Raw genomic sequence first — 50,719 nt, forward strand, 5'->3', positions numbered from 1 at the left:
AAATAAATAACTTTACTTATTAGGCTTATATACCCAATCCTCCCCTACTCCATCCAGTAGAGTGGAGAAAAGATATAGTACCAATTTATTTAAATGCCTCAAAATGGGTACCTGGAATTTTGGATCCTAGATTGCCCCTAGAAGAGGACACAAATATTAATCTCACATTAGGATATCAAAATAGACCAATATGTATTGGCAATCATTCCAGTTGTCTTATCCCTGATGATCAAAGATGGTTGGTGGACTGGACTTTCTTACTAATAATTATCTGACTAAAGTTCAGTTACATTTATTCTCCACTAAAGGATTCCTAGCCATTGAATATCAGGGTCCTAGCTATACTACAGCAGCTCCCCCTATTCCCAAATGCAAACTAAAACAAATGTGGTCTGATGAGGGAATTCGCCCTTTATGGGAGGATTTTTGAGCTTCTCACCCCAGTATTGTTATTAATGATTCCTATGGAATTGTATAGGACTGGTCCCCTAAGGGGATGGCAGTCACCAATTGCACTGGGGGACCCTGCTCCTCTCATCAAAATTTAAAATGGCAAGTTTGGGATGATTTCATTTTAGCACAAACTTTAACCTCAGGAGATGCACCTCTATCCTGACTTGGGTAAGGACTTTTTTTTTTTTTTTTTAAATATTCTTTTTTTTTTTTAAAGATTTTATTTATTTATTTGACAGACAGAGATCACAAGTAGGCAGAGAGGCAGGCAGAGAGGAGGAAGCAGGCTCCCCGCAGAGCAGAGAGCCTGATATGGGGCTCGATCCCAGAACCCTGGGATCATGACCTGAGCCGAAGGCAGAGGCCTTAACCCACTGAGCCACCCAGGCGCCCCTGGGTAAGGACTTTCAATGCCATCCCCTTTTGTTAATTATCATAAAAGACAAAAGAATTTATGGAATTAAAATCAGATTAGTTTGGAACAGCTCTTACATTTATCAGTCTAATAACTACGCATTCTCCTTTTTCCTAATGAAAGAAGAAAGGGTAAAATCTTGCATTAGAGATCCCTATGTTTTTCTTATTGGAAAAATAACTTTTGATCATAGCAATAGAGAAATAAATAGTCTCAAATGTAAAATGTTCACCTGTGTGGATGAGAATGTTTATACAGACAATTCTATCATTCTCATAGCTGGAAGAATAGGCATCTGGTTACCGGTAAAACACTACTGTATTTAGGAAAGCTCTCCAGATATGCATGTACTTTTAACAGTTTTGAAGGACTCGGTCCATAGGAAAAAAAAAGATTTCTTGGGTTGCTTTTAACAGCTATTTTAGAAATTATAGCCATTACCACTACAGCTACCACGCAGAAATAGCCTTGCATCAAACTGTACAAACCACACAATTTGTACAAAAGTGGCATGAAAATGCTAGCAAAACTTGGAATCAATAAATGATCATAGATCAAAAATTAGATGAAAGTATCTCTGATTTAGAAGCAGCCATGATATATAGAGGAGATGATCTTCAAAATATAAAGCTTAGGCTTCACATTTTATGTGACTGGAATGTTTCTTCCTTCTTCATTACTCCCCATGGCTATAATGAATCAGAAATATCATGGAGCAAAATTCACCATCATATTACTAATCATTATGGTGATAATCTAACGTTAGATATTAAACAACTTCAAGATACTATTCAAGGCATTACTCACTCATCATTACAATCAATTCCAGGAGTGAGTTTTGCACAAAGGATTAACGATATTCTGTCTAATTTAAACCCTTTTACTTGATCAAACAAACTGGTCTTGGTGTTATAGGTAGAATGATTATTCTTTTTATTGCTATACTGCTTTTATGCTTAGTCCTCAGATGCACGGGAAAATACCTCCAATGACTGATGGATCAAGAATTTGCAGAATCAACTTTTCTACTTCTGCACAAACAAAAAGGGGGAAATGCAACTGTTCCTCAGAACAATGTATTATTTAAAATATAGCCCATGGGAAAAGACTGGCTCCAGAGCTGATATCCTAGATTCAGATCCAAATTTTGAACTGTACTAGTTTTCTTTGGCCAGTATGACAAATCATCACAACCGGGCTGGCTTAAAATAACAAAAATAACAGAAGTATCTTTTCTCACACTTGTGGAGAGCAGAAGTCTGAAGTCCAGGTTCTGGTAGGGCCAGTATCCCTGTGAAAACTCTGCGGGGGAGATTTCATTGCTGGGTATTTATCCCAAAGATACAGATGGAGTGAAAAGAAGGGCCATCTGTACCCCAATGTTTATAGCAGCAATGGCCACGGTCGCCAAACTGTGGAAAGAACCAAGATGCCCTTCAACGGACAAATGGATAAGGAAGATGTGGTCCATATATACTATGGAGTATTATGCCTCCATCAGAAAGGATGAATACCCAACTTTTGTAGCAACATGGACGGGACTGGAGGAGATTATGCTGAGCAAAATAAGTCAAGCAGAGAGAGTCAATTATCATATGGTTTCACTTATTTGTGGAGCATAACAAAGAACATGGAGGACATGGGGAGATGGAGAGGAGAAGGGAGTTGAGGGAAACTGGAAGGGGAGATGAACTGTGAGAGACTATGGACTCCGAAAAACAACCTGAGGGTTTTGAAGGGGCAGGGGGTGGGAGGTTGGGGAAACAGGTGGTGGGTAATAGGGAGGGCACATATTGCATGGAGCACTGGGTGTGGTGCAAAAACAATGAGTACTTTACGCTGAAAATAAATAAATAAAAAAAGAAAACTGTGGGGGAGGGGGAGGGGTTGGGGGTGAGTTAGGGGGACGGGGTCTTTCATTACCTCCTCCAGCTCTGGGGGCCCCAGATGTCCCCGGGTTGTGGTCACCTTAGAGGCTGCTTTTATTTGTAATTTTTAATATAATTTTTATTATGCTTCATTTTATTTTAGTTTTATTTTTAATTTTTTTTTTTTATCATATTGTGTTAGTAGAGGCTGCTGTTAGGTCAGTGGTCTTGGATACAGGATGTAGAAAGGGCCACAGCATCCCCCTGTCTGAAGACACACCCATCAGACGGCCCATTTCAAACTATCTGCAGGCTCTAACTGACCAACGGGCTACTTGCAACCAGGCACAGTTCCCAAGAAAGGGAAGATTCCATATGTCGCCAGACCGCCTCCCCTTGCCCCTTTAAAAATGACCCCCACCCAGTGCCTAATGACAGCCTCTCCTCTGCTGTACTTCCCACCGCTCCCTTGTGGTATATTCCATAAACTTCTATGACCTTTATTCTGCTTCGGTGGATTCTTGTTGCCACCCATAACCCCAGTGTCCACCCGATCATCACCTCATATCTAGGGGGCCCCCATCCGATCGAGACCCCTCATTTAGGTACCACAGACACATCTCCCCAAGGTCTGCTTCTGTCTCCACGTGGCGTTCCCCTCTGCAAACTGCACTGTGTCCTCCCCTCTCTGTATAAGGACACGGTCATTCGAATTAGGTCCCAGCTGGTGAGTCCAGGATGGTCTCACTTCCAGATCCTTACATCTCCTTTTCAGATAATGAATATATACTACTTTGTGAACAAAATGGTAGAGTGCTATAAGAAGAAAGTCATAATGGAGACAGCTGATTCTGGCTTCTTGGTAACAAAGGGACCCAAGGAGGATAGAACAAAAGCCCAAGACTTATTAATCTCTCACTATGTGCCAGACCCTCTCCTCCATGTGTACAGTTAGGCACTCACCTTGTGAGTAATGAACTCTCAAAATTCCCATTTTGCAGATAGGAAACTGAGGCTTGCCCAATACCACAGCTGAAAAGTGTCAGAACTGGGGGCTGAGCTCAGGCCCTCTTGTTGTGCAATTTTACCCGTAGAAAGTCATGCTGTGCCACATGGGGAAAGGCAGGAGCATTCCCAGGGAGAAGGGCAACCTATGAAAAGGAAGGTGTTCTGTCCACATGAGGATAGAGCCAGGAAAAGAGAATCATAAAATTCAGACCCTTGAGTATGACCCATAGACAGGACTGTCTCAGGTCAAGAAAAAAATTTAGAGAAGGAGAGGAAAGGCTGCTTTCCCTTTTCCCTTTTAGCTATTTTAACATCTCAATCCTGAAACACACTTCTATAATAATGACATTCTATTGTCATTTTCATTATACCCATTTTACAATTGAAGATTCAAGTCCCATATAAGGGGAGGAATGAGTACTCCAACTTTGGGGCTGATTTCAAAACCTGTCCATTTCAGTGAGGGGAGTGTTAAGGTCCCCTACTATTATTGTATTATTATTGATGTGTTTCTTTGATTTTGTTATTAATTAGTTTATATAGTTAGCTGCTCCCACATTAGGGGCATAGATATTTAAAATTGTTAGATATTCTTATTGGACAGACCCTTTGAGTATGATATAGTGTCCTTCCTCATCTCTTATTATAGTCTTTGTCTTAAAATCTAATTGATCTGATATAAAGATTGCTACTCCAGCTTTCTTCTGATGCCCATTAGCATGGTAAATTGTTTTCCACCCCCTCACTTTAAATCTGGAGGTGTCTTCACGTCTAAAATGAGTTTCTTGTAGGCAACATATATGGGTTTTGTTTTTTTATCCATTCTGATACTCTGTGTCTTTTGATTGGGGCATTTAGCCCATTAACATTCAGGATAACTATTGAGAGATATGAATTTAGTGCCATTGTATTGCCTGTAAGGTGACTGTTACTGTGTATTGTCTCTGTTCCTTTCTGATCTATGACTTTTAGGCTCTCTCTTTACTTAGAGGACCCCTTTCAATATTTCCTGTAGGGCTGGTTTGGTGTTTGCAAATTCTTTCAGTTTTTGTTTGTCCTGGAAGCTTTTTATCTCTCCTTCTACTTTCAATGATAGCCTAGCTGGATATAGTATTCTTGGCTGCATGTTTTTCTCATTTAGTGCTCTGAATATATCATGCCAGCTCTTTCTGGCCTGCCAGATCTCTCTGGATAAGTCTGCTGCCAATCTAATATTTCTACCATTGTATGTTACAGACTTCTTTTCCTGGGCTGCTTTCAGGATTTTCTCTTTGTCACTAAGACTTATAAATTTTGCTATTAGGAGTGATGGGGTGTGGACCTATTCTTGTTGATTTTGAGGGGGGTTTTCTGCACCTCCTGGATTTTGATGCTTGTTCCCTTTGACATATTAGGGAAATTCTCTCCTGTATACCTTCTGCTCCCCTCTCTCTTTCTTCTTCTTCTGGAATCCCAATTATTCTAATGTTGTTTCGTCTTATGGTGCCACTTATCTCTCGAATTCTCCCCTCATGGTCCAGTAGCTGTTTGTCCCTCTTTTGCTCAGCTTCTTTATTTTCTGTCATTTGGTCTTCTATATCACGAATTCTTTCTTCTGCCTCATTTATCCTAGCATTGAGAGCCTCCATTTTTGATTGTTCCTCATTAATAGCTTTTTTTGATTTCAACTTGGTTATATTTTAGTTCTTTAATTTCTCCAGAAAGGGCTTTTATGTCTCCAGAGAGGGTTTCTCTAATATCTTCCATGCCTTTTTCGAGTCCGGCTAGAACCTTGAGAATCGTCATTCTGAACTCTAGATCTGACATATTACCAATGTCTGTATTGATTAGGTCCCTAGCCTTCGGTACTGCCTCTTGTTCTTTTTTTTTTTTTGTGGTGAATTTTTCCGCCTTGTCATTTTGTCTAGATAAGAGTATATGAAGGAGCAAGTAAAATACTAAAAGGGTGGCAAAGACCCAGAACAATGCACTTCCACCAAATCAGAAGAGACCCCAAATCACTGGGGAGAGAAAGGGGATAAAAAGATGTTCAGGAAAAAAAAGAAAAAATTATAAAAGGAAAACAAATAAAGAAAAAATATAAAAAAGAAAGAAAAAATATATGTATTAGATAAACTAGTTAAAAATGTTAAAAAAGAAAAGGGTAAAAGTTTAAAAAAATTTAGCAGAAGAAGAAAAAAAATTGAAAAAAAAATTAAATTAACCACAAGACTAAAGAATCATGGGGAGAAAGCCATGAGTTCCGTGCTTTGCTTTCTCCGCCTCTGGAATTCCGCTGCTGTCCTTGGTATTGAACCTGCTTTCCTTGGTAGATGAACTTCGTCCTGGCTGGATTTCTTGTTGATCTTCTGGGGGAGGGGCCTGTTGTAGTGACTCTCAAGTGTCTTTGCCCGAGGCGCAATTGCACCGCCCTTACGGGGGGCTGGACTAAGTAATCTGCTAGGGTTCACTTTCGGAAGCTTTTGTTCCTTGCACGCTTTCCGTAGAGTTCGGGAGGATGGGAATGAAAATGGCTGCTTCCCAGTCTCTGGCCCGGAGGAGCCGAGAGCCTGGGGCCCCACTGCTCAGTGCGCCCCCAGAGGACAGCGCCCAATCACTCCTGTATGCCCAGCCTCCGGCAGCGCTCCGTGCTCACCCAGCCTGCGACCGGTTCAAGGTAACCGTGAGCTGAGAGCTCAGTCTTCAGCTCTGTCTCTGTAGCCGGCTTCCCTGTTTTAATACCTGCGAGCTCTGTGACACTCCGACACCCCCGATCCTTCTGTGACCCTGCAGGACCTGAGGCCATGCTGACCCCGCATGGGCTTCACCCCGGTTTAGCCCCTGGAGCAATGTCCCTCAGTGGAACAGACTTTTAAAAGTCCTGATTTTGTGCTCCGTTGCTCCGACACTTGCTGGGATCCAGCCCCTCCCCCGTGGTCTATCTTCCCGTCGCTTTGGATTCACTTCTCCGCCAGTCCTACCTTTCAGAAGGTGGTTGATTTTCTGTTTCTAGAATTGCTGTTCTTCTTCTCTTCGATCTCCCATTGGATTTGTAGGTGTTTGCAATGTTTAGATAAGCTATCTAGCTGATCTCCTGCTACCTGATGTAGTCGCAGCCTGCTACTTCTCCGCCATCTTGACTCCTCCCCCTTCTTCTTGTCTTTTAAAAAGATTTTATTTATTTGAGAGAGTAAACATGAGCAGGGGGGAGGGGCAGAGAGAGATGGAGAAGCAGACTCTCTGCTGAGCAAGGAGCACTACTTGGGGCTCTATCCAGGGACCCCAAGATCATGACCCACACCAAAGTCAGATGCTTAATCAACTGAGCCACCCAGGTGACTGAGGTTGGTTTTTAAGTTTTGCAAATATCAACTGTCTGCATATATTTTGTCTCCTTACTGGTAGCACCTGAGGTACCATGAGGGCTTGTGGCTCTTGGTAACTGGTTCCTCAGGGAGTCCCAGGAGATGAAGAGGAGATGTTGAGTCCAAGACTCCATGAAAAGTGGGGGAACCTGGTCTGGGGAGCCTCCAGAATTCTGCAAGAAAGCAGGGGGCTGCAGGACCAGAGCCACCCAGTGTGGAGGCAGTGGCCATATGGATAAGAGTTGTGTTGGGGTTTGACTCCTTTCATTCACCGCTCTTGCCATTGGGAGCTGCAGCCCTGAACCCTGCAGGAGAGCCTGGCCAGCTGGCACCATGAGTGATGGAGAGCATGCCCGCCTGGGATCTGTATTCCTTCACTATGAAGGGAGAGTCAGGGAGAGGAGGCTTATTCTATGAATAAACCTCAGATATGGTCTTCCTCTGGAGATGAGAGAAACTTTCTTCCTCCTCAAATACCTAAAGTTCCCTGAATTCTTCCTTTTCCAATTGCAGTTAAACTTCCCCTCCTCCACTCTCTGGTTCCCAGCTTGCATCTGGCATCCTGCATTCCCTGGGGCTTTTGACCACACTCTCCATCCCCACAGTGTCTGTGGTTGGAAGTGCCCCTCTGACTCCTTATCTCTCTGTGCCCCTTCCTGTTGCCATTATGCTGATTCATATTTCCCTCTGCGGAGATCTTCAGCAATCCCATGTTGGGTGGTAAATGTACAGAAACTTGAGGGTGTTTGGGGGGGACCTCCAAGATTGTGGGACATTCAGTCCTCAGTCCTGGGAGTAGCACAGAAGCACTTTGTCAAGAGAATATGGGCCAGAGGAAACGGTGGGGAGAGAGCAGTGCTGGCATGTTGCCAGGGGGATGCAGAGTGAATATCTCTGGCTTGTAACTAGAGGGCTTGTAACTTCTGTCCCTCCCTCCCTCTTTCTCTCCCCTAAACCCCTTCTCTCCACACTCAGAGAAAAGATTATATGGGGACACAGAAGAAGGGTGACCATCTACAAGCCAAGAGAGCTCTCACCAGAAACCAATCCTGCCATCATTTTGGCCTTAGAATCCAGCCTCTGGAAACAGTTTGAGAAAACAAATTTCTGTGGTTTTAACCTCCTCATTAATAATCAATCAATTAATTATTATTATATTTAATATAAATTAATATTATAAATAATATATATTATATAATATATATTATATATAATATATATTTTTTAAATTTTATTTATTTATTTATTTATTTTTATTTGTTTATTTACAGCATAACAGTGTTCATTGTTTTGGCATCCCACCCAGTGCTCCATGCAGTACGTGCCCTCCCTATTACCCACCACCAAGTTCCTCAACCTCCCCCCCCCCCCCGCCGCCCCTTCATAACCCTCTGGTTGTTTTTCAGAGTCCATAGTCTCTCATGGTTCATCTCCCCTTTCAGTTTCCCTCAACTCCCTCTCCTCTCCATCTCCCCATGTCCTCCATGTTATTTGTTATGCTCCACAAAAAAGTGAGACCATATGATACTTGACTCTCTCTGCTTGACTTATTTCGCTCAGCATAATTTCTTCCAGTCCCGTCCATGTTGCTACAAGAGTTGGGTATTCGTCCTTTCTGATGGAGGCATAATACTCCATTGTGTATATGGACCACATCTTCCTTATCCATTCATCCGTTGAAGGGCATCTTGGTTCTTTCCACAGTTCGGCGACCGTAGCCATTGCTGCAATAAACATTGGGGTACAAATGGCCCTTCTTTTCACTACATCTGTATCTTTGGGGTAAATACTCAGCAGTGCAATTGCAGGGTCATAGGGAAGCTCTATTCTTAATTTCTTCAGGAATCTCCACACTGTTCTCCAAAGTGGCTGCACTAACTTGCATTCCCACCAACAGTGTAAGAGGGTTCCCCTTTCTCCACATCCTCTCCAACACACGTTGTTTCCTTTCTTGGTAATTTGGGCCATTCTAACTGGTGTTAGGTGGTATCTTAATGTGGTTTTAATTTGAATCTCCCTGATGGCTAGTGATGATGAACATTTTTTCATGTGTCTGATAGCCATTTGTATGTCTTCGTTGGAGAAGTGTCTGTTCATATCTTCTGCCCATTTTTTGATATGATTATCTGTTTTGTGTGTGTTGAGTTTGAGAAGTTCTTTATAGATCCTGGATATCAACCTTTTGTCTGTACTGTCATTTGCAAATATCTTCTCCCATTCCGTGGGTTGCCTCTTTGTTTTGTTGACTGTTTCCTTTGCTGTGCAGAAGCTTTTGATCTTGATGAAGTCCCAAAAGTTCATTTTTGCTTTTGTTTCCTTGGCCTTTGGAGACTTATCTTGAAAGAAGTTGCTGTGGCTGATATCGAAGAGGTTACTGCCTATGTTCTCCTCTAGGATTCTGGTAGATTCCCGTCTCACGTTGAGGTCTTTTATCCATTTCGAGTTTATCTTTGTGTACGGTGTAAGAGAATGGTCGAGTTTCATTCTCTATATATCGCTGTCCAGTTTTCCCAGCACCATTTATTGAAGAGACTGTCTTGTTTCCATTGAATATTTTTTCCTGTTTTGTCGAAGATTATTTGACCATAGAGTTGAGGGTCCATATCTGGGCTCTCCACTCTGTTCCACTGGTCTATGTGTCTGTTTTTATGCCAGTATCACGCTGTCTTGGTGATCACAGCTTTGTAGTAAAGCTTGAAATCGGGTAACGTGATGCCGCCAGTTTTGTTTTTGTTTTTCAACATTTCCTTAGCAATTCGGGGTCTCTTCTGGCTCCATACAAATTTTAGGATTATTTGCTCCAGCTCTTTGAAAAATATCGGTGGAATTTTGATCGGAATGGCATTAAAAGTATAGATTGCTCTAGGCAGTATAGACATTTTAACAATGTTTATTCTTCCAATCCAAGAGCATGGAACAGTCTTCCATCTTTTTGTGTCTTCTTCAATTTCTTTCATGAGTGTTCTGTAGTTCCTCGAGTACAGGTCCTTTACTTCTTTGGTTAGGTTTATGCCCAGGTATCTTATGGTTCTTGGTGCTATAGTAAATGGAATCGATTCTCTAATTTCCCTTTCTGTATTTTCATTGTTAGTGTATAAGAAAGCCACTGATTTCTGTACATTGACTTTGTATCCTGTCACGTTACTGAATTGCTGTATGAGTTCTAGTAGTTTGGGGGTGTAGTCTTTTGGGTTTTCCATATAAAGAATCATGTCATCTGCGAAGAGAGAGAGTTTGACCTCTTCCTTGCCAATTTGGATACCTTTTATTTCTCTTTGTTGTCTGATTGCCGTTGCTAGAACTTCTAATACTATGTTAAACAAGAGTGGTGAGAGTGGGCATCCTTGTCGTGTTCCTGATCTCAACGGGAAGGCTGCAAGCTTTTTCCCATTGAGGATGATATTTGCTGTGGGTCTTTCATAGATAGATTTTATGAAGGTCAGGAATGTTCCCTCTATCCCTATACTTTGAAGCGTTTTCATCAGGAACGGATGCTGGATGTTTTCAAATGCTTTTTCTGCATCAATTGAGAGGACCATGTGGTTCTTCTCTCTTCTCTTATTGATGTGTTCTTTTTTTTTTATATTTTTTTCCATTTTATTTATTTTTTCAGCGTAACAGTATTCATTCTTTTTGCACAACACCCAGTGCTCCATGCAAAACGTGCCCTCCCCATTACCCACCACCTGTTCCCCCAACCTCCCACCCCTGACCCTTCAAAACCCTCAGGTTGTGTTTCAGAGTCCATAGTCTCTTATGGTTCGCCTCCCCTTCCAAATTTTTTTTTTTTAATAAACATATAATGTATTTTATCCCCAGGGGTACAGGTCTGTGAATCGCCAGGTTTACACACTTCACAGCACTCACGATAGCACTTACCCTCCCCAATGTCCATAGCCCCCTTCCCCTCTCCCAATCCCACCTCCCCCCAGCAACCCCCAGTTTGTTTTGTGAGATTAAGAATCATTTATGGTTTGTCTCCCTCCCAATCCCATCTTGTTTCATTTATTCTTCCCCTATCCCCCTACCCCCCCATGTTGCTTCTCCATGTCCTCATATCAGGGAGATCATATGATAGTTGTCTTTCTCCAATTGACTTATTTCACTAAGCATGATACGCTCTAGTTCCATCCACGTCGTCGCAAATGGCATGATTTCATTTCTTTTGATGGCTGCATAGTATTCCATTGTGTATATATACCACATCTTCTTTATCCATTCATCTGTTGATGGACATCTAGGTTCTTTCCATAGTTTGGCTATTGTAGACATTGCTGCTATAAACATTCGGGTACACGTGCCCCTTCGGATCGCTATGTTTGTATCTTTAGGGTAAATACCCAGTAGTGCAATTGCTGGGTCATAGGGTAGTTCTATTTTCAACCTTTTGAGGAACCTCCATGCTGTTTTCCAGAGTGGTTGCACCAGCTTGCATTCCCACCAACAGTGGAGGAGGGTTCCCCTTTCTCCACATCCTCGCCAGCATCTGTCATTTCCTGACTTGTTAATTTTAGCCATTCTGACTGGTGTGAGGTGATATCTCATTGTGGTTTTGATTTGTATTTCCCTGATGCCGAGTGATGTGGAGCACTTTTTCATGTGTCTGTTGGCCATCTGGATGTCTTCTTTGCAGAAATGTCTGTTCATGTCCTCTGCCCATTTCTTGATTGGATTGTTTGTTCTTTGGGTGTTGAGTTTGCTAAGTTCCTTATAGATTTTGGATACTAGCCCTTTATCTGATATGTCGTTTGCAAATATCTTCTCCCATTCTGTCAGTTGTCTTTTGGTTTTGTGAACTGTTTCCTTTGCTGTGCAAAAGCTTTTGATCTTGATGAAATCCCAATAGTTCATTTTTGCCCTTGCTTCCCTTGCCTTTGCTGTTGTTCCTAGGAAGATGTTGCTACGGCTGAGGTCGAAGAGGTTGCTGCCTGCATTCTCCTCAAGGATTTGGATGGATTCCTTTCTCACATTGAGGTCCTTCATCCATTTGGAGTCTATTTTCGTGTGTGGTGTAAGGAAGTGGTCCAATTTCATTTTTCTGCATGTGGCTGTCCAATTTTCCCAGCACCATTTATTGATGTGTTCTATCACACTGATTGAATTGCGAATATTGAACCAACCTTGCAACCCAGGGATGAACCCCACCTGGTCATGGTGGATAATCTTTTTAATGTGCTGCTGTATCCTGTTTGCTAGGATCTTGTTGAGAATCTTTGCATCTATATTCATCAGTGATATTGGTCGGAAAATTCTCCTTTTTGTAGGGTCTTTGCCTGGTTTGGGGACCAGGGTAATACTGGCTTCATAAAAAGAGTCTGGAAGTTTTCCTTCTGCTTCCATTTTTTGGAACAGCTTCAGGAGAATTGGTGTTATTTCTTCTTTGAAAGTTTGGTAGAATTCCCCAGGGAATCCATCAGGTCCTGGGCTCTTGTTTTTTGGGAGGTTTTTGATCACTGCTTCAATCTCATTACTAGATATCGGTCTATTCAGGTTGTCAATTTCTTCCTGGTTCAATTTTGGGAGTTTGTAGCTTTCCAGGAATGCATCCATTTCATCTAGGTTGCTTAGCTTATTGGCATATAAGTGTTGGTAATAATTTCTGATGATTGTTTCTATTTCCTTGGTGTTCGTTGTGATCTCTCCCTTTTCATTCATAATTTTATTAATTTGGGCTTTCTCTCTTTTCTTTTGGATTAGTGTGGCCAATGGTTTATCGATCTTATTGATTCTTTCAAAAAACCAGCTTCTAGTTTCATTGATACGTTCTACTGTATCTCTGGTTTCTACCTCATTGATCTCTGCTCTAATCTTGATTATTTCCCTTCTTGCATGTGGAGTTGGTTTGATTTGTTGTTGATTCTCCAGTTCTTTAAGGTGTAGAGACAGCTGGTGTATTCTGGATTTTTCAATGTTTTTGAGGGAGGCTTGGATGGCTATGTATTTCCCCCTTAGTACCGCCTTTGCTGTATCCCATAGGTTTTGGACCAAGGTGTCTTCATTCTCATTGGTTTCCATGAATTGTTTAAATTCGTCTTTGATCTCCTGGTTGATCCAAGCATTCTTAAGCAAGGTGGTCTTTAGCTTCCAGGTGTTTGAGTTCCTTCTGAACTTTTCCTTGTGATTGAGCTCCAGTTTCAAAGCATTGTGATCTGAGAATATGCAGGGAATAATGTCAGTCTTTTGGTATCGGTTGAGTCCTGCTTTGTGACCCAGTATGTGGTCTATTCTGGAGAAGGTTCCATGTGCACTTGAGAAGAATGAGTATTCTGTTGTTTTAGGGTGGAATGTTCTGTATACGTCTATGAGTTCCATCTGGTCCAATGTTTCATTCAATGCTCTTATTTCTTTATTAATTTTCTGCTTCAGTGATCTGTCTATTTCTGAGAGAGGCGTATTAAGATCTCCTACTATTATTGTATTCATATCAATATGACTCTTTATCTTGATTAATGGTTTTCTTATGTAATTGGGTGCTCCCATATTGGGGGCATAGATATTCACAATTGTTAGATCGTCTTGGCGGATAGTCCCTTTAAGAATTATGTAGTGTCCTTCTGTATCTCTGACTACAGTCTTTAGTAAAATCTAATTTATCTGATATGAGAATCGCTACCCTGGCCTTCTTTTGAGGCCCATTGGCATGAAAGATGCTTCTCCATCCCTTCACTTTCAGTCTGGGTGTATCCTTAGGTTCAAAATGGGTCTCTTGTAGACAACATATGGATGGGTCCTGTCGTTTTATCCAATCTGCAACCCTGTGTCATTTGATGGGCGCATTTAGGCCATTCACATTGAGAGTGATTATTGAGAGATAGGTTTTTATTGACATCGTGTTGCCTTTGAAGTCTTTCTGTCTGTAGATTGTTTCTATATTTCTGTTCAATGATATTCTTAGGATTTTTTCTCTTTTATAGGACACCCCTTAATATTTCCTGCAGTGTCGGCTTGGTGGTTGCATAGTCTTTTAAGCCTTGCCGGTCTTGGAAACTCTTTATCTCTCCATCCATTTTAAATGTCAGTCTTGCTGGATAGAGTATTCTTGGTTGCATGTTCTTCTCATTTAGTACTCTGAATATATTTTGCCAGCCCTTCCTGGCTTTCCAGGTCTCTGTGGAAAGGTCTGACGTTATTCTAATGGGCTTTCCTCTGTATGTAAGAAGCTTCTTTGTCCTAGCTGCTTTTAAGAGGGTCTCTCTTGAAACATAATTCCCCATTCTAACTATAAGGTGCCGTGAGGACTTTCGAGAATTCTAAAATCTTGGGAGGAAATCTTTCTGCCTCTAGTACATGAACGTTGTTTCCATTCGTGAATAATAAATATTATTATTATAATTATTAATTATTATTATTATTAATTAATATTATTATGCAGCACTCACAGACTGATACACATGAAAATGGAGAAAACAAAGAAAATGTAAAGAATGCAAACAAAGAAAATCACCATAATTCTATCACAGACACTAGTGAAATATTTGGAGGTAATTTTTCCTCATCTTTTAAAGAATATTTTCTTTTATCAATGAATGTGAATGTCAGACTGTGTCAAGTATTGCATGAACAATGAATCTTGGAACACTGAAAAAATAAAATAAGATTAAGGAAAAAAACCTACCAGGGTTTGGGGATGTTGAGGTTGCATGAGGGAGATCTTGTGGTGATGGGATCTTTATCTGCTTTATTGCAGTGACAGTTACAGGAATCCACATGTGTGATAAAATGTCACAGAACTATACATGTGTTGATATGTATATCAGTTGATATGATATGTCAGTTTCTTGGTTTGCATATTTGATTATTGTTACATAAAAATACATAAATACATAAAATGTATCTTTTGCAGGAAACCAGGGAAAGGGCCTCTGGGTATTGTTTTTGAAACTTACTTTCATTCTCTATTTCAAAGTAAAACTTGAGAAATAAAGAAGTCTGTGAATAGGTAGTCACTATGTAAAAAGCGATCTGTTCAGTCTGAACCATAGACGTCTAGGGGCCAAAACACGAATGAAGTTATCTTCATAGAAAATAGTTTGTGAGGTCTTCCTATATCAAAAAGATAGAAGCCATCAAGGAGGCTTTCAGTAGGAATAGTAGAAAGGCTGAGAAAATACTTAAAAAGAGAAGTGTGAGTTTCAGAGATGTTCGTGATGGGGAAACACAGGGCAAGGAAGCATCCAGATCTAGCAGTTTACCAAGTAGCTCATCTAGATAAGTAAACAGGAAGTCTTTTCAGCACACCCAGACCAAGACCAGATGGTATCCTCCATGGCTGGGTTCCCTGGTGTCTTCACCATGAGGAATGGGCATCTGTGGTTGCTGCCAGGTAGGCAGAATTACAACAATGGTGATAGGAAAATTAAAGCTACCCAGAAACTATCCAGTTTGAGAATTCTCTCTGCTCTTTGCTTTATTTTTAGCCTTTGCTCTATTTCTTCTTCTTTTTTTCACTCTATAAGGATGAACAAAGAAAAAGTTTAATGGTATTAACTCAATTATATTAAATTCTCAAAGAAGAAAGTAGGTGGAACTTATTTCTAGGACAATTTTTAGAACTTATCAGAGCTTTCTCATTTTCTGGCCTATATGAGACCTGGTTCTCCAGAGAAACAGAGCAAGTTTTGGCATATGTACAGATTTATATAAAGATGTGTATATGTGTATGTGTGTGTGTATAGACAAATGAGAAAAATGTATTAGTATAAGAAATTGTTTTATGAGATTATTGAAGTTAGAAAGTCCAAAATCTGTAGGGCAGACTGGAACCCCATGGATGTTTCCAAGGACATTGATGTTGATCTTAAGTCTGAAGTCAGTCAGAAGCAGAATTCTCTTTCTTGGAGGAGGTCAGTCTTATTAGCGCCTAAGGTCTTCAACTGATTAGACGAGGTCCAACCAGAATATCTGCTTTACTCAGAGTCTACTGATGTGACTGTTAATCTCATTTAAATACCACCTTCACAGCAGCATCATGCTTCCCATGAGTGGAATGAAAGACTCTAACAGGTGATCAGATGGTTGTGTGCAGGGTAGATTCCTTCACACCTGCAGTTGTTTCCATACCATGAAGCCGGTCCCGTGACTCATCACTCGGGACCACATTCAGAGAAGAAGGGAAAGGCTGTGCCCCCACTACACTGTAGGACAGCCAGGAACTCACTTTGAATTAACCACAGAAGGAATGGATGCTGCACTTGGAGAAGCCACTTAACCAGGAGATAGTGGCTCCAACTGCTAGTCTGATAGTCCCTACCACTCACCTGTCATCAGCTCCACATCTTGTGATGCTAGGGCTCCCTACCCATACAGTATGACTGTGAGCTGGGACTCAGACTTGGAGTTGGCTGACTCCCAAGCCCATGTTCTTCTTGTGTGCCCCAAAACATGTGAGTTAAACAGGGGGAAGTCATCCTGGAAGAGAAATCCTCAAGGTAGGTTTCTGCTATTGCCATAGAAAATAGGATCTGGCTCAGGACAGAGCACACCAATCTGTGGACTTTGTACTTCAAGACTTACCCTCTCCATGGTGCCTGGGTGACCCAGTCAGTTAAGCATCTGCCTTCAGCTCAGGTCATGGTCCCTGGGTCCTGGGATTGAGCCATGTCAGGCTCCCTGCTATGTGGGGAGTTTGATTTTTCCCTCTCTCTATGCCCCTCCCAGAGCTTGTTCTCTCTCCACTCTCTCTAAAATAAATAAATATTTCTTAAGAAAGTATTTAACCCCTCCATTGGGAGAGGCTTGGATTTCTGTGTTGTGTTCCTGACATCACCTGTGTATATTCCTTGCCCTTACCTGTAGTTCTGAGGCTCCATGATGGTGTCTGTTAGTGACTGACTCCTCAGGGAGTCTGAGGAGAGGGAGGGAAGAAGACTGGTTCTCAAATCTTCATGAATCACTAGAGCCTTGGGAGGGCCATGGGCTGCAGAATCAGAGCCACTTCCCAGGATAAAATGGCCCTGCAGACAAGGATTGAAACTGGAGCTCCATCTCCTTTCTTTGTCATCTCTCTATTTTTTTTTGCTCCAGGACTCTTGATGCTGCTGCTGTTGCCATTGAGAGCTGCAGCCCAGAAGACTAGTGGTGAGTCTGCCCAGCCAACCCCACTGGTGACAGAAGCTGGGGAGTGCATGAAAGGGTCTGGGTCCTCAAATGAACAAGGGGCAAAGGTGGGGGGCATATCTTCAGGTGAAGTTCTGGTCTTCTGGAGATAACAGAGACTATTTCTACATCCCTAAATATCCTGAACTTTCTCTCCATTCCTCTTTCAATGGCAACCATCTCTCTCCTTCCTCCAACTCACCTCCTCTCCCCAGCTGGCTGGTGACTCCATCCATTTCTTGACTCCTCCTTCTGACTATGGTCTCTGTCCCCACAACCTCTGCCTCTACAGATTGTGCTCGCTGGTGCCCTCCAAACTCCATGTGTGTTAATGCCACTGCCTGTCGCTGTTCCCCGGGATTCAGTTCTTCATCTGGGGTGATCTTCACCAGCTTGTTGGAGAGCTGTGATGGTACAGGGGCTTGGGATGGTGGTGGGGCATGGAGCTGGGTGGTGGGGGAGATGTGTTCTCTCTGTGCTTCAGTTTGCTTGTCTGTAAATTGCAGACAATCATTGTACCTTCCTCCCATGGATGGAGTAAGATTTAAAATTCATGTGTGTGAAGAACAGGTAGAGACTAGTACAGAGCAGACTGTCAAACACAAGCTATTTATCATGGTCACTGCTATTATTACTGTGATTATTCTCATAGCACAAGAAAAGGAAGAAGTGGAAGAAACAGGAGAGAACAATCAACCAGTGCCTGGAAGATTAGACTCCATCTACTGTGAGCTTATGGGGAATATTATTCCTGATACCTTTGAAAAGTTAAGAAAAAAAATACCCTAAATTTTCCTGGTAGTTTGTATAGTGGACTTATGGGTGATTTTCTTTATTTTCATTTTTTTACTTTTTCTTTCTCTTCTAAGTATCCATGTTCTATTTAACATTTGGGGGAAAGTAAATTTTTAAAAAATCTTATTTTATTTAAATTCAATTAATTAACATATGTTGCATTATTAGTTTCAGAGGTAGAGTTCAGTGATTCATCAATTGTATATAATATCCAGTGCTCATTACATTACATACCCTCCTTAATACCCATCACCCATTTACCCCATCCCCACCCTCTCTCCTCCAGCAACCCTCAGTTTTTTTCTTATGATAAAGGGTCTCTTATGATTTATCTCTCTGAATTTATCTTGTTTTTTCCCCCTCCCTTCTCCTCTCCTCCTCTGTTTTTTTCTTAACTTCCACATTTGAGTGAAATAATATGATAATTATCCTTCTCTGATTTTATTTTGCTTATTTTGTTAATCATAATGCCCTCTACTTCCATCCGTGTTGTTGCAAATGACAAGATTACATTTTTTGAGATATTTCTATCATCTATCTCTCTCTCTATCATCTATCTATCTATATCTATCATCTATCTATCTCACATATTTTATTATCCATTCATCTGTCAATGGACATCTGGGCTCTTTCCTTATCTTGGCTATGGGAGACATTTCTGCTATAAACATTGGGGTGCATTTGCCCTTTCAGATCACTACATTCATATCTTTGGGGTAGACCTAGTAGTACAATTGCTGGGTTGTAGTGTAGCACTGTTTTCAACTTTTTGAGTAACCTCCATACCATTTACCAGAGTGGCTGTAGCAGCTTGTATTCCCACCAACAGTTTAAGAGAGTTCCCCTTTCTTAGCATCCTTACCAACATTTGTCTTTTCCTGAGTTGTTAATTGTAGCCATTTTGATGGGTGTGAGGTGGTATCTCATTGTGGTTTTGATTTGTATTTTCCTGATACTGAGTCATATTGAGCATTTTTTTGTATGTCTGTTGGCCATTTGTCTTCATTGGAGAAATATCTATTCATGACTTCTGCCCATTTCTTGACTGGATTATTTGTTTTTTTGGGTGTTGAGTTTGATAAGTTCTTTATAGATTTTGGGCACTAGCCCTTTATCTGATAAGACATTTGCAAATATCTTCTCCCATTTTGTCAGTTGTCTTTTGGTTTTGTGGATGGTTTCCTTTGCTCTGCAAAATCTTTTTATCTTGATGAAATCCTAATAATTCATTTTTGCCTTTGTTTCCCCCACCTTTGGTGAAGTGTCTAGAAAAAGTTGTTGTGGCAGATGTCAAAAGGTTGTTGCCTGTGTTCTCCTCCAGGATTTTGATGGGTTCCTATCTCACATTATGTCTTTTATCCATTTTGTGTGTAGTGTCAGAAAGTGGTCCAGTTTCATTCTTCTGAAGGTGGCTGTCCAATTTTCCCAACACCATTTGTTGAAGAGACTGTCCTTTTCCCATTGAATATTCTTTACTTTGTCCCATTTCTGGGTTCTTTACTCTGTTCCATTGTTCTATCTGCCAGTTTTTGTGCCAGTACTATAGTGTCTTGATGATTACAGCTTAGTAATATAACCTGAAGTCAGGCATTGTGATGCCTCCAGTTTTGGTTCCCTTTTCAACATTTCTTTGGCTATTCAGGGTCTTTTCTGGTTCAATGTAAATTTTAGGATTGTTTGTTCCAGCTCTGTGAAAAATGTTGATAGTATTTTGATAGGGATTGTATTGAAATGTATAGTTTGCTGTAGGTAGCATATACATTTAAACAATATTTTCCTTCCAATCCATCAGCATGGAATGTTTTTCCACTTTTTAATGTCTTCCTCAATTTCTTTCATAAGTGTTCTATAGTTTTCAGAGTACAGATACTTTGCCTCTTCGGTTAGGTTTATTACTAGGTATCTTATGGTTTTTGGTGCAACTGTAAATGGGATGGATTCCTTAATTTCTCTCTTCTTTCTCATTGTTAGTGTATAGAATTGCAAGTGATTTCTCTGTACTGATTTTATGTCCTGCCACTTGGTTGAATTGCTGTATGAGTTCTAGTAATTTGGGGGTGGAGTCTTTTAGGTTTTCCACATAAAGTATCATGTTATCTGTGAAGAAAGAGAGTTTGATTTCTTTGCCAATTTGGATGCCTTTTATTTCTTTTTTTCTCTGAGTGACTGCTGAGGCTAGCACTTCATGTACTATGTTGGACAGCTATAGTGAGAGTGGGAATCCGTGCCATCTTCCTGACCTTAAGGGAGAAGCTCTCAGTTTTTCCTTGTTGAGAATGATATTTCCTGTGGGCTTTTCATATACTGCTTTTATGATATTGAGGTACGTTCCCTCTATCCCTATACCATGGAGAGTTTTAATCAAGAAAGGATCCTATACTTTGTCAAATGCTTTTTCTGCAACCATTGCGAGGAGCATATGGTTCTTCTCCTTTCTTTTATTAATCTGGCATATCACACATTGACTGATTGATGCATATTGAACCACACTTCAGTTGAGGAATAAATCCCATTGGTTGTGGTGAATAATCCTTTAATGTACTGTTGGATATTATTGGTCAGTAGATTGGGGAGAATTTTTTTGGGGGGCAATATATATATTTTTAATTAACACATAATTTATTATTTGCCCAGGGGTATAAGTCTATGAATAATCAGGTTTACACATTTTATAGCACTCACCATAGCACATACTCTCCCCAATGTCCATAACCCAGACACCCTATCCCTACCCCTTCCCCACCTCCCAGCAATCCTGAGTTTGTTTCATGAGATTAAGAGTCTCTTATGATTTGTTTCCATCCCTACCCCCCTTGACCCCTGCCCTGCCTCTCAAATTCCTCATATCAGAGAGATCATATAATTGTCTTTCTCTGATTGACTTATTTGCTTAGCATGATACCCTCTACATCTTTGATACTCTTCCATGATACCCTTAGTATCATGGCATGATCCATTTGAGGTATCAAGGCATGATACTCTTCCATCTATGTCATTTCAAATGGCAAGATTTTGTTTCTTTTCATGGCTGCATAGTATTCTATTGTATATATATACACCACATCTTCTTTACCCATTCATCTGTTGATGGACATCTATATTCTTTTCATAGTTTGGCTATTGTGGGCATTGCTGCTATGAACATTTGGGTGTATGTGCCCCTTTGGATCACTATATTTTTATCTTTAGGGCAAATACCCAGTAGTGTGGTTGCTGGATCATAGAGTAGCTCTATTTCCAACTTTTTGAGGAACTTCCATACTGTTTTCCAGAGTGGCTGGAAATCCAGTTTGTATTCCCATCAGCAGCATAGGAGGGTTCTTGGGGAGAATTTTGTATCCATGTTTATTAGGGACATTGGTCTGCAATTCTCCTTTTTTGGTGGGGTCTTTTTCTAGTTTTGGGATCAAGGTAATGCTGGCTTCGTTAAAAGAATTTAGAAATTTTCCTTCCATTTCAACTTTTTGAAACAGCTTTAGAAGATAGTTATTATTTCCTCTTTAAATCTTTGGTAGAATTCCCAAAGGAAGCTAACAGCCCTGGAGTGTTGTTCTTTGGGACATTTTTTGATTACTGTTTCAATTTCCTTGCTGGGTTGGTTCAGGTTTTCTATTTTCTTCCTGTTTCAGTTTTGGTAGTTTTTATGTTTAGGAATGCATCAATTTCTTTCAGTTTACTTAATTTGTTGGCATATAGTTACAGATAATAGGTTCTTATAATTGTATTTCTTTGGTGTTGGTTGGATCAATCCTCTTTCAGTCATGATTTTATTAATTTGGGTCTTTTCTCCTTTCTTATCCAGTAGTTTAGGTATTCAACTTTTTGAATCTTATTAATTCTTTCAGGAGTTTATCAATCATTAATTCTTTCAAAGAACCAGTTCCTAGTTTTGTTCATCTGTTCTACTGTACTTTTGGTTTCTATTTTGTTCACTTCTGCTCTAATCTTTATTAATTTTCTTCTCCTGCTAGGTTTAGGCTTTACTTGATACTTTTTCTTCAGCTCTTTTAGGTGTAAGTTTAGGTTGTGTGTTTGAGCCTTTTCTTGTTTCTTGAGAAAGTCGTGTAGTGCTGTGTACTTCCCTCTAAGACCACCTTTGCAGCATCCTAAAGTTCTTGAAGAGTTGTGTTTTCATTTTCATTTGCTTCCATGTATTTTTTAAAATTATTCTTTAATTTCCTAGTTGAGCCATTCATTTTTTAGTAGGATGCTCTTTAATTCCATGTATCTGTGTTTCTTAAAAATTTCCTCTTGTGATTGCATTAAGTTTTTTTTTTTAATTTTTTAATTTTTATTTGTTTATTTACAGCATAACAGTGCTCATTGTTTTGGCATCACACCCAGTGCTCCATGCAGTACGTGCCCTCCCTATTACCCACCACCTGGTTCCTCAACCTCCCACCCCCCCCACCCCCCTGCCGCCCCTTCATAACCCTCTGGTTGTTTTTCAGAGTCCATAGTCTCTCATGGTTCATCTCCCCTTCCAGTTTCCCTCAACTCCCTCTCCTCTCCATCTCCCCATGTCCTCCATGTTCTTTGTTATGCTCCACAAATAAGTGAGACCATATGATACTTGACTCTCTCTGCTTGACTTATTTCGCTCAGCATAATTTCTTCCAGTCCCGTCCATGTTGCTATAAAAGTTGGGTATTCGTCCTTTCTGATGGAGGCATAATACTCCATTGTGTATATGGACCACATCTTCCTTATCCATTCATCTGTTGAAGGGCATCTTGTTTCTTTCCACAGTTTGGCGACCGTAGCCATTGCTGCAATAAACATTGGGGTACAGATGGCCCTTCTTTTCACTCCATCTGTATCTTTGGGATAAATACCCAGCAGTGCAATTGCAGGGTCATAGGGAAGCTCTATTTTTAATTTCTTCAGGAATCTCCACACTGTTCTCCAAAGTGGCTGCACTAACTTGCATTCCCACCAACAGTGGAAGAGGGTTCCCCTTTCTCCACATCCTCTCCAACACACGTTGTTTCCTGTCTGATTGCATTAAGTTTTAAAGCATTATGATCTGAAGATTGGCAGGGAATAATCCTAATTTTTGTATTGGTTGGACATGATTTTTGACTCAGTGTGTGATCTCTTCTGGAGAATGTTCCATATGCACCTGAGAAGAATGAGTATGCTGTTGATTAAGGATGGAATGCTCTGTAAATGTTTGTGAAGTCCATCTGGTCCAGTGTGTCATTCAAAGCTCTTGTTTTCTTGTTGATCTTCTGCTTAGATAATCTGTCCATTGCTTTGAGTGGAGTGTTAAAGTCCCTTACTATTCTTGTATTATTATCAATGTATTTGTATATCTTTTCATTTGTTAGTTTATAAAATTGGCTACTCTCAAGGTAGGGGATAAATATTTAAAACTGTTATATCTTCTTGTTGGGTAGACCTTTTAATTATGATATAAAATTTATCTTCATATCTTATTACAGTCTTTGGTTTAAAATCTAGTCTTTATGATATAAAGTTTGCTAACATAGCTTTCTTTTGATGTCCATTAGCATGATAAATAGTTTTCCACTTCCTTAACTTTCAATGTGGAAGTGTCTTTGGGTCTAAAATGAGCCTCTTGTAAACAGACTTATGGGTAATTCTTGCTTTTTTTATCCTGTCTGATACCCTGTGTCTTTTGATTGGGGATTTTAGCCCATTTACATTCAGAGTAATTACTGAAAGATATGAATTTAGTGCCATTGTATTACCTGTAGAGTCCCTTTTTCTGTGTATTGTCTCTGTTCTTTTCTGATCTTTGTTACTTTTGGGCCCTCTCTTCACTTAAAAGATCCCCTTTAAACTCTCTTACACTGTTGGTGGGCATGCAAGTTGGTGCAGCCACTTTGGAGAACAGTGTGGATTCCTCAAGAAATTAAAAATAGAGCTTTCCTATGACCCCGCAATTGCACTACTGGGTATTTACCCCAAAGATACAGATGGAATGAAAAGAAGGGCCATCTGTACACCAATGTTTATTGCAGCAATGGCCATGGTCGCCAAACTGTGGAAAGAACCAAGATGCCCTTCAACGGATGAATGGATAAGGAAGATGTGGTCCATATACACTATGGAGTATTATGCCTCCATCAGAAAAGATGAATACCCAACTTTTGTAGCAACATGGATGGGACTGGAAGAGATTATGCTGAGTGAGATAAGTCAAACAGAGAGAGTCAAATATCATATGGTTTCACTTATTTGTGGAGTATAACGAGTAACATGGAGGACATGGGGAGATGGAGAGGAAAAGGGAGTTGAGGGAAATTGGAAGGGGAGATGAACCATGAGAGACTATGGACTCTGAAAAACAACCTGAGGGTTTTGAAGGGGCTGGGGGGTGGGAGGTTGGGGAAGCAGGTTGTGGGTAACAGGGAGGGCACGTATTGCATGGATCACTGGGTGTTGTGCAAAAACAATGAATACTGTTATGCTGAAAATAAATAAAAAAAGTGAAAAAAAATTAAAAGATCCCCTTTAATATTTCTTGCAGGGCTGGCTTAGTGATCAAAAAAAAAATTTTTTTTAAGGTTTCTCTTTGTCCTGTAAGTACTTTATCTCTCCTTCTATTCTGAATGACAGCCTTGCTGGATAAAGCCTTGGTGCATATTTTTGTCATCTAGCACCCTGAATATATCATGTCAGTCTTTTCTGGCCTTCCAGTGCTCTGTGGATAGGTCTGCTGCCAGCCTTAAGTTTCTACCCTTATAGGTTCAGGACTTTTTCCCCAAGGTGCTTTCAGGAATTTCTCTTTATCTCTGAAATTTGCCAGCTTCAATATTATATGTCAAGTTGTTGCCCTATTTTTCTTGATTTTGAATCCTCCTGGACTTGGATGCTTGTTTCTTTCCCCAGAATAAGGAAGTTCTCAGTTGTAATTTGGTCAAATAACTTTCTGCTCCTCCATTTCTCTTCCTCTGGGACTCCAATTATTCTAACATTGTTTAGCTTTATTGCATCACTGATGTCTGGAATCCTCTCCTTGTGATCCAGTAGTTATTTATCTCTCTTTTTCTCAGTTTCTTTAGTCTCCATAATTTCATCTTCTATAACATTGATTCTCTCTTCTGCCTCATTTATTCTGTAGTCAGAGCATCCATCAATGATTGCATCTCATTAATAGCCTTTTTATTTCAGCTTGATTAGATTTTAGTTCCTTTATTTCTCCAGAACCCTTTCTCTAATGTCTTCTGTGCTTTTTTCAAGCCCAGCTAGTGTCTTTATAATTATTATTTTAAATTGTAGTTCTAAATTTTTTATATCCATATTCATTAAGTCTCTTGTAGTGACTACTGCCTTTGTTCTTTTTTTGTGGTGAGTTCTTCTGTCTTGTCATTCCTGCAAAAAGTGGTGTCTTTTTTATTTGTAGACTTGAAGCAATCCTTTTTTAAAATCTCTGGTTCATTTGCAGGTGTTCAGAATAATTTAATAGCTACGTAGCTGAATTAGAGGCAAAATGAGGGTCCCCTATTCCTCCACCATCTTCCTCTTCTTGGGAGGAAAGTAAATTTTATCATAAAAAAAGGTGTTGTGACTCCTGCCCAGCCCTTCTATGCCCAAGAGGTATCCCTAACAGATTCCTCTGCATTTGCATTTGTGTCTTATGGAGACTCATGGCTGGGTGAGCATGGCAAGGAGCCCTGGTGATGGTGTGCCTCGAAACCAGCTCCTTCCTGGGAGCACGTCTCTCAGGTGGAGAATTTCTCATTGTCTCATTGTCTTCCCCTCCCACATGCCTCTTTCCTATTTGTGCCCCACTCTACTCCACCCCATGCAACAACCATGAAGGCTGATGTCCAGCCATTGCTACCATCTAAGAAGAGAGGAGAATAGTCCCATTGCCCAGATGGGAGTGAACATGAATGTGTTAGGTATGTGTCTTCCGACATCCTGTCATGTTCTGGTGCTGACATCCACCTCCTGGGTCTGTGGTCTTAGAAGGGAGGTCCACAGTTTAGGGCAAAAAACTGATCTGGGGAGACCATTTGCCTGCCCTGACTCGGCATGATACCATGAGTTCTTTCAGGCTCTAAAAGTCTTTTTGCCCCGATTGGAAGGTACAGGACCAAATATTCTGTCCTTGCATTTTGATGCATTCTTGTCTTGCTTGTTCTTATTAAACTGTTATTTATAAACCAGTGATGTGTGGCTTCTGTTGTGTGGGTCCCTGAGCTACTCAAAGAGGACCTGGCTCAAGGCAATCTTTCCTCTCAGGTTTAGACAGGAGGAGATAGGAGGCCAGAAAACACCCCCAGTGACTCCACTGTGAGGATCTGCATTCTAATTCCTCATTTCATATCTCCAATGACTCTGATAAGAGGAAATTCTTCCAGGGCTGGAGGTAGCAAACTGCTCCAGAGACATCCTGGAGTATCTTTTTTTCTAAGGTTTTACTTATTTATTTATTTATTTGTTTGAGAGAGCGTGAGAGTAAGAGTAAGAGACTGCACATGAGTGGGAGGGGGAGGGGCGGTGACAGAGGGAGAAGCAGACTCCCCACTGAGCAGGGAGCCCAATGCAGGGGTCAATCCTAGGACCCTGGGATCATGACTCGAGTTGAATGCAGACAGTTAACTGACGGAGGCACCCAAGTGTCCAAAGTGTCACTTCTAGCTCTGAGAAGGGGAACTGACTGGGACACCCAAGTGCCCATCTTGAAAATGCCTGACACTGGAGCTGGGGGAGTGCTTGATGAAGCCTGTGGGGTGTACTGAGGTCACCATGAGTATTGGGAGATGGAAGCTATCAATGGCAGGGGCCTGACCATCTCGCTTTACCCTCAAGTGGGAAAGAGTGTTACCTTGGACAGACTCTAGCCATGACTCACCATCAAGAGTAGGCTTCAGTGCCAATCACCCTGACTGGAGCCCACCACCCATTCCCCAATAGTGCAAACAGAGACTCAGTACTCACAAGGCCTGCATAGACCTCCTTCCAGCCCCCATGGTGGCACAGCAGAGTGTCTGGGTCTAGGTGCCATCAGGCCCATCTAGAGAGCAGAGATGAGCAGAGCAGTGAGAAGGTGTTCGGAATAGCAGGCTCCAGCTCATTCAGAAAACTATGAGCTGAGTCCAGTCTCTATAGACCAAAGTAGTTCTTGAGGCCAGGGCCTCTGCCCTATGGAAACTCACAATTTGTTGAGGTGACCCTTTGTTCTGTTGTGTTCCAGATATCAACGAGTGTGGACCACTGTCAGCCGTGTCCTGTGGAGAATTTGCAGATTGCCAGAACACAGAGGGGAGCTACTACTGCACATGCATTCCAGGATATGAGCTTGCTTCTGGGGCAAGAATGTTCAGGAATGAGAGTGAGAACACATGTCAAGGTAAGAATTGACTTGTGTCTTCCATCTTCTCTCCATGAGGTTTGGGGTCACTAAGCACACTTTCTCCAGGCACCAGAGAACATCCTAGTATCCTGTCCCTTTCCAAAAGTCAAGACTCAGAACCCTATCCAGAGGGTCACTTCTGTAATTCTGAAATGTCCTCCTTGTCTATATGGGATCTTATGTTCATAAAACAAAAAGAGAGATGGCATCAAGATACTCAGAAGCTAAGAGCATGTGTGTTCTAACACAATATCTATCTTCTTTACCATCATCAATGACTGCCATGAAGAGTCCTGCCCCCACTGGAACCCACATATGTTTGGCCCCCACTGGGAGCCCTCTCAAAGCCCTGGGCCCTGAGGGATCCAGGAACCCTGTCCAGAGACATGGGAGGAGGAAGATTTAAGGGTGGGTTCATCTTTCCCAGCTGGCCTTGCCAACACCTCCTCTTGGAGAAGACACCTCCTAGCACCTTTATTTGGATTTTTGTCTGCTCTACCACCATCTACTTCCCCATGCAAGGCTCTGCCTGACTCTCCCCAGTAACTTCCATTCAACAGCCTGTGACAAACTGGATGACCAGGAGCTGGGAGGCTGTTGTGTTGGTGGTGGGAAGAGTGATGTGGACTATCCCCACATACCTGGAGACTCATATGAATGGAAGAGGGTCTCATATGGACCAAATGGCAAAACAGGACACAATTGGAGACCAGAGTCCCAAGTCTGACCCTCTTACAAAGGGGTCAACCTGGGTCCCAGGTTGACTTAGACTACTTGGTGACAGAAGATGAAGGCTGAACTCACTTGACAGGATCCACAGGTCTGTGTCCTTTCCTGGGACACAAGGCCAAGAACCTGCCACTCCTTGCCATCAGCACATGTTCCCCATTCCAGCCACTCAGCTCTTGCCTACCTAAGGACTTGCCCAGATGTGTATTCTCAGCACTTCCTGCCCATCCAAGCATGCTTTCAGGGGAATCAGAAAAAGTCACCTTCATCACCCCAAAGCTGCTTGGCTGAATACCAGCCCTCCACTATCCTCTTCAGCTTGGTGTCCGCTATCTGGGTGACCTTGGACTGGCTGGCCTCATCTTCATCTCCCTTCCTCTATAGAAAGCTTTTTCCTTGAGGAGCCTGGCTCAGATGTGGGTCTTGGTGCAGCTCCATGGAGCTGAAGTCTCAGACAGTGTGGTTGAGAGAGTGTTGTCCTGCTAGGGTCACCGGGTTCCAAGGACAACTCGGGAAGCAAGTTGTTGCCCTGGGAAATTAGGACAAAACCATCACTGGGAGCTAAATCCTGCTTGGGGAACACAGCATTTCTCATGCACTTGGTTTCCAGGAAGGCCCACCCTGGACTTGTCAAAGTCCTCAGGCTGGAACACAGGTGGCGATGATGTCCCTGCCTTACCTGGGAGCTGCCCAGAGAGGCCAAGGGAGCCAGAGCTGGCAGATGGGGAGGACTTGGACCACTTCTAGCAACATCTGGAGACAACATCTGGGCCACCATGCTGCCCATCACTCATCTTCATGTGAATTAGAAAAGGCACCCACTCACTGAGGAGGAGAGAACAGAGGTTTCCAGATGCTTCTATCCCAGGAAACAGCTGCAGGCACCCATCATCCTTTCCTTCCCCCTGCAGATGTGAATGAATGTCAGCAGAAACCCTGAATCTGTAAAAGCTGGGGCATCTGCACCAACACTCGTGGCAGCTACACCTGTGAGTGTCCGCCCGGCTTGCAGCTCAACCCGGGCGACCCGAATCTGTGCACAGGTAACAGGGCCTTGTGGGCCTGGGGTTCCCAGTCTCTATAAGCACCCCCACACTTGCCCCTCCTAATATGTCCCATTCCAGCAGGAAGTGTCACTTCTAGCTCTGAGAAGGGGAACCTCAGTTGCTAGCCGAGGAGGAAATGACTAAGAGCCTTGACTGGGAAGTCTAGCTCTCATGACTAAATTTACCCTTTGCCATAGTTTTTGCCTGAAAAGGAGGATACTGTCCCTCCTGAGTTCATCTTGAAGGAAGCTGTCATGAGGAGCTTTGGGAATGGAGATACAGCATTATTTTCAGGACTGGTGTATGCTCAGAGCTAGCAGTGAGGAGATGGGGAACGAGGGCTGGGCCAGGCAGGGTTGACCCTGTGGGATCTGTTCTCATAAGGACAGGGGTGCTGCTTGGGACAGCAGTGGTGCTGTTACCCCACCCACTGAGTCAACACAAGCGTAGCTCAGTGTCACAGCCTCCCTGGGTAGAGGCCCATTCTTGCCCCCTGACACCTAGTCCATCCCTTACCATATGTGAAGGGACTCAGCTTTGTCTGGAATGACTCACACACATGGTTCTACCCTGTCCACCTTGAAGGGACAATCTGAGATTATGGAGTTTTAATAGAAAAATGCTATCATGAAGTTGTATCTTGACAGGCTAGGTGGCTGGTACATGGTGTGTGTGTGTGTGTGTGTGTGTGTGTGTGTGTGTGTGTATGTCCTTGGTATCAAGTACTAAGCAATCTGAGAGTAGGGGCAGGCAGGATGGGTGCAGTGAGTGGAGGGACACTGACCCTCTGGCTTTGTCCTCAGATGTGAATGAATGCACGTCGGGGCAGAATCCATGCCACAGCTCCACCCACTGCCTCAACAACATTGGGGGCTACGAGTGCCGCTGCCGCCCTGGCTGGAAGCCCGTTCCTGGGTCCCCCAACGGCCCAAACAACACCGTCTGTGAAGGTACAGAGCTCAGACGCCACATCCTGGAAACCCACACTCAGAACATCTGATCCCATATGCAGTGGCACTTATAGTAGCGTTAATTATTTTGAGGCTGGAGGTGGGGTTTCTGGGAAAGGAGCTAGGGTACAGAGGATCAGGCTCCTTGGAGACCCCAGACAACAGCTAATTACCACCTTGGGCAAAGGTATTTCTATATTCACAACCTGCACGTCTGTACAGGGTTCACGTGCTACATCTCAGGATCCTCACACTCCCGTAATCCCTGTATCACTAGGATATGGGGGTAACAGGCGTTATCACCTCCAATCAAGGGGGTACACTAACACAAGAAAATGAGGAAAGGGACAGAGAGGAAAGGGGTTCTGACTCCCATCTTTGTGTCCTCAGATGTGGACGAGTGCAGCTCCATGCAGCCTCTGTGCCACAAGTCCACCGTCTGCATCAACACCGTGGGCTCGTACAAGTACCGCTGCCGCCGGGGCTGGGAGCCCAAACCTGGATTCCGGGAGAATCAACTGAATACCACCTGTGAAGGTACCTGGTCTGACCTGACCCCAGACTCCGCCCTTGCTACACACAGACACTCTCACACCTAATGAACTGCTGCTCTATCCCCTGCAGAGATGTCCTTCCCCACCTGGACCCCACCCCCTGGAATCAAGAGCCAGGTGAGTGGCCCCAGCAGGGACCAGGATGCAGGAATCCCTCCGCGCAGCCCACCTGATCCACCCATTCATCTCAAGCTCCCGACTCAAGTGTGAGGCTCTCTGACTTGTGTCATCTCTATCCTAGCGGCTCTCCCGTTTCTTTGAAAGAGTCCAAGGCCTGGGGAGACACTTCAAGCCAGCCTTGGCTCAGGACACCATCCAGGTAAGGGCAGATCCCAGGAGAGGCAACCTGGGGGCACCCCATAGAGGCCTGGGAGGAAGCAGCCCCAGCACAAGGGCTTCCTCTTTGAGGCCCCATCTCTTCCAGGGTGGGTAGGAAGAGCAGACACACAGGTATTTGTACTCACTGTTAGACACCCCCACACCCAGAAATGACTTTTCTTCTTACTGTTTCTGGACATTGGACTAATGTCACTCTTGGCATTTGTGAACAGGGTTGACTTCTGTGTGGGTGAATTCCAGGGGCAAAGACCCAGGGAATGTGATCGGGTACCACCTTCATCTACCAATGAGTCTCCAGTGTCTCTTGTCTGGGGCGGAGTGGACAGGTTCTTCATGCTCACTAGCTCTGTGTCCCCATCCCCCCAGAACCTCACACAGGAGGTGGATGAGCTGCTCCAGACCCCTGAAGACCTTGAGGCCCTGCCCCGCTCAAAGCAGCACTGTGTGGCCACGAACCTGCTCAGTGGTCTGGAGGATGCCCTGAGAAACCTGAGTCAGGGTCTGCCCAATGGAACATTGACCTTCAATGCATCTGCAGGCACAGGTAAGTCCTGGGGTCTGTCCCAGGCTCTGTTCTGCCTGTTTCCCCCTCCTTTGTCCTGCAGCCTCACTGGAGTGTATGACCATGCTCGTGTCTCAGTATTATACTCATAAGCCAATGAAGATGTTAAATGAATAAAACTGCAAATCATACACATTTTCATTGTAATATAAATTATCCGCAAATGAAATAATTATAATGAAGAACTTGAGATAACAAAATAGAAACATCTTTAAAAGAAGGTTATTTGTTCAATTTTGAAGAATGGAAATTTAATATTATTGGATATTTAAGTATGTTTGTTTTATTGAGGTAAAATTTATATAACATAAAATTCACCATTTTAAACAAAAATATACAATTCAGTGGACTTAGTACACTCACAGAGTTGTACAACCACCACCTCCATTTCTAAAATATTTTCATCACCCCAAAAGTAAATAGTGTACCCACTAAGCAGTCCCTTCTCATCTCTCTCCCAGACCCTGGTAGTCACCAGTCTGTTTTCTGTGTCTGTGGATTTCCCTATCCTGAACTTTTCATAGCAATAGAATCACGCAATAGATGATCTTAAAGTCTGGCTTCTTTCACACAGCATCATGTTTTCAAGGGGAATCCCTGTTGTAGCCTGTGGCAGTAATTCTTTCAATTTTAGGGTCGAATAATATTCCATTATTGTGGCTACAGCACCTTTTGCGTATCCATTTATCCACTGATGGACCTTTGGGTTGTTGCCAGGTTTTGACTATTTTGAATAGTGTTTCTATAATATTGGTGGACAAGTTTTTGTTTGAATAACCATTCTCAGCTCTTTGCATACCCACATGGGAGTGGAATTTGTGAGTGATGAGGTGACTCTCTGTTCAACCTTTTGAGGAATTATCAAACTCTTTTTCCAAAATGGAAGCACCATTTTACATCCCTACAAGCAACACAAGGTTTCTCGTATGCACAGTCTCAGCAACACTTGGTACTTACATTTTGTTTTTGTATAGCCGTTTTTAGTGTGTCAGGTGATATCTCATTATGGTTTTGATTTGCATTTCTAAATTCTTTTTTTTTAATATTTTATTTATTTATTTGACAGAGAGAGAGGTCACAAGTAGGCAGAGAGGCAGGCAGAGAGAGAGGGAGAAACAGGTTCCTCACTGAGCAGAGAGCCTGATGCGGGGCTCGATCCCAGGACCCTGAGATCATGACCTGAGCGGAAGGCAGAGGCTTAAACCACTGAGCCACCCAGGCGCCCCCTTGATTTGCATTTCTCAAATGACTAATGATATTTACCATCTTTTCATGTGCTGAATATTTGTGCATATGTGTGTATTTTTTTTTTTGAGAGACATCTATTCAAGTCCTTTGCCTATGTTTTTTTTTAAAATTTATTTATTTATTTTCAGCGTAACAGTACTCATTGTTTTTTTATTTAAATGATTTTATTTATTTGATAGACAGAGATCACAAGTAGGCAGAGAAGCAGGCAGAGAGAGAGAGGAGGAAGCAGGCTCCCTGCTGAGCAAAGAACCCGATGCGGGGCTTGATCCCAGGACCCTGGGATCATGACCTGAGCCGAAGGCAGAGGCTTTAACCCACTGAGCCACCCAGGTTCCCCCATTACTCATTGTTTTTGCACCACACCCAGTGCTCCATGCAACACTCTCTATTACCCTCCACCTGGTTCCCCAACCTCCCATCCCCCGCCCCTTCAAAACCCTCAGGTTTTTCAGAGTCCATAGTCTCTCATGGTTCATCTCCCCTTCCAATTTCCCTCAACTCCCTTCTCCTCTCCATCTCTCCATGTTCTCCACGTTCTTTGTTATGCTCCACAAATAAGTGAAACCATATGATACTTGACTCTCTCTGCTTGACTTATTTCGCTCAGCATAATCTCTTCCAGTCCCATCCATGTTGCTACAAAAGTTGGGTATTCATCCTTTCTGATGGAGGCATAACACTCCATCGTGTATATGGACCACATCTTCCTTATCCATTCATCCGTTGAAGGGCATCTTGGTTCTTTCCACAGTTTGGCAACCATCTTTGCCTATCTTTTTAATTCATTGTTTGACTTTTGGTTGTTGAGCTGTAAGAGTTCTTTATATATTCTATAGTAGACAGTATGAGACATGGGATTTGCTCATTTTTTCTCCCATTCCATAGACTGTCTCTCTACTTTCTCCATGGTCTTTTCACTCTTGTGAACAGATGCTTCTGTTTTGATGAAATCCCTTTCCTCTATTTTTTCTTTTGTTGGGTATGCATTTGGTGCGTTCTCTAAGAATCCATTGCCAAGTGCAAGCCCATGAAGATTACACCTGTGTTTCCTCCTAACTATTGTAGTTTAGCTTATAAATGTAGATCTTTTACCCATTTTGAGTTAGTGTTTGTGTGTTGTGTGAGGTGGGGTCCTTCTGTTTGTTCTAAGTGGAGATCCCGATGTGCCCAGCACCATTTTCTAAAGAGACTTTTCTTTTTCTGCTGAAGGGTCTTGGCATCCCTTGTTGGAAATCAATTGAGCACTCAATTGATGTGTGGGTTTATATCCGGATTCCAATTTTATTTTACTTGTCTGTATGTCTATCCTTATATCAGACCCTACTGTTCTGGTTACTATAGGTTGGTACTCAGTTTCGAAATCAGGAGGTATAAGTACTCCAATTTCGTTTTTCATTTTCAAGATTGTTTTGGGTATCTTTGCCCCTTGAAATGCCTTGTGAACTTGAGGACTGATTTTTCCATTTCTAAAAAAAATGTTGTTGGAATATTGATATGGATTGCATTGACTATGTAGGCCTCTTTTGAAAATATTGCTATCTTAACAATATTAAGCCTTTAAAATCATGAACATAGAATGAGAATGTTTTCCCAGTTACATAGGGTCCTTCATTTATTCTTTTTTTTTTAAAAGATTTTATTTATTTATTTATTTGTCAGAGAGAGAGTGAGAGCTAGCGAGCACACAAGCAGGCAGAGTGGCAGGCAGAGTGGCAGGCAGAGGTGGAGAGAGAAGCAGGTTCCCTGTCGAGGAAGGAGCCCGATGTGGGACTCAGTTCCAGGACCCTGGAATCATGACCTGAGTGGAAGGCAATGGCTTAAGCCACGGAACCACCCAGGTGTCCCTCCTTCATTTATTCTAACATTTTTTAAATAGTTTTCAATGTACAAGTCTTGAACCTTCTCAGGTAAATTTATTCCTAATGCTTTCTTGAAGGTTTGTTTGTTTGTTTGTTTTTTTTACATCTGTGATCACAAGAAATATTGGTCTATAGTGTCCTCCTAAAGGCTTTATCTGGTTTTGTTATCAGGGTGATGGTGGCATCATAAGATTATTCACATAGTATTTTTTTAATTAATTAATTTATTTTCAGCATAACAGTACTCATTGTTTTTGCACCACAAAACCTTTCCTACATTTGGAGGGGATTACTAAGGATCTTATTAATTCTTACTTAAATAGTTGGCAGTAAAACCATCTGGTTTAGGCTTTTTATTTTGGGCATTTTTTTGACATTCTTTTTTTAATTGGTAAAAAACACAAAGCACAAAATTTTTTTCTTAATTTTTAAGTGTACAGTTCAGTAACGTTAAGTATATTCCACCTTTTACGAACTAGATCTCCAGAACTTTTTCCACTTCAAAACTGAAACTAAACCTATTGAATGAGCTCCCTCACTCCTCTCTCCCCACACTGGTAACCGGTTATTTTGGGGATTAAAATAAAAGATTATATTTATTTGTTGACAGAGGGAGAGAGAAACAGTGAGAGAGCAAACACAAGTCGGGGGAGTGAGAGAGGGAGAAGCAGGTTTCCTACTGAGCAGGGAGCCTGATGTGGGGCTCGATTGCAGGACCCTGGGATCATGACCGGAGCTGTTGGCAGATGCTTAATGACTGAGCCACCTGGTGTCCCTATTTTGGGGAATTTTTACCTGTTTATTATCTTACCCTGTGATAGTTAAACTTTATTAAATTTCAACTTTATTTCTTCTTCACTTACTTTTGTAGTTTGTTTTTCTCTAGGAATTTGTCACTTTCATCTAGGTTATGCAGTTTGTTGGTGTATAGTTGCTCATAGTATTGTCTTATCCTTTGTAAATTCGGTGTGTGTGTGTTTGCATGTGCACACATGTGCCTACCACAACATATAGAAAATAATGGTGTTATAGCAACCACTACAGGCAGAATTACTAACCTAACTCTTACCACTCACAGACCTGTCCCTGGAGGTGCAGGAGCAAGGACACAGAAATGTCACTTTGAGTTCAAATCAGGCGAAGATGCAGCTGAACTGGGATGTGGTGCACAAATCTGATGACTCAGGTAATGGCTGAGATGGGAGGAAGGTCAGAAGATGCCCAAGGATGTGACAAACAGGGAACAGAAGATAAAAGGGAAGAGGGGATTTAGCAAGGCTACAAAGCATGCCTCTGAGGGGGAAGGGGCTCTGTTGGACACACCAAGATATTAACTTAGGCCTCATCTTGCAGGTCCTTCTGTGGTGGGTCTCGTCTCCACTCCGGGGATGGGCAAGTTGCTGGCAGAGGCCTGCCTGGTCCTGGAGTCTGAGAAGCAGGCAGTTCTGCATGGGGCACACAAGTGTATTTTGCCAGAAGTCTCCTCGGTCCTGCTCTCAGATGTCATCTCTGCCTTTGCGAACAATAAGTACACCCAGAACCTCAGCTCCCCCATCACCTTCATCTTCTCTCATCATGTGAGTGCTGGTGTCATGGGACTTTGGGTGTGGAATGAGCCTGGTCCTGGCACAGCCTTGCTGCGTAGCTCAGCCTTGCAGTTCTGGGTGGGGGCTCGCCCATGAGTGCATCTTTCTCCAGGAAAGCCCTTTGCAAGCCAGCTTCGGATAAGCATTTCTGAGCACCAGAAACATGAGCTCCCACCGACACTCTCTTCCTACAGCCAGTGAGCCCTGGGCCAACACAAAAGGTGTTCTGCGTCTTCTGGGAACACAGTCAGGATGGCTGTGGTTATTGGTCCACCAGAGGCTGCAGGATGGTGACCACTGGAGACATCAACACCACCTGCCAGTGCACCCATCTCAGCAGCTTTGCCGTTCTCATGGCCCACTACGATGTGCAGGTAAGAGCCCCGAGAGGGCTGCATTCCATGCCTATTGCTCTGTAACATATTTCCCCAATGTAAGGGCTTTAAAAAAACATAAAGTTATATCTCATGGTTACTTTGGGGCAGCAGCCGGGCATGGTGTAGCTGAGTTGTGTGTTCTGGGTCCTAGAGCAATCTATACTTTTAATGCCATTCCGATCAAAATTCCACCGGTATTTTTCAAAGAGCTGGAGCAAATAATCCTAAAATTTGTATGGAATCAGAAGAGACCCCGAATTGCTAAGGAAATGTTGAAAAACAAAAACAAAACTGGAGGCATCACGTTACCTGATTTCAAGCTTTACTACAAAGCGGTGATCACCAAGACAGCGTGGTACTGGCATAAAAACAGACACATAGACCAGTGGAACAGAGTGGAGAGCCCAGATATGGATCCTCAACTCTATGGTCAGATAATCTTCGACAAAACAGGAAAAAATATACAATGGCAAAAAGACAGTCTCTTCAATAAATAATAAATAAATGGTGCTGGGAAAACTGGACAGCGTTATGTAGAAGAATGAAACTCAACCATTCTCTTACACCGTACACAAAGATAAACTCGAAATGGATAAAAGACCTCAACGTGAGACAGGAATCGATCAGAATCCTGGAGGAGAACATAGGCAGTAACCTCTTCGATATCAGCCACAGCAACTTCTTTCAGGACATGTCTCTAAAGGCAAAGGAAACAAAAGCGAAAATGAACTTTTGGGACTTATCAAGATCAAAAGCTTCTGCACAGCAAAGGAAACAGTCAACAAAACAAAGAGGCAACCCACGGAATGGGAGAAGATATTTGCAAATGACAGTACAGACAAAAGGTTGATATCCAGGATCTATAAATAAGTCCTCAAACTCAACACACACAAAACAGATAATCATATCAAAAAATGGGCAGAAGATATGAACAGACACTTCTCCAGTGTTCTGGATCTTATAATGCACCTGAGCTGCATTCTTCTCTGAGGCTCAGGTCCTCCTGGGAGCTCCCTGGTTGCTGGCAGGATTCAGTTCCTTGCAGCCATAGGACTGGGGTTCCACTTTCTAGCTAGCTGTGAGCAGGGGACCCTGCTTAGCTACCAGGGGCTGCCTGTATTTCTTCTCTGGTAGCCCTCCCACAGTGTCTCAGCATTTCTATTCAGAGGCCAGCAGGAGGGGCTCTCTCATCAAAAACGCTCTCAAACTTGGAATCTTTTTCTCCAAGAAGAGCCCAGAGCTTTTGGGGGCTCACTGATTAGATAAACCCCTCTTTTAGAAAAGTTTACTGATATAGGACCTGAATTCCAGCTGCAAAATCCCTTCACAACACACAAATTGGTTTCTATCTGAGAACCTGGAAGATGTGTATACACCTCCTCTTTCTGCTGAATTAGAGTTCTACTTAGCACAGGGATATTCAGGGCAGGAGTGCAAAGGGGTTATAGAAAAAAGGTATGGTGGTGGTAGACATCAGAAGGACAGGGAAGCCAGTGAGTACAGGTAGATTAGCAGCTATGTTTGCCTGGTCCCTGGCCAGGTGAGCTGGTTACTCCTTCTGGATCACTGAAACAGTAAACCCATTCAGGTGACCTGTAAGTAAAACAAACCTTTGTGAGTTCTGGGGCTTTGTCTTGAGTAAGGACTCTCTTAGCCCTCAATTCTTGCAGGATTCGAATCAGGTCAGAATCCCATAGAATTCTAGCAATCCAAACCTGGAGGAATTTACCCAATAACATAACAAATTTACCTGGGTCCTCACTCTTGATGTTGCTGTGCCAAAGTATTTTTTTAAAGGATGGAAGAGTCATTACTCAGAGCAAGAAAATGTGCTGGTGATGTCCTCCTTGCTTCTCTTTGCTGGGTCTCAGGAGGAGCATCCCGGGCTGGCTGTGATCACCCATGTGGGGCTGGGCATCTCTCTGCTGTGCCTCCTCCTGGCAGCCCTCACCTTCCTGCTGTGCAAAGCCATCCAGAACACCAGCACCTCGATCCACCTGCAGCTGTCAATCTGCCTCTTCCTGACCCACCTGCTCTTCCTCACGGCCATTGACCGGACTGAGATCAAGGTACTGACACTGTCACAGAGGAGCCTCTGCCCTGCCCCGGGGGTGCTCAGTTCATGGAGCTGTGCTGCGATGATTCCTTAATAAAATGGCTTTGGGTCTCAGGGAAGTTTTGAAGAGTAAGTAGCCTATTTCTCATTGACAAAAATAGAAAGGAAACGTTTCTTAACAACTTCTTTATACACCTTAGACTTCTCCCAAGTGGCAAGATATGGGAAGGGTCCTGGGGCCACCCTCCTCCCTGACAATTCCTCCTGGTGACACTTTTCTCCTCCCCCAGGTGCTGTGTGCCATCATCGCAGGTGCCCTACACTATCTCTACCTGGCGTCCTTCACCTGGATGCTGCTGGAGGGTCTGAATCTCTTCCTCACTGCTCGCAACCTGACAGTGGTCAACTACTCCAGTGTGAGGAGGTTCATGAAGAAGCTCATGTTCCCTGTGGGCTATGGAGTCCCAGCTATAATTGTATCCATTTCTGCAGCATCCAGGCCTTACCTTTATGGAACTCCCATGCGGTAAATGCAAATTCCCTACATGATCATGGCCACCACTTGAACCAGAGTAGCATTTTTTTTAAAATTAGGCTTGAGCATAATAAGAGAAGGCACATGAAGTAATAATCCTTAGGACATTTTTCTGGCAGAAAAGTATAATAATTATGTAGCGTGTCCTTTAAAGCTCTGTCCTTTGAATAACAAAACCAAAGCCAAAGAAGTGCTTAGGACACCATTTAGAAAAATTGAATCTACTTCTTTGTCCAAATTCTTTAGGATGTTCCAATGTTTTTATTTGGAAAAGGAGAGGTGATTTAAATAATGAAGTAACAGATTGTGTTATAGTTAAGATTTACATGGTGCTTACCTTATGGCATGCATTTTTATAACCATTTTTGTATGTGTTCTCTCTCTCAATGCTCACACTAATACTATGAAGAAGGTACAGTCATTTGCCCCATTTTACAGATGAATAAACTGAGCCACAGATAGTTTAATTCGATACCCCAGGGTGCATGGCTACCAAGTGAGAGAGCTTATACTCTATTATCTTCACATTTAATACTCAGTTTCATGTTTTTTAAAAAATTTAATTTAAAAAAATTTAATTTTATTTTTTCAGTGTTCTAAGATTCATTGTTAATGTTCCATACCCAGTGCTCCATGCAACTCATGCCCTCCTTAATACCCACCACCAGGCTCACCTAACCCCCCAACCCTTCCCCTCCAAAACCCTCAGTTTGTTTCTCAGATTTTTTTTACATTTTTATTGAAATATATTTCACATCCTATAAAACTGACCCTTTAAAACTGTACAGACTAGTGTTTTTTACAACAACCACAGAGCCATTGTGACAAATTAACCTTTGTGGCAATCACCACAAATGTTAATTCTGGAACACTTTCTACTCCTGCACAACCTTCGCTCCTCATCCTGCTACCCACCTCCACCCCTCCCCCAGCCACCACTGATCTACCCTCTGTCTCTACGGATCTGCCTGTTCTGGATGTTTGACGTAGATGAAATCATACATGTGGTCTCTTGTGACTGTGTTCTTTCCCTTTGTAAGGTGCTTTCAGGGCTCACCCATCACCCACGTTGTTGTTGCCAGTATTGTGTCAGTTCCTCTTGGTGGTGGTATTGTTTCTCAGGTAATTTTCCTTTATAATGCTACTGCATTTTGTGTATGTGTCATTTGATAGGCTCTTAGATTGTTTCCAGGTTTTGCCATTATGAACGAGGCTGCCATAAATTTACATGTGTAAGTTTTTGTGTGAATGTTTATTTTCATTTGTTTTGGGTATATATCCACTTGTGGGATTGCTGGATCACATGGCACATCTATGTTTAGCATTTAGCCAAACTGCCATGCGTTTTCCCAAGTATCTGCCCCCCTGTTAGCACCACACAAGCAGGCTTTACGTGTGGGCTCTAATTTCTAAACAACATCAACACTTACTTTTCTACATTTTGAATGTTAGCCCTCCTCCTGAGTTTGAAGTGATGTGGCATTGTGGTTTAGAGTTGCAATTTCCTACTAACTAGTGGTACCGAGCGGCATTTCCTGTTCTTATTGACCAATCCTCCTATCTTCTTTGGAGAAATGTCTTTTCAAGTCTCTTGACCATTTTTAAATTGGATTATTTGTCTTTTTATGGTTGAGGTTTTGAGTTCTTAATATATCCTGGATGCTAGTGCCTCCTTGATATGTGATTTGCAAATATTTTCTATCAACCTGTGTCTTTTTACTTTCTCGATAATGCCCTTTAAAGCAGGAAAGTTTTTAATTTTGATGAAGTTCGCTTTTTTTCTTTTGCTCCTGCTTAGGATGTCACATCTAAAACCATGTGCGACCTAATATTCCTACATTTGTTTTCTCCTTCTAAAATTATATGTTTGTATCTTATAAGCCCATGGACAGAGTTTTGTAAGTATTGCTCTGTGCAGTGATCATTTAAAACAGAAAAACAAAAGAGTTACAAACAAAAATATAGCATTTTTCATAATTCCTACATAGTTCTTTTACTGGGGCTCTCTATTTCTTTGTTTGGATTCAAGTTACAATCTAGTGTTCTTTCCTTTTTTTTTTAAAATTAATTAATTAATTTTTATTTGCTTATTTACAGCATAACAGTGTTCATTGTTTTGGCATCACACCCAGTGCTCCATGCAGTACGTGCCCTCCCTATTACCCACCACCTGGTTCCTCAACCTCCCAGCCCCCCTCCCCCCCGCCGCCCCTTCATAACCCTCTGGTTGTTTTTCAGAGTCCATAGTCTCTCATGGTTCATCTCCCCTTCCAGTTTCCCTCAACTCCCTCTCCTCTCCATCTCCCCATGTCCTCCATGTTATTTGTTATGCTCCACAAATAAGTGAAACCATATGATACTTGACTCTCTCTGCTTGACTTATTTCTCTCAGCATAATTTCTTCCAGTCCTGTCCATGTTGCTACAAAAGTTGGGTATTCGTCCTTTCTGATGGAGGCATAATACTCCATTGTGTATATGGACCACATCTTCCTTATCCATTCGTCCGTTGAAGGGCATCTTGGTTCTTTCCACAGTTTGGCGACTGTAGCCATTGCTGCAATAAACATTGGGGTACAAATGGCCCTTCTTTTGACTACATCTGTATCTTTGGGGTAAATACCCAGCAGTGCAATTGCAGGGTCATAGGGAAGCTCTATTTTTAATTTCTTCAGGAATCTCCACACTGTTCTCCAAAGTGGCTGCACTAACTTGCATTCCCACCAACAGTGTAAGAGGGTTCCCCTTTCTCCACATCCTCTCCAGCACATGTTGAAAAACAAAAACAAAACTGGAGGCATCACGTTACCCGATTTCAAGCTTTACTACAAAGCTGTGATCACCAAGACAGCATGGTACTGGCATAAAAACAGACACATTGACCAGTGGAACAGAGTGGAGAGCCCAGATATGGACCCTCAACTCTATGGTCAAATAATCTTCGACAAAACAGGAAAAAATATTCAATGGAAACAAGACAGTCTCTTCAATAAATGGTGCTGGGAAAACTGGACAGCATATGTAGAAGAATGAAACTCGACCATTCTCTTACACCGTTCACAAAGATAAACTCTAAATGGATAAAAGACCTCAATGTGAGACAGGAATCTATCAGAATCCTAGAGGAGAACATAGGCAGTAATTTCTTCGATATCAGCCACAGCAACTTCTTTCAAGATATGTCTCCAAAGGCCAAGGAAACAAAAGCAAAAATGAACTTTTGGGACTTCATCAAGATCAAAAGCTTCTGCACAGCAAAAGAAACAGTCAAGAAAACAAAGAGGCAACCCACGGAATGGGAGAAGATATTTGTAAATGACAGTACAGACAAAAGGTTGATATCCAGGATCTACAAAGAACTTCTCAAACTCAACACACACAAAACAGATAATCATATCAAAAAATGGGCAGAAGATATGAATAGACACTTCTCCAACGAAGACATACAAATGGCTATCAGACACATGAAAAAATGTTCATCATCACTAGCCATCAGGGAGATTCAAATTAAAACAACATTGAGATACCACCTAACACGAGTTAGAATGGCCAAAATTAGCAAGACAGGAAACAACGTGTGCTGGAGAGAATGTGGAGAAAGGGGAACCCCCCCTTTTTTAAAAGATATTTATTTATTTATTTATTTGACAGAGAGAGAGAGATCACAAGTAGACAGAGAGGCAGGCAGAGAGAGAGGAGGAAGCAGGCTCCCTGCTGAGCACAGAGCCTGATGTGGAGCTCAGTCCCAGGACCTTGAGATCATGACCTGAGCCAAAGGCAGAGGCCTTAGCCCACTGAGTCACCCAGGCACCCCTCTAGTGTCCTTTCCTATCAGCCTGAAGGACTCATTCAGTATTTCTTGTCGGACAGTTCAGCAAGGAAGAATTAGTTTTGATTTTCTTGAAATGCCTTAATTTCTTCATTTTTTTCAAGGAGAATTTACCTGGACGTGAATGTCTTGGTTGACAATTTTTTTTTTTTTTTTTTTTTTTTTTTACAATTTGAAGATATTATTCCACAGCTGTCTGACCTCCATAATCTCAGACAAGAAGGTTTTGTTCATCTTATTGAGGATCTCTCTCTCTCTTGCTGTATCTTTTTTAGGGAATGAGAGGGAGAAAGGGGATGGAAGTGCAAAGGGACAGAGAGAATCTTATGCAGGGTCTATGTCCAGGAAGGAGCCTGATGTGAAACTTGATCTTATGACCCTAAAATCATGATCTGAGCCAAAATCAAGAGTTGGATGCTTAACTGACTAAACCACCCAGGAACCACTTGTTGAGGATCTCTCTCTCTTGAATAAAGATTTTGTTTATTTAATTGACAGAACAAGTGAGAGAGAAGAAGCAGGGGGAGCAGCAGAGGGAGAGGGAGAAGAAGACTCCTTGTTGAGCAGGGAGCATAATGTAGCACTCAATCCCAGGACCCTGGGATCATGAGCTGAGCTGAAGCAGTCCCTTAACTGAATGAGCCACTCAGGCATCCTGAGGATCTCTTGTATGTGAAAAATCAATTTTCTCTTGCCACTAAAGATTTTGTCTTTGTCTTTGTCAGTAGGTCTATGATGTGTTTGGTGTGGATCTCTTCAGGTTTATTCTTTTTTTAAAAAATTTAAAAAAGATTTTATTTATTTGTTTATTTTTATTATGTTCAGTTAGTCAGTGTATAGCACATAATTAGTTTTTTTTAAGTTCTCGATAATAATTTTTTTATTCGTTTGTTTATTTACAGCATAACAGTGTTCATTGTTTTGGCATCACACCCAGTGCTCCATGCAGTACGTGCTCTCCCTATTACCCACCACCTGGTTCCTCAACCTCCCCCCCCCCTTCAAAACCCTCTGGTTGTTTTTCAGAGTCCATAGTCTCTCATGGTTCATCTCCCCTTCAAGTTTCCCTCAACTCCCTCTCCTCTCCATCTCCCCATGTCCTCCATGTTATTTGTTATGCTCCACAAATAAGTGAGACCATATGATACTTGACTCTCTCTGCTTGACTTATTTCACTCAGCATAATTTCTTCCAGTCCCGTCCATGTTGCTACAAAAGTTGGGTATTCATCCTTTCTGATGGAGGCATAATACTCCATTGTGTATATGGACCACATCTTCCTTATCCATTCATCCATTGAAGGGCATCTTGGTTCTGTCCACAGTTCGGCGACCGTAGCCATTGCTGCAATAAACATTGGGGTACAGATGGCCCTTCTTTTCACTCCATCTGTATCTTTGGGATAAATACCCAGCAGTGCAATTGCAGGGTCATAGGGAAGCTCTATTCTTAATTTCTTCAGAAATCTCCACACTGTTCTCCAAAGTGGCTGCACTAACTTGCATTCCCACCAACAGTGTAAGAGGGTTCCCCTTTCTCCACAACCTCTCCAACACACTTTGTTTCCTGTCTTGCTAATTTTGGCCATTCTAACTGGTGTGAGGTGGTATCTCAATGTGGTTTTAATTTGAATCTCCCTGATGGCTAGTGATGGTGACCATTTTTTCAGCACATAATTAGTTTTTGATGTAGTGTTCCATGATTCATTAGTTACTATAACAACCAGTGCTCATCAAAGTCCAGGGTCAGATGGCTTCCCGGGGGAATTCTATCAAACATTTAAAGAAGAAATTTTACCTATTCTACTGAAGGGGTTCTTTGAGTTTATTCTACTGGTAGTTCTTTGGGCTTCTTGGATATGTAGATTGACATTTTTATTCACATTTGGAAAGTTCTAATTTCTCTCTTCAAGCATTTTTCTGCCTTTTGCTTCATCTTCTTCTGGGACTCCATTACGTGTGCACTGTTGCACTCGGTCCTGTGTCACAAGTCTCTGAGGTTCTGTTCATTTTTCTTCATTCTATTTTCTTTCTGTTCCTCAGACAGTGTAATTTCTATTGACCTATATTCAAATTTATTAATTTTTTTTCTTTTACATCTCCAAACTATTGTTGACCCCTTCTGATGAATTTTTCATTTCAGTTACTGTATTTCTCATCTGGAGAATTAGTGTTTGGTTCCATACATGATATCTATTGTTTCATCCATAGTGTTTATTTGGTGAGATATTGTTGTCATATTTTCCTTTAGTTTTTAATTGTTTCTTTATTTTCTTTTCTTTTAGAGAGAGGAAGAGAGCAAGTTTGCAAGTGTGAGTGGGGGAGGGACAGAGGGAGAGACAGAGAATCCCAAGCAGGCTCCAAACTCAGTTGTGGAGCCCGCTGCAGGTCTCTATCCCATGATCCCAAGATCATGACCTGAGGCCAAATTTAGAGGCAGATGTTTGACTGAATGAGTCACCCAGGCATTATTTCCTTTAGTTTTTTAGACATGGCTTAGTGTTTTTAATATATTTAGAATAACTGATTTAAAGACTTTATCTACAAAGGTTGAAATCTGTGCCTCTTCAGAAACATTTTCTTTTGACTGATTTTTTTCTGTCAGTTGCATGTTTTCCTGCTTCTTTGTATAGATCATACATTTTTGGTTAAACTCAATATTTTATCCTTTCTGATGGAGACATAATATTCCATTGTATATATGGACCAGATCTTCTTTATTTATATCAACATAGACTGGACTGGAGCAGATATTTTGAGTGAAATAAGTCAAGCAGAGAGAGTCAATTATCATATGGTTTCACTTACTTGTGGAATATAAGGAATAACATGGAGGACATTAGGAGAAGGAAAGGAAAAGTGAGTTGGGGGAAATCGGAGGGAGAGATGAACCATGAGAAACTGTGGACTCTGAGAAACAAACTGAGGGTTTTGAAGGGGAGGCGGGTGAGGGATGTGTGAGCCTGATGGTGGGTATTGAGGAAGGCACGTATTACGTGGAGTCTGGGTGTGGTGCATAAACAATGCATCTTGGAACACTGAAAAAAAATAAAACCTCAATGTTTTAGATAATATATGGTAACACCTCTGTTATCAAATTCCTCCACTTTCCCAAATACATTGTTGTTTCTGGTTTGTTGATGTTTTGTTTGTTTTTTTATTTTTATTTTATTTTTATTTTTTTTCCATTTTATTTATTTTTTCAGCGTAACAGTATTCATTCTTTTTGCACAACACCCAGTGCTCCATGCAAAACGTGCCCTCCCCATTACCCACCACCTGTTCCCCCAACCTCCCACCCTTGACCCTTCAAAACCCTCAGGTTGCCCCAACCTCCCACCCTGACCCTTCAAAACCCTCAGGTTGTTTTTCAGAGTCCATAGTCTCTTATGGTTCGCCTCCCCTCCCCAATGTCCATAGCCTGCTCCCCCTCTCCCAATCCCACCTCCCCCCAGGAACCCCCAGTTTGTTTTGTGAGATTAAGAGTCATTTATGGTTTGTCTCCCTCCCAATCCCATCTTGTTTCATTTATTCTTCTCCTATCCCCCTACCCCCCCATGTTGCTTCTCCATGTCCTCATATCAGGGAGATCATATGATAGTTGTCTTTCTCCCATTGACTTATTTCACTAAGCATGATACGCTCTAGTTCCATCCACGTCGTCGCAAATGGCTTTGCTTTGTCCTCCTCTGGAATTCCGCTGCTGTCTTAGGTATTGAACCTGCTTTCCTTGATAGATGAACTTCGTCCTGGCTGGATATTTTGTTGATCTTCTGGGAGGGGCCTGTTGTAATGACTCTCAAGTGTCTTTGCCCGAGGCGGAACTGCACCGCCCTTACTGGGGTCCGGACTAAGTAATCGGCTCGGGTTCGCTTTTGGGAGCTTCTGTTCCCTGAACTCTTTCCGTAGAGTTCCAGAGGACGGGAATGAAAATGGCGGCCTCCTAGTCTCTGGCCCAGAGGAGCCGAGAGCCCGTGGTCCCACTCCTCAGTGCGCCCCCAGAAGACAGCACCCAATCACTCCCGTATCCCCAGCCTCCAGTCGTGCTCCACGCTCACCCAGCCCGCGACCAGTTCAAGGTAACCCTGAGCTGAGAGTTCAGTCCTCGGCTCTGTCTCTGTAGCTGGCTTCTCCATTCTAACACCTGTGAGCTCTGCGACAGTCCGACACCCCCGATCCTTCTGTGACCCTGCAGGACCTGGGGCCACGGTGACCCTGCATGGGCTTCACGCCGGTTTAGCCTCTGGAGCAATGTCCCTCAGTGGAACAGACTTTTTTTTTTTTTTTTTTTTTTTTTTTTTTTTTTAAAGATTTATTTATTTATTTGACAGCGAGATCACAAGCAGACAGAGAGGCAGGCAGAGAGAGAGAGAGAGAGGGAAGCAGGCTCGCCGCGGAGCAGAGAGCCCGATGCGGGACTCGATCCCAGGACCCTGAGATCATGACCTGAGCCGAAGGCAGCGGCTTAACCCACTGAGCCACCCAGGCGCCCGGAACAGACTTTTAAAGTCCTGATTTTGTGCTCCATTGCTCTGCCACTTGCCGGGAGCAGGCCCCTCCCCCCGCGGTCTATCTTCCCGTCGTTTTAGATTCACTTCTCTGCCAGTCCTACCTTTCAGAAAGTGGTTGATTTTCTGTTTCTAGAATTGCTGTTCTTCTTCTCTTCCATCTCCCGTTGGATTTGTAGGTGTTTGCAATGTTTAGATAAGCTATCAAGCTGATCTCCTGCTACCTGATGTAGTCTCAGCCTGCTACTTCTCCGCCATCTTGACTCCTCCCCCTGCCTTGCCAATTTTTAAAGTAGCTGACTCTTGATTTCAGTTCAGATATTTATCTGAGGGGTTGTGGGATCATGCCCTGAATTGGGCTCTGAGCTCAGTGTACAGTATGCTTGTCCCCCTCCCTCTGCTCCTCCCCTCCTATCCAAGCTTGTGTGCTTTCTTTCTTTCTCTCTCTCTCTCAAATAAATAAATAAAATCTTAAAAAACATTCATTCGCAAAATTAGTCTTGTGCAGAGGTGAAAGCATTTTATCTGGGCATCTAGGAACTTATGAGGGTATATATCTTTATGAATTAATAACTAATTGATATATTTATTTACTTTTCTAACACCTTTTATTTACCATTTTAAACATGCAATTTGGAAAAATGATACAATGAACACTCATATTCTCCAACAAGAGTCAACAATTGGGGCGGTGAGACAGATGGCGGAGAAGTAGCAGCCTGAGACTACATCAGGTAGCAGGAGATCAGCTCGATAGCTTATCTAAACATTGCAAACACCTACAAATCCAACGGGAGAGCGAAGAGAAGAAGAACAGCAACTCTAGAAACAGAAAATCAACCACTTTCTGAAAGGTAGGACTGGCGGAGAAGTGAATCTAAAACGACAGGAAGATAGACCGCGGGGGGAGGGGCCGGCTCCCGGCAAGCGGCGGAGGAACGGAGCACAAAATCAGGACTTTTAAAAGTCTGTTCCACTGAGGGACATTGCTCCAGGGGCTAAACCGGGGTGAAGCCCACGCGGGGCCAGCGTGGCCCCAGGCCCTGCAGGGTCACAGAAGGATCGGGGGTGTCGGAGTGTCGGAGAGCTCGCAGGTATTAGAATGGAGAAGCCAGCTACAGAGACAGAACCAGGGACTGAACTCTCAACTCGGGGTTACCTTGAACTGGTCGCGGGCTGGGTGAGCTCGGAGCGCGGCTAGAGGCTGGGGATACGGGAGTGATTGGGTGCTGTCCTCTGGGGGCGCACTGAGCAGTGGGGCCCCAGCCTCTCGGCTCCTCTGGGCCAGAGACTGGGAGGCCGCCATTTTCATTCCCGTCCTCCGGAACTCTACAGAAAGCGTTCAGGGAACAGAAGCTCCCAAAAGCGAACCCGAGCCGATTACTTAGTCCGGCCGCCGGTAAGGGCGGTGCAATCCCGCCTCGGGCAAAGACACTTGAGAGTCACTACAACAGGCCCCTCCCCCAGAAGATCAACAAAGTATCCAGCCAGGACGAAGTTCATCTATCAAGGAGAAAGCAGATTCAATTCCTAAGACAGCAGAGCAATTCCAGAGGAGGAGAAAGCAAAGCACGGAACTCATGGCTTTCTCCCCATGATTCTTTAGTCTTGCGGCTACTTCAATTTTTTTTTCTTTTTTCAATTTTTTTTTCTTTTTTTCAATTTTTTTTTCTTTTCTCTTTTTTCTTCTTCTGCTAAATTTTAAAAACTTTTACCCTTTTCTTTTTTAACCTTTTTTGACTAGTTCATCTAAATATATATATTTTTTCTTTCTTTTTTATATTTTTTTATTTGTTTTATTTTTTAAATTTTTTCTTTTTTTTTTTTCTTTCTTTTTCAGAAGCTGTTTTTATCCCCTTTCTCCCCCCCACAATTTGGGGTCTCTTCTGATTTGGTTACAGCGCATTTTTCCGGGGTCTTTGCCACCCTTTTAGTAGTTTATTTGCTCCTTCATATCCTCTTATCTGGACAAAATGACAAGGCGGAAAAAATCACCACAAACAAAAGAACAAGAGACAGTACCGAAGGCTAGGGACCTAATCAACACAGACATGGGTAATATGTCAGATCAAGAGTTCAGAATGACGATTCTGAACATTCTAGCCGGGCTCGAAAAAGGCATGGAAGATATTAGAGAAACCCTCTCTGGAGATATTAAAGCCCTTTCTGGAGAAATTAAAGAACTAAAATCTAACCAAGTTGAAATCAAAAAAGCTATTAATGAGGTGCAATCAAAAATGGAGGCTCTCACTGCTAGGATCAATGAGGCAGAAGAAAGAATTAGTGATATAGAAGACCAAATGACAGAGAATAAGGAAGCCGAGCAAAAGAGGGACAAACAGCTACTGGACCATGAGGGGAGAATTCGAGAGATAAGTGACACCATAAGACGAAACAACATTAGAATAATTGGGATTCCAGAAGAAGAAGAAACAGAGAGGGGAGCAGAAGGTCTATTGGAGAGAATCATTGGAGAGAATTTCCAATTTCTAATTTGGCAAAGGGAACAAGCATCAAAATCCAGGAGATGCAGAGAACCCCCCTCAAAGTCAACAAGAATAGGTCCACACCCCGTCACCTAATAGTAAAATTTACAAGTCTTAGTGACAAAGAGAAAATCCTGAAAGCAGCCCGAGAAAAGAAGTCTGTAACATACAATGGTAAAAATATTAGAATGGCGGCAGACTTATCCACAGAGACCTGGCAGGCCAGAAAGAGCTGGCATGATATATTCAGAGCAGTCAACGAGAAAAACATGCAGCCAAGAATACTCTATCCAGCTAGGCTATCATTGAAAATAGAAGGAGAGATCAAAAGCTTCCAGGACAAACAAAAACTGAAAGAATTTGCAAACACCAAACCAGCTCTCCAGGAAATATTGAAAGGGGTCCTCTAAGCAAAGAGAGAGCCTAAAAGTAGTAGATCAGAAAGGTACAGAGACAATATACAGTAACAGTCACCTTACAGGCTAATAATGGCACTAAATTCATATCTCTCAATAGTTACCCTGAATGTTAATGGGCTATTGCCCCAATCAAAAGACACAGGATATCAGAATGGATAAAAAAACAAAACCCATCAGTATGTTGCCTACAAGAAACTCATTTTAGACGTGAAGACACCTCCAGATTTAAAGTGAGAGGGTGGAAAACAATTTACCATGCTAATGGGCATCAGAAGAAAGCTGGGGTGGCAATCCTTATATCAGATCAATTAGATTTTAAGCCAAAG

The 50,719-nt window shown here is 42.4% G+C and overlaps 1 protein-coding gene across 1 annotated transcript; it reads left to right on the plus strand.

The window, feature by feature from the left end:
• The first annotated feature begins 15,173 nt into the window (after nucleotides 1-15,173).
• Nucleotides 15,174-40,389, plus strand: LOC123932163 (adhesion G protein-coupled receptor E2-like). The gene is made up of 16 exons (XM_045989925.1): nucleotides 15,174-15,411; nucleotides 17,112-17,165; nucleotides 17,476-17,595; nucleotides 27,151-27,306; nucleotides 29,888-30,034; nucleotides 30,425-30,571; nucleotides 30,659-30,705; nucleotides 30,830-30,907; nucleotides 31,294-31,471; nucleotides 35,678-35,785; nucleotides 35,953-36,176; nucleotides 36,380-36,559; nucleotides 38,434-38,631; nucleotides 38,909-39,144; nucleotides 40,194-40,275; nucleotides 40,327-40,389. Exons 1-16 carry the CDS (start codon nucleotides 15,342-15,344, stop codon nucleotides 40,387-40,389), a joined length of 2,088 nt encoding a protein of 695 aa, XP_045845881.1. The 5' UTR covers nucleotides 15,174-15,341.
• Nucleotides 40,390-50,719: the final 10,330 nt, after the last annotated feature.

This window comes from Meles meles, chromosome 20 (assembly GCF_922984935.1).
Source record: "Meles meles chromosome 20, mMelMel3.1 paternal haplotype, whole genome shotgun sequence".
NCBI classification, from domain to species: Eukaryota; Metazoa; Chordata; class Mammalia; order Carnivora; family Mustelidae; genus Meles; species Meles meles.

What these genes read in the sequence shown, in the direction of transcription:
- LOC123932163 (XM_045989925.1), top strand. Translation starts at nt 15,342, where the DNA reads ATGGTATCCTCCATGGCTGGGTTCCCTGGTGTCTTCACCATGAGGAAT. An exon ending in TGCAGCCCAGAAGACTAGTG is followed by an intron (nt 17,166 to 17,475) that starts GTGAGTCTGCCC and finishes CTGCCTCTACAG; the next exon opens with ATTGTGCTCGCTGGTGCCCT. An exon ending in TTGACCGGACTGAGATCAAG is followed by an intron (nt 38,632 to 38,908) that starts GTACTGACACTG and finishes CTCCTCCCCCAG; the next exon opens with GTGCTGTGTGCCATCATCGC.